The sequence below is a fragment of the Chelonoidis abingdonii genome, chromosome 3 (assembly GCF_003597395.2).
Source record: "Chelonoidis abingdonii isolate Lonesome George chromosome 3, CheloAbing_2.0, whole genome shotgun sequence".
NCBI classification, from domain to species: Eukaryota; Metazoa; Chordata; order Testudines; family Testudinidae; genus Chelonoidis; species Chelonoidis abingdonii.
The window spans coordinates 16,152,908-16,224,464 of record NC_133771.1 but is presented as its reverse complement, the minus strand read 5'-3'; the positions used below and the strand labels follow the sequence as shown (position 1 = coordinate 16,224,464).

Genomic DNA, 71,557 nt, shown 5'->3' with positions numbered 1-71,557 from the left:
CAATCTAACTTACATCAGCATACAGCCCCCCGTTATTAAATCGCTTGTGTGCGTGCACACTCGGTTTCATGTGTCAGTGCTGTATATCCTCACCAAGAGTGTCTGTATCGACTGTGTTGTTAGTTGGGGCATTGTGGGATGGATCCTCTAGCAATGGCCTTGGCACCTCTTTGTCTCTTTTCAGATTTCAGCTGGAAACATACCTGTTCTCTCTTACCTTCTCTTTCCCTCTGCTATTATTTATGGAGTTCAATCGTTAACCATGTAAGTCATTTCAGGATACTGCTTATCTGGAATGCAAAGCTGGATGGTGTTATATCAACGTTAAGAGATTTCTGTGGTCTGTGAACTCTACACACAATTAAGGAATAATCTCTGCTCAGTGCACTCTTAGGACCAGGGGCCAGAGACTCACTGACCTTAGTGGAGCAATGCTGGTTTATAACAGCTAAAAACCTGAGCCCATATTTTTATAACAGTGCACATAAAAATCTACACATAATTTGCATGTGCAGTAACAGCTGCACAGGCTGACATTGTAATTGCATGTGCAATTAGTCACTCAGGTCATTTGACATGCAAATCACCATGGCAGCATATGCACAACTCTGTGATTTTAAGTGATGGTAGGATGCCCAGAGATGTTAGAAGAGCACCTCTTTATGTGCATTACAAATCTGAACTTTAATCACTGTACGATAGAATAGTATGTCGGCTTGACTGATCTGGTTAAACTTGAATATTTTGTTGGAATAATGGGGACTTCATTAAATTAGTACTTTTTAACATTTATATTGCAGTAGCACCTAGAGGTCTCAATTAGGTCCTTTACAAATATATAGAACATGTCTCTGCCCCAAAGGGTTTACAGTCTAAAAGGTGGAAGAGTCAAACAATTGGGTGGGATGGGAGGGAATAAGGGGTAACAGAAATAAAAGGATACTTTAGCCTAAACTAGCTGTGTGTGCAATTCATAGCCAACCAGTAGACACAATCACAAGGATATGCGTTTCATGCCCCGATTTGCAAAGGTACTGAGTACCTACGCCTCCTACTGATTGCCTGGGATTGCTTAGAACCTCTGAAAAAATCAGATCACAAAATTAATAGTCAGATGTGGTTCCTCTTGGTCCATACTAGCCTAGATCTGAGGCTCTTTAACACGCTGCAAAGCTCATCCATTTTCCCAGGCATTCAAAAATTAGGGGAGTTATCAAGATGGGATAAGCGATCTGACCTATTAAGTTGCCTGGCCTACTGGAAGTGGGATATATTGAATTGCACTTCTGCACTTAAAGTTATGCTGCAGTATTGTTCGTAAAGTTATGCCAGAGTGCTGGAACAGATGGATATGTGCCCTTTTCAAAGTATGGTTTGTGCAATGGTTGTATGTACGTTTGCTGAATTTGCTATTTCCCCCCATACTTAGAAATAGAACTAGCAGTATCATTATCCCTGTAAGCCGGTGCGTTCGGGCCCCATCCCCTCAGGTGCGACGGGGAGCCAGGGCGCCTCCTTCCCGGCGGCCGGATGGCTCACGCTCCGCTCCCGTACTTGAGGGCTGAGTAAACAAAAGTCTATAGGCCCTGGCCCTTAGACAGGGCGGGCCGCAAACAGTCCGGGCTCAGCTTAGGGGCTGAGCAAACAAAGTCTATAGCCCAAGCCCTCAGGCAGGGCGGGGCAGCAAACAGTCAGGTTCAGCTTGGGGGCTGAGCAAACAAAGTCTATGGCCCAAGCCCTCAGGCAGAGCGGGGCAGCAAACAGTCAGGCTCAGCTTGGGGCTGAGCAAACAAAGTCTATGGCCCCAAGCCCTCAGGCAGGGTGGGGCAGCAAACAGTCAGGCTCAGCTTGGGGCTGAGGAAACAAAATCTATGGCCCCAAGCCCTCAGGCAGGGCGGGGCAGCAAACAGTCCAGGAGGGCTGATCCTTTGGAGCAGGGCAGAGCAGCAAACAGTTCAGCGGGCTCTGACCCTTTGGAGCAGGGCAGAGCAGCAAACAGTTCAGGGGGCTCTGACCCTTGGGAGCAGGGCAGAGCAGCAAACAAACTGTAGCTCTGGGTGAAGGGGGATACTGCCACCCGGTTACGGGTGGCAGGGGGAACGCAGGCCCACCCACTCCTTCTGCGTTCCAGCCCGGGCCCTAGTAGCGCTGTCGCCGCTAAGGCGGTCAGTGGGGATCCGCACTGAAACACACTGACTGAGTGATCAGTAGGGATCCTGGCCGATACAGACGACCATAGGCTCGGAGCCTTCTGCGGCCTGACTCTGGTCAGCCGCCCCCGGGCTGCTTCCAATCCCCCCTTCTCCCGGTACCTGTCCTTCCTCGGCGTACGTCGGCGGGTCCCAGACCATGGGTTCCTCGGAAACCTGGGAGGCAGTAGGGTCCGGTGGCTCCTCCAGATAGCCGGCACAGGGTCATTGCGGCGGGGGTTCCTCGGGGTACCTGGCGCGGGGCAGGTCGTTGCAACGCTCCTCGGGATAGTGGGCCCGGGGCAGCTCCGACCAGCGCTTCTCTGGGTAGTGGGCCTGAGGTAGGCTGGGCCGAGCGGGAGCTCGGGCCTCCACGTCCGTCCTCCTCGGCGGCCGGCGCTGAACTGAGCTCTGAGGCCTGGCTCTTATACTTCCTGTCCCGCCCCTTGACTTCCGGGGGGTGGGAACATGCGGTAGTGGCTCCGCCTATGGCGGTGCCTGCTCTGGCTCGTTCCCCTCAGGTGCGACGGGGAGCCAGGGAGCCTCCTTACAATCCCCATTATCTGATTCTTTTAGACCATTTTCAAGAATGAATCCTGATCTCCAAATTTATTCAGCATTCATAAATATTCACCAAATAGTTTGGAGGAACAATCTTCAAACAAAGGCTTGTTCATTAACTGTTCACTTTGTCTATTCATGTATTGATTATCTGTGCATATTCTTTCCACTCCTGATTGGATTACTGAAAAAAAGGATAATAATAATAATAATAACAACAACAACTGGTAATCAGCTAAATAAAAAGCTAACAATATTCTCATTATTTCACAAATAGCCCTTCATTTGCATGTAGATAAGGGTAGAGACATTCCTTGTTGTTAATTCGGTTTTAGTTATGAGGTTTTATACCAGACACACAACAGGGATTGGACCAGTTTGGAGACACTGTCCCAGAACCATGAAATAGGTTGTCATTCACCATTTACCATCATTGTACTTCAAGTGTTAGTGCTATCTGCACCTGACACTCACCTGCTTGTTCTGAGACCAATAGATTGTCATATGGGATAACACATATGTTCTTAGGAAAGCAGTTCAAGTGTCTGAAATCACCCAAGTACGTAGTTATAAGTAGATACATATTAGCTGTGTCTTGTGGAGTTCAACGGCTGCAAGAATTCATTTGGAGTCACCAGTCAGCCATGGCCATCTTTTTTTGCAAATGGAAACCTCTGAAAAAATTTTAGATGTAGACAAAAGATGAAGAGGACATTGGCCTTGTTAGACACAGAGGGCCAAATCGTTAAAGTCAATGGAACTACACCCTTATAGAAACCTATGCTGCTCTTGAAAAGTATATATGCACACTCATGGTCATGTTGTGCTCTTGAAGGGATAGTGCTGTCAATTTGGTTCCTAAAGTTTTCATTCCTTTTTTCAAAGTAACTCTGAATTTTATATTTTATAATTTTATTTTATTTAAAAAAAAATGCTTTTTGAGCCAGAATATGGTCCCTCTGAAGTTAATGGGAGTTTGACACTACTGGCAGCAGAAGGGCATAAGATTCCACCATCCTTGTTATTCATTGGTATACTACAACCTCTGAACCATGCTAATTCAAAAACATAATCAACTCAAGCCTGTTCATGGCATCCAGATTAAAATTATTATGGTAGCATACAGTGCAACATCATCAGAACAATAACTAACAGATCTGAAATTTGCATAATTTTGCCCTCCAATATAATGCAAAATATATTGCATAATTGCCAGTGAAGATGGAGGACGGGATAAGAGAGATATTCAGAAGGGAGCAAGAAAGAGAGAGATGAAGAAGGGGGAGAGCTGCCAAAGACTGGGGAGGTGGAACAAAGAAGGAACCGAGTGAGTGGCAATGAGATGAGGAGGGAGAAATAACTATTTGTGGGAGGAGAAGGCCAGAGCCGATATGATTCAAAGGGGTCAATAGCTGATTAATAGGAGAAACTCTTCTCCTCCCCACCAGAGGGATGGGGCTCTGACCCTTTTCTGCACTTCTCTCTCCCATGCACACTTCCTGCATCCCATTTCTCTCTTTCCCTCCCCAACCCCTTGCAACTCCAACTGCCCCTCACACTCACACCCAAGTGTGTCTCTGTGCCCATCACACTTCTCTGGCTGCTGAAGGGGATGGGGTTCTTGGCTCCCATTGTCCCAGTCCCTTTTGTATGGCCTGCTATTCCCTAACCCCAAATGGGTACAGGTTAGCGGTACGCACTGCCTAATGACTCACTGTGAGGCTGGCCAAACCTATCTTACCCAGCTAGTGCACCAGGGTCATTGCCTTTTGTAGGGAGGCAGGGGAGGGAGTGATAAGTGGCCTTCAAGAAGGCAGTTCTGCTCAAGGATTCCCAGAGTCTCCTTTGGGAGCTGTACAGCAAGTCCTGGTACTCCCTTATTCCACCCGTCACATGATTGACAATGCCTGAGGGGTGGAGCCAGTCTTGCCCACAGCAGATTTTTAACCCCTTCATCACCAGCGTGGGTTTATACCCCATCCCAGTCAGGGCTCTGGTAGGAGTCAGTCCTTCAAACCCCACAAAGGGGCTTTTCTGTTATAAATTCATAACAGTCTCAGCTCAGAAGCACCAGGAATAGTCCAATCTTTCCTTTTTGCAGGTTGAGCCTTTGATCCTCGGATTCTGGGAACAGATGATCAGCAGACAATGGCCCATGCCTCAGAGCATAACATCAAAAGGTTGGGGGTTTGGAGAACATGGGGTGGGGAATTTGCTTTCACCTCCTTTAGATATTTCCCAGGAAATCGACTTCCCACATATTGTCCCAAAAGGACCATTCTTACAGTATTTATTATAGTCCTTTGATCAGCCAGACCCACCATAACACAACCATTGCATTTAATACAATGGACTCCAAAGATACTGAAACTTAATTCAATCTGGGTTTTCAAATATATTGCAGGAAATAGGCATATCTGTCATGTGGAGGTCTGAGGCAGGCAGGGGAAAGGAGCAGACTCCCCCATTTTTCATTTGATGGGGCGGGGTGGGAATGAGGGATTAGACGGACCATAAGCAGCTGGACTCTTTCTGTTCCTTCCCTCTGCCTCCCTTATCTAAAACCTGCTTTCAGTTCCTGAGGTAGGGGAGTGCTATGCCTGCTTCAGGCAGCAGCTCTGATGAGCTGCTTTTTCCAGGAGGTGGGATAAGCAGCTGTCAGGTGAATCTAGTAGCAGGATAGATAATACTGCAGATGAATTAGTCAATAAAGCACTAACCAACTGGCACTTTTCAGTTAATTTCTTACAGGATTTGGGGGGCAAGAGAGACAGAGAAAAGACTAGGCAATGCCTACAGAAATCAAACCTACAAAAGAGGAAACCAAGGTGACGGCAGGTGCAGTAATAAGCCTAGGACCTAACCTGGAGCTGGATGGAGAACTATCATGACACTCCGAATCAGGGGCCTGCGCAGGAAGCCAGACTCACTGGCAGGTTTCACTGTGTTTTTAAAACATGAGCAATGTTTAGCTACCATGGTGATAAGTAAATCAGAGGAGATAAAGAAAAGGATGACACACCATTCCTAAACACTTGCTATTAATAACACTGTGTACAGCAGTCACAAAACATTCATTCTAAAGTCCTGGGTGTCTCTGTGGTGGATCCTTCATCCACTGGATTTATCTGGGGTCTGATAGCACCTCCCTGTTGGACCAATTCTTTCCTGACTTTGGTTATTTCTAAAGAACCTGAAGGCCACCTTGTTTCATACTCACTCTTCTATTTATTCACTTGAGAACAGGGTTTATTTTTCTTAAGTTCTTTTTTCTTGAGTTCCCACTTTTTATCTGTCTGGTCTAACCCAGGCTCTCTAACAGATGCTAGTTCCTGCATATCACCTTGGCTCTAGAGAAGAAAGAAAAAGTGTCACCATGATCATTGCAAGTACAGTAAAGTCACATCAGTGTGACACCTGTACCCCATGTAATACCTCCATTCACCACTTTTATATGGTTGTGATATATTTTGTAATAAATATGTCTTGTAAGGCATCATTTGAAAACTCAATCTGCTGAACATCATTGTCCTGTTAAAATGTGTGTATCAACATTGTATATGGAGGTATGAGATCTTGCTATATGAGCGTTACCTAAATATGCTGTAGTTCTGGGTAACACCCTAAGACCATTTTCTCAAGGACAAAGGCACACTGGCATGCCAGCTATGTGCTAAAAGACCATTACCTGCTTAATTGGACATTCACCAGCAAGTGGGGAAAGGGATAAGCAAAGTATTTATAATTCACCTGAAGGACAGCTTGCAGAGCAGTATGCAATGGACTGCTGACCCCATGACCCAGCAAAGACTTTTCCAGTACAAAAGATCAGAGTATTAAAAAGGACAGGAAGTGAAATCCTCACCACCTCTCTCCTCCTTCCCCTACATCTCTGGTCACAGCAGCAAGACCAATTGAAAGAAAAAGGTGCATCATTGAACTGGGATAAGTGGTCCTGGCCTGCAGGTTTTCCAGCCAGTTCAGACTGTGGAAAGCTTTTGGGTAAGAGAAACCTTTTTGCTTCTTAGCCTTGGTAAAGTTCAGGAATTAGCTTGTGTGTTTATCTTTTTATTTCTTTTGTAACCAACTCTGAGTTATATGACTTATCCCTCAAAAGCTACCTTTCTCTTGTTGATAAACTTGTTGGTTGTTTTATCTAAACCAGTGTGTTTGGGAAGCTTCCATTTGAAACAACAAGGCCGATGCATATTTATTACCATATTCATTGCACTTTGTTGGAATGATGAACAAATTATGAGCTTGTATGGTCCAGTGGGCTACTGAATGGGACAGGATACACACTTGGGGGGGGTGGGGCAAGGCGAGGACTGAGGAATACGCAGGAGTTGCCCTGTATCTATTCATGGGTGACTGGGTATAGCATTTGTGTGCTCCGCTGGGAGAGACTTTGCATGCTAATGGCTGTGCATGAGCAGGCCGGGAGTGGCTGTTCTGACAGTAAAGCGCTGAAGAGTTAAGGGGACATAGCAGTTCGGGTTACACTCTGGGGAATGTCACAACCGATTATTCTGGATTTTCTATTTAAATAGCCATCATCATCACAGGGCACGCCGGCTGATCCAAAATCTTGGCTCCAAATGCCCCATAACTGTTGGGAATATTTGCATCCAAATCCAGATCTAAGCTAGGCAACCAGTCCTATTGCTGTTTAGTGTTACTCAGATAATTGGCTGCATGGCTTATTCACCAATCCAAATCTATATTCTTCAACACTGTGAAGCACTGTGGGATACAAATGTTTAGGAAAGATGTCATAAAAAGTAAAACTGTTTGGAGCAGTGTAATGCTCAGACTAGAATTTAATTCACAGTTACCCATAGCATTTTAGTGGGACATTTGGTAACTATTTTTTATTGCAGAGGCATTAACTTCAGGTCTCCTATAAGGCCATTTAAACATTATTCTGCAGAAGAGCTGGGTACCGAGTTAACAATGCAAATATCCATGAGTAACATTGATATTCGGTAAGAGGATACTCCTCACATCCACTAGAAAGCAGGTGCTTCAATCTGATGAGACATCTCTGAGGGGCTTTTTTTCCCTGTGCTATAAAGCTGTGTTTTCCATGTGTTATACAAAAAGAAGTGTAGTTCATCTGTCTGAGTCTAATGGCACAGCATTGCAAGAAGATCTGCTCCTCTGGGACAGAACTTCTGTACATCTTCACGAATTGGAGCCACTGGTATAAATCTTTCATAAAATTAGTATCAAATATAGTTGGCCTGATGATCCTAGTAATTGAGGCTGCTGTTGGAATTCAGGTACATGCTTTCATTCAGACATTCGTGAATTACATTGACTAGGCCAAACTGAGATGCCTGTCCTCCTAGGCTTCTCCAGGTTTTGCTTCTTCTGCATAGCAATAGTACAGATTTTCTGTGTGACAGTCTTTCCTTGGATCGGTTACATTAACTCTACATACCGAACACTCAGAACTGTCCTCTGGTTCACTGCCTGTCTGTGTTTTTTATTGCATGAAGACTGTGAATTTCAGCCATCACTTCAGCCTAAAACTAATAATCTCCAGGCTGATGCCATGGTGGTTCCTCGCTTCTGTGCTTTAATCCTTTTTTCTGTGATATTTATAAAATACAATATAATAGTTCTATTTCTAACCTCTCAGGAATTAAAACTAAGGAAAAACTTACCCTGGAAACACTTTTTTCCCCTCTGTGTTTTGGGGTTTTCCCTGTCTTTCACCATATCCAGCATCTCTCTAGAGACACACCTGGCAGACGCTAAACAGCTTATGTTGTTTCACAAACCCTAGCACAGAGGCCCTTGTTCTGGCAGGGAAAAGTATAAATGTCCTTCATCATCATCATCAATGTTAACTTTACAGCTATGCTGGACATATGCCAAAAATGCACAAAAACTGCATGAATCTTCCCTGTTTAATCATTGTAGATGCTTGGCTGCTGAGACAGTCCATTATCTTGTTTCTGAGCCACCACATACTGAAAAAGCCATTGATTTGGGGTCTGCACCATGCAACGGGATGGGGTTGTTTAGGAGAAGGAACTTAACAAAACCTACCTCCATCTTTCAGGTGGTAGCATTGACAAGCAATTCTTTTCTCTTGAATAGATTATTGGAATATAGTCTCCATGCTCTCTGCTAGTACAAACTGGCTCAGCTCCATTGACCCTACTTCTTGAGTAGGGTGACCCAGATTACATGAACAAAATATAGGGACACATCGGGAGGCGGGTCCAGAGGGGGAGGGAAAAAAAGTCGAGCCTGAATATCAGGACAAATGGTGTCCATCGGAAGGCAGGACAAATGACTTGAATATTGGGATGGCCCCGATTTTATTGGGACATCTGGTCACCCTATTCTTGGGTCTTCTCTCAAACTGGTGCAAATCAGGAGTTTGGGAGGGCAGGGGTAAAACCCGCTTTAAAGCCCTGCCAAAATGCTAGCTGCAGTCTGCTTTCTGGCCAGGAGACCAGGGTAGAGACACAGGTATTCAGCAGTGGGCCCAGCTGCAAGCCCTAATCAGGGCTGGCTCAGAGGAACATGCAGAGCTGATTGCTGACGGGAGGGCTATAAAAATCCTGAACAAACCTCAGAGAGGAGGCTAGACTGAGAGGAGATAGGAGGGCAGTATCACTCAAGAAAGCCTCAAAGACAGGAGACCCTGGGGAGGGTCTGTGCGGTGCTAGTTGTTGGAGACTGGGGAACTGCACGGATGCTGTAAATAGAGACATTTGGGTGATCCAGCAAAAGAAGGCGTGGAAGACTCTTTATGATACCAGCCAAAACACAGAGTGCAGGCACAAAAGTGGGAGAGCCTGCACAGACCCTGTGACAAGGAGTAAGGCTACATTTTAGTCATGGGTATTTTTAGTAAAAGTCATGGACAGGTGATGGGCAATAAGCAAAAATTCACAGCCCATGCCCTGTCTATGACTTGAACAATATACCCCTGACTAAACCTTGGGTGCTCTGGGGCACCTCGGGGGCACCGCAGGTGCCCTGGGGGGGAAGGGTAGTGGTGCACTGCCCAGGACACCTGGTGGTGCTGGGGGCAGATGGGCAATGGTGCTCAGCCTGGGACCCTTGCTGCAGCTGAGGGGTTGGGGGGCATGGTGACCTGAGACCACAGCTGCTGCTGGGTGCTGGTGGTGGGAGGAAGGGGCGTGCAGCAGCCCGAGACTGTCCCAGCAGCAGCAGGTGCAGCTGGCCCAGGAGGTGCTCGAGCTGCACAGGCAGCCCCTAGGCCAGCCGCACCAGCCTCTGCAGACGTCACAGAGGTCCCGTGACTTCTGTGACCTCTGACAGACTCACACCCTTAATCAGGAGTAACATTGTTGAAATAATAATAAAAAAAACTGACATCAGTGTAAAACTGTTGTTAAGAAAAGGATAATCAAGGAGACTCACAGTCCCAGATACCCCAAGAGCTACCACAGGAGAGTGAGTCACTTTGTTACTCCCTGCCTCTAGATGACGGAGTCTTGTTTGTGCTTAGCTGGATGATCTAATTCCTGATCCCAGCAGCCTTCGAACCACCCTAACGCTCTCCTCTAGACTATGCCAGCCTTGATTTCGCCTTGCAGGCTAACAATAGGTGCACCCCAATCCTCACACCAAGCATCAGAAGCTTAAATAGATCACTGACCTGACTAGTTCAGGTCTCTGTTTAAGATCACATCAGGTCTGTCTTTACCTTTCTGATGCCAAGTGTGATGCTGGGTCTCCAACCTTCTCCTAATTTAGTTATCGTTGGGTATAAGTTATTCAGTCTCACACATTAGCAGTCTGCACTGTACATTAAAAACTTTTACAGAGTTTAGATACCATATTCTAGGCACATGAGATTAGATTAAAAGATAGAAAAATGTATGATACACCACTCCTAACCACTTCCTATTGAAAGCGCTGTACGCAACATGTCACAAAGCAGTCAGGGTAAAGCCATGTGCTTTCACACTCAAGATGAGCCTGGGGTCTGTTAGAATTTCCTGCTTTACCAGTTCCCTCATGGCATGCCTTGGTTTTAAGAATTCTAAAGATCACTTTGTGTTTTTCTATTGAGTACAAAGTGTATTTTTCACAATCTTTCCATTGAGTTCTCAGCCTCTACCTGTCTGGTTCAATCAAAATTCCTTCCATCCTGCTGCCAGGCTGTGGCCTGCAGCTCCTCACTCAATCTCAGCTCTGGAGAAAAAAGAAAACATCTTGCTTTGAACATGTGTAAGAGGGATGCAGTGAGCTCACCTCCTTTGGCAGGGCATGCTACTGTAGTTCCCTGACTCTGTTGTCCTTCCAAGTGTCAGGAATAATCTACTCACACTCAAAGTCTTCAAACAACACTCCCCTCACCTGAGGTCTAATTTATTAAAGAACGTTTGGTTCCCTTACAGTCAGGGCTCCAGAGTCCTTCTTGGGACGGGGTGATTTCAGCCTGACCTCTCCACCCTACAAACTCTCCCCTTCAGTGCAGGGTTTCTCAGCTCTCCTTCTGGCTGCATTCTTCCTCTTGGCAGGCTTTCCTGGGCTGGGGTTGGACTTTCCTTTCTGATTCACCCACCCAGTCATCATTTCTCAGGTGGGGCTAATAACCTCAAACACCAGTTGCTGCCAGCTGGGAGAGAGGGAACATTGCTCCACCCTCTTTGCAGGAACAATGGCCTGGATTTTCCTACTGCTTTCCCTCCCAGACAATAATTATGCCCTGAGACTATTTTCCTCTCACCAAACGTCCACCTCCTTCCCCAGATATCTGGAATCAGATAACTGGCCTTCCAGACTGCCTCCTTCAGCCTTGTTACGCATTGTAAATACAATATGTCACACAACAACATTGTTACACAACCTTGTTACACATTGTAGATACAACACGTCACACCAGGTCTCATTCTATTCTATTCTAGTGGTGCAGGGGGAGCACATTATAGCTAAAGTGGTATCATGATACCTGTTTAAAAGGCTTACCATTCTAAGCCCCGTAAAATCTAGGTGCTTAGTTAGATTCCTTTGAAATTTGGAGTGCCTCAGGAGAGTGCAAGGTAAGGTCAGAGATCCACATTTGGAGTTATTTGAGCAAGGGGTTCTGGAGATTTAAGCCTTGAAACAAATAGTCATCTTAAAAAGTTTCTAGGTGGGTTTTTTAAAAAAACAAAAGCTAAAGATCAAACTATTTATTAGTGGGTCAAATAGTTTCAATCTCTTGAATTTTACACAAGGTAATGCATGGCACCCACTAAATATTTGAGGGACCCTAAGGAAGAATGGTATTTGAGAAAATGTATGTTTTTACACTGTGCATGCACCAACACAGAAAAACAGCTAGAGGGTTTCCATTCCAACCATTTTATAAGCTTTCAACTCAACTCCTGTGAGTGCTCTAAAATCTAAATGGTTACTCAGATTTTTTTAAATTTGGTGTGAGCGGTAGCACTGAATCATATTTTGGGCCATTTGACCTAAGGGCTCCCCAGTTACAGGCCCCTCTCAAAAAACTGGTTTCCTTCTGCTACCTTGTACTGTTAGAGATACTGAAGACCAGGGCCACCCAGAGGGGGGGCAAGTGGGGCAATTTGCCCCAGACCCTGGGTCCCACAGAGGCCCCTCACAAGACTTTCAGGGCTCCAGGAACGGGGTGCTTCACTCACTCTGGGGGGCCTGGAAAACTTCTTCCACTCTGGAGCTTCAGCGGCAATTCAGTGGTGGGGGGTCCTTCCACTCTGGGACCTGCCGCCGAAGTGCCCCGAAGACCCTGAAGTGCCAGGGCTCCCCACCGCTGAAGATTCCAGGCCACTTGAATCCTCTGGGTGGCCCTGCTGAAGGCTGTATGAACTGCAGACCTCCTACTGGCTGTGAATTCACCCTACAGATAACATATTGCCTTATACATCAAAAATGTATACACTTGGACTGAGGCTAAGATGGAAATAGGAGACAGATGTGTTGCAAGTCTCTGGATAAGGAGAAAAGGGGTACAAAACAAGGGTAGTGCCAGGGTCAGGGTCTACTACAGACTACTAACCGGGAAGAAGAGATGGATGAGGCTTTTTTTTTAAACAAAATAATCCAAAGTACAAGTGTTCATGGTGATGGGGGACTTAAAACTACGCAGACATCTGTTGGGAAAATAACACAGCAAGGCACAGATTATCCAATAAGTTCTTGGAATGTCTTGGAGACAATATTTTTATTTTAGAAGATGGAGAAAGCTATTGGGGGAGGGACTGTTCTAGATTGGATTTTGACAAATAGGGACGAACTGGTTGAGAATTTAAAAGTGGAAAGCAGCTGAGGTGAGAGTGATCATGAAATGACAGAGTTCATGATTCTAAGGAATGGTAGCAGGGAAAACAGCCAAATAAAGACAATGGATTTCAATCAGCCAAACTTTAGAAAACTCAGAGAGTTGGTAGATAAGATCCAATGGGAAGCAGTCTAAGGGGGGGAAACATTTCAAGAGAGGTGGCAGTTTTTCAAAGAGGAATTATTAAGGGCACAAGAGCAAACTATCCCACCGCGTAGGAAAGGTAGGAAGTCTGGCAAGAAACCACCCTGTCTTAACCAGGTTTTTTTAAATGATTTGAAACATACAAAAAGAATCCTACAAAAAGTGGAAACTAGGTCAAATTACAAAGGACAAATATAAACAAATAACACAAGTCTGTAGGAACAAAATTAGAAAGGCCAAGGCACAAATAGAGATTAAACTAGCTAGAGACATAAAGAAGAAAACATTCTACAAATACATTAGAAGCAAGAGGAAGACCAAGGACATGGTAGCCCCATTACTCAATTTGGGGGGGAAACAATGACTGAAAATGTGGAAATAGCAGAAGTGCTAAATGACTTGTTTGTCTCAGTTTTCACCAAGTTTAGTTACAATTGGATGTCTAACATAGTTAATGCCAGTGAAAATGAGGTAGGATCAGAGGCTGAGATACGGAAAGGCCTGATGAAATACATCTTAGATTGCTCAAGGAGCTGACTGAGGGCTTGGCTACACTTGAGAGTTGCAGAGCTGGTGGTGGCTTTACAGCGGTGCAACTCACTCACCGTTCAGACTGACAAGGCACATACAGCACTGTATGTCCCTGGCTACAGCGCTGCTTGTACTCCACCTCGACAAGAGGAATAAAGACTATAGTGCTGCTGATGCAGCGCTGCCCCGCCAGTGTGGCCACCAAAAGCGCTGTTATTGGCCTCCAGAAATATTCGGAAGTATCCCAGAATGCCTGTTCTAGCCATTCTGCTCATCAGTTCGAACTCTACTGCCCTGGCCTCAGGTGACCAACCATCAGACCCGCCCTTTAAATTCCCCGGGAATCTTAAAAATCCCCTTCCTGTTTGCTCAGCCAGGTGTGGAGTGCAATCAGTGAATCTTTCCAGGTGACTATGCCTCCACGCGGCAAACAAGCCCCAGCTTGGAGCAATGGCGAGTTGCTGAACCGCATCAGCGTTTGGAGGGAGGAAGCTGTGCAGTCCCAGCTGCGCTCCAGCTGTAGGATTTACGATACCTATGGGCAGATATCAAAGGCGATGATGGAAAGAGGCCATGATCGGGACGCGCTGCAGTGCAGGGTTAAAATGAAGGAACTGCGGAGTGCCTACTGCAAAGCCCGCAAGGGAAACCGCCACTCCTGCACTGCCCCCATGACCTGCCATTTTTAGAAAGAGCTGGACGTGATACTTGGGGGTGACCTCACCTCCACTCCGAAGACCACCATGGATACTTCGGGGGGGGGAGGAGGAGGAGGAGGAAAGCAAGAGTGAGGGTACTGGGGTGGGGGGAGACACCCCGGAGTCCCAGGAGGCATGCAGCCAGGAGCTTTTCTCAAGCCAGGAGGAAGGTAGCCAGTCGCAGCAGCCAGTACTTGGTGAAGGACAAGCAGAGGAGCGGGTTCCCGGTAAGCGGCTTTTATTTTCAGGATGGAAATTTTTTGGGAGAGGAGGGAGGTTAGGGCTGCATGCTTGCATGCCTAGATGTGGAATAGCGCATTGATGTGGTCTATCATGTCGCGGTAATCAGCCTCGGTAATCTCTTCAAAGGTCTCATCCAGAGCGTGGGCAATGCGCTTGAGCAGGTTTATTGGGAAAGCAACTGTGGTCCTTGTCCCAGTCAGGCTAACGCATCCATGCCACTGTGCTGCAAGGGTTGGGGGGACCATTGCTGCACACAGGCAAGCTGCATAGGGGCCAGGGTGGAATCCACATTGCAGTGAAGACCCTCCCTTGCTTCCCAGGTGACCCGCAGCAGTGAGATATCTCCCAGGATTAACTCCTGCGGAAAATGTTGGGAGAGTGTTCAGTGTGGGTGCTCCCTGCAGCTGTTTGCTCTCCCCAATGCACAGAAACCCAGAGGACAGTACAGCCCTGAAAAAATCAGTCCCCCTTACTCACCATTTAGGGGCTCCTCTGGGTTATGCGCCCTCTCTTTGGGATGGGAAAATTATGCTATTGTGAAGACTGTATATGCCCTCCTTAAGTGCAGGGGAATTACTCAGTCCGGTATAAACAATGCTGCCTCTGTTAAGTGTTGCATTTTGCCTTTACAGATGCAACCTTGAGACCTCGGCTGTCCGTTTTATCACCGTCTGAGAGACACAAAACCTCCGGAAAAGACCATGAAGAAATAAAGACGACATGTTGCATGAAGTGATGCACCAATCTCTCACAGAGAATCAAAAAGTGCAGGAGTGGAGGGAGAGGGAAAGCAGGATCCGCAAGAAAAACGCAGCTCACAGGAAGCAAAGCACGGAGCGGCTGATAAGCATCCTGGCGCACCAAGCAGACTCTATCCAGGCGCTCATAGCCATGCAGGCGGAGCACTACCACCTCTGCCCCTCCCTGCACCCCTTGTCCCAAAGCTCTTTCCCTTGTGCCCCATGTCAGCTCCAAAGCCCCTTCCCCAACATCCGGGTTCTTACCACCACCAGCTGCCTCCAACACCTGTACGTTCACCAACCAGCCCTGAGAACTACGACCTTTACCCTCTGCACTCAACCCCCATCACCATGCAGTATAGCCATCCTGAAGTGCAGCAGTCATTGCACAGCACTCCAGACAGGACATATACAAATCTGTGACTGTACAGTTCCTCACCGCACCCCCTTGCCCTTTCAGATTCCAAAAAAGTTGCGTATCTTTCAATAAAGTAATTTCCTTTTCAATAAATGAAGTTTTGGCCTTGAAAACCGTCTTTATTATTGCATAAAGTTAAAGACACCTTAGCCCAGGAAAGAAACAGGCACTCCAAATCAGCTTAGCAAACACAGATTCCTACTAACATTGTAACCGCTGCCCTTCACTGCCGTGCACGGCACCAAACATTATTGTTGGTTTTCAGCCTAAAATTCCTCCCTCAAGGTATCCCTAATCCTTGCAGCCCTATGCTGGGCCTCTCTAGTAGCTCTGCTCTCTGGCTGTGTAAATTCAGCCTCCAGGTGTTGAACCTTGGAGGTCCATGCCTGACTGAATCTTTCACTTTTCCCTTCACAAATATTATGGAGGGTACAGCATACGGATATAACTGTGGGGATGCTGCTTTCCCCCAAGTCCAGCTTCCCATACAGAGATCGCCGGTGGCCCTTTAAATGGCCAAAAGCACACTCCACAGTCATTCGGCAATGGCTCAACCTGTAGTTGAACCGTTCTTTGCTGTTGTCAAGGCTCCCTGTGTACGGTTTCATGAGTCACGGCATTAACGGGTAAGTGGGCTTTCCCAGGATCACAATGGGCATTTCAACATCCCCAACTGTGATCTCCGCTCTGCAAAAAAAGTCCTGGTCTTCAGCTTCCTGAACAGGCCAGTGTTCCGAAAGTTGCATGCATCATGCACCTTTCCGGGCCAGCCTGCGTTAATGTCAATGAAATGCCCATGGTAATCCATAAGCACCTGGAGAACCATAGAGAAATAGCCCTTCCAATTAATGTACTCGGATGCTAGGTGGAGTGGTGCCAGAATAGGAATTTGCGTCCCATCTATCGCCCCTCCACAGTTAGGGAAACCCATTTGGGCAAAGTCATCCACAATGTCCTGTCATAAACAGATAGTTAAGGGTTAATGTCTCTTTTACCTGTAATGGGTTAACAAGCTCAGTGAACCTGGCTGACACCTGACCAAAGGACCAATCGGGAGACAAGATACTTTCAAATCTTTGTGGAGGGAAGCTTTTGTTTTGTGCTTTTTGTCCTGTTCTTTGTTCTCTCTTGGGATTAAGAGAAGCCAGTCATGTAACCAGATTTCTCCAATCTTACTGAAATAGACTCTCACGTTCCAGATAGTAAGTAATAGATAGAAAGTGGATTAGATTTGTTTGTTTTCTTTATTTGCAAATGTGTATTTTGCTGGAAGGATATTTCACCTCTGTTTGCTGTAACTTATACTTAGGCTGGGAGGGGGAATCCCTCTGGTCTAGGTGAAGCTGAGACCCTGTAACATTTTTCCATCTTGATTTTACAGAGATAATTTTTACTTTTTTATTTCTTTAATTAAAAGCTTTTCTTTTAAGAACCTGATTGATTTTTTTTTATTCTTGTGTGAGACCCCAGGGAACGGGGTCTGGACTCACCAGGGATTGGTGGGGGGAAAGGAGAGAAGGGGGAGGGAAAGGTTAATTTCCCTCTGTGTTAGGATCACTGTGTCTCTCTCAGGGAGAGTCTGGGAGGGGGAGAGAAGGGGAGAAAGGTGAATTTCCTCTGTTTTAAGATTCAAGGAGGTTGAATCACAGTGATCTCCAGTGTAACCCAGGGAGGGGCAAATCTGGGAGGAAGAAAGGAGGGAGGGAATGGTTTATTTCCCTTTGTTTTGAGACCCAGGGAGTTTGGGTCTTGAGTCCCCCAGGGAAGATTTTGGGGGACTGGGAGTGTACTCAAACATTATATTTTGGGTTGGTGGCAGCATGATAAGATCTAAACTGGAATTAAGCTTAGAAGGGAATAGGCAGGTCCCCACTTTCTGGACGCTAAAGTTCAAAGTGGGACAGAGACCCTGACAGTCCTGCACATTCCCCAGAGTTACGGTTCCTCTTAGCAGGATGAGATTAATGGCCCTGCAAATTCGCATCAACACAATTCCAACAGTCGACTTTCCCTCTCCAAACTGGTTCCCCACCAATCAGTAGCTGTCTGGAGTTGCCAGCTTCCAGATTGCAATAACCACCCACTTCTCCACTGGCAGGGCAGCTCTCAATCTCGTGTCCTTGCGCCGCAGGGTGGGGGCGAGCTCAGCACACAGTCCCATGAAAGTGGCTTTTCTCATCCGAAAGTTCTGCAGCCACTGCTAGTCATCCCAGACTTCCATGACGATGTGATCCCACCACTCAGTGCTTGTTTCCCGACCCCAAAAGCGGCGTTCCACAGTGCTGAGCATGTCTGTGAATGCCACAAGCAATTTTATGTCGCACGCATTACGCGACTCACTATCAGCATCAGACTCCTCACTGTCACTTTGGATCTTAAGGAATAGCTCTACTGCCAAACATGATGTGCTGGCGAGACTCGTCAGCATACTCTTCAGCAGTTTGGGCTCCATTTCCCGCAGACCGAAACAGAACACAGATCGCGCTGCACAGAAACTATTGAAAAATGGCACCAAATGTGGACGGAAACATAGGGATTGCTGGGATGTGAAGCGATGCATCACGGGGCGTTGGGACAGGAACCAGAATGACCCCGCCCCCCCTGCCTCCTTCCCACAACCCACAACGCCAGAATGGGAAGAGGTGCTCTGTGGGATAGCTGCCCATAATGTACCACTCCCAACACCGCTGCAAATGCTGCAAATGTGGCCACACTGCAGCGCTTTCCCTACATAGCTGTACAAAGACAGGTTTAACTCCCAGCGCTGTACAGCTGCAAGTGTAGCCAAACCCTGAGGAGATATCTGAGCCTTTAGAGATTGAAAAGTCATGGAAGATGGGAGAGATTCCAGGGGACTGGAAAAGGGCAAATACAGTGCCAAGCTATAAAAAGGGAAATAAGAACAATCCAGAGAATTACAGTCATCTTAACTTCAGTACCTGGAAAGATAATGGAGCAAATACATAAGCAATCAATTTGTAAAAACCTAGAAGATAAGGTGATAAGTAACAGCCACCATGGATTTCTCAAGAACAAATGTGTCAAACCAACCAGATAGCTTTTTGACAGGGTAACAAGCCTTGAGAATGAGGAGGGGGCAGGGGAGCGGTAGATGTGGTATATGTTGACTTTAGTCAGGCTTTTGGTACTGTCTCACATGACTTTCTCATAAACAAATTAGGGAAATGCAGACTAGATGGAGCTACTATGAGGTGGGTGCATAACTGGTCGGAAAACAGTTCCCAGAGAATAATTCATCAGTCAAGCTGGAAGGGCATATTAAATGGGGTCCCGCAGGGATCAGTTCTGGGTCTGGTTCTGTTCCATATCTTCATCAGTGATTTAGATAATGGCATAGAGAGTGCACTTATAAAGTTTGCGGATGATACCAAACTGGGAGGAGTTGCAAGTGCTTTGGAGGATATGATTAAAAATCAACATGATCTTAGGAAGGAACCATCAATTGCACACATACAAAATGGGGAATGACTGTCTAGGAAGGAGCACTGAAGAAAGGGATCTAGAGGTCATAGTGGACCACAAGCTACATATGAGTCAACAGTGCAACACTGTTGCAAAAAAAGCAAACATCATTCTGGGCTGTATTAGCAGGAGTGTTGTAAGTAAGACACGAGAAGTAATTCTTCTGCTCTACTCCACAAAGATTAGGCCTCAAGTGGAGTATTGTGTCCAGTTCTGGGCACCATATTTCAGGAAAGATGTACACAAATTGGAGAAAGTCTAGAGAAGAGCAACAAAAATGATTAAAGGTCTAGAAAACATGAGCTATGAGGGAAGATTGAAAAAGCTGGATTTGTTTAGTGTGGGGAAGAGAAGACTGAGAGGGGACATGATAACAGTTTTCAAGTACATAAAAGGTCGTTACGAGGAGGAGGGAAGGTGAATTTTTCTCATTAACCTTTGAGGGATAGGACAAGAAGCAATGGGCTTAAATTGCAGCAAAGGCAGTTTAGGTTGGACATTAGGAAAAACTTCCCAACTGTCAGGGTGGTTAATCACAGGAGTAAATTGCTTGTGGGGTTGTGGAAGGTCTAGAGAATACGTAGTCCTGCCATGATTGCAGGGGACTGGACTAGATGACCCCTCAAGGTCCCTTTCAGTCCTTCCATTCTATGATTCTACATCTAAGAATACATTAATCACATGCCCCCACCTAGGACCGAAGGGGTTTTGAGCTGAGTCACTGGAGGCTACAGAGAGTCACAAGTGGTAATTTCATCTGGGGGGAATGTAACGAAAGTATTGGCATGGCGAGATGAGGCATGTGAATGCCTCTTGGTAGGGGAGTGATATTAGAGGTGTAGAAGTAGTGGAAGGGGCTTGGGGCTTCAGCAAGGGGAGGATGTCTGCTCCAGGTCACTCCCTCTGTGTAGCACAGGGTCTGCCTGGAAAAGCCCAGCTAGGGAAGTGGCAGTGGCCCATCCCCTCTGCTCCCTGCCCAGACCTGGCTACCAGGGAGTGGGGCTGAGCAAGCCAGAAACATGCCAGGCAGAAGCACACCAGGAGAAAGACAGAGCCTGCCTCCCCTCCCCCCACCACAGGTACCTCTGGCTGGGAAGGGTTGGGGGGTCACTGGGGAAGGCACCAGGAGAAGGTTCCTTCTGCTCAGTCCAATCTAGGGACATTGCCTGCGTCCTTCTCCTTGCTGAGGTGTCTGTGAGGGTGCAGGAGCTCCAGGGAGACACTGGGGTGCTGTGGGTCTCCTTGGCCTGGCCCAGAAGAATGTTCCCCAATCCTGTGGCCCCAGCCCTGCCCCAAGGAGGTGGGGCTAGAGGGTTCCTCGCCGAGGTGACATGTGGAGTGGTCATGTTCCCCGCACCCCGCACCTCCTGTATCAGCAGGTATGAGTTGTCTCTGCCAGCCACTGCTTCCACCTTCTAGTGGAGGCATACCTAACACACTGACTGCACCTGGCATGTATGCAAATAATTCCTATTGGCTACTGCCAGCTCCAGGAGAACAGAGGGTAGGTGGCATGGACATGTTGTTGAGGTGGCTTTCTGGTTTTGTTCTTTGATAGTGTTTGAGGGAATCCTGTGAGTGAGAGTGAATGGGCTGGAAAAGGAGAATTTGTACATTTCAGCAACTGTGAGGTTGGCAGAGTAAAGGGGTGTGTGTTGCTGGTCATATAGGGGCATTGCTGAAAGAGGGAAGAGCTAAGGTTGCCTAGGTATTTCCTGGTTTTCAGAAGTTTGAGTTTTGCTCAACTCAACCTTTTGCAAGGGGATGACATACCCCCAGGCCGCCTTCACTCTCTGTTAATTATAGTTTGTTGCCATTGAATTCTATATAGGTTTATGGGTCAGCCATATCACCATAGTATCTGAGTGCCTTCCAATTGTGCATTCAGCTAAGTAAGTAACGCGTCATGTGCGGTTCCTTCTTTCTCTCATCTTCATCCTACCGAAGGAAATGGTGTGTGCCTTGTAAGGTTCCGGTAGAGATTTTTAAATACATACACACTGCTCTGTGTTTGAGCAGGCAGGCTGAGGAGAGTGGAGTTGTCGACCACAGTCCTCATGCCAGAGCCTTAGGTAATCTTTTAGATACACTGGGGTTCTGGACTTTGAGCACCTTGTAGATAGGGACCAAGACCTGGAAATTGTTTCAAGGTTCTATGGGAAGCCAGCCAGGCCTTGTGAACTCTTCATTCATTACAACAGACTAAACACATTGCAGACTGACCATGCAGAGTATATTACTTTAAAATAATAAAATCTGACCTGTGCAGTTTCCTCTCTTTCTGCTATTACTTAGTACTAGAGGTGGTTCAAAACCAAATCACCTGATCAAAACACCACTGAAATCTGGAAATGCTGGAATCCAGACCTGGACTTTGCAGCTGACAGCTGTCTTTTAAACGGGCTGAACCAAGGCCTGGATTCAAATGCTCTTGAACTTTTAGGAATGTTGACATCCAAATCCAGATCTGAACTCAGCAACTCAGGCCCATCCCTGTTTCATAATAGCAATGCATTTATTCCTCTGGTTTCTCCAGTAATGCACATCTTTATTTTTCAGCTGTGTAAATGTACTGAAGTCATTCAAATTTCAGACTAGAAAATTAATGAACACAAATGTAATATATTAGTGGGTTATGTGGTATATGTTTTATTTAGTTTGTATTATTTGGGCATAAACAGAAGGCCTCCTAAAGTATCATTTTAAAAATTATTTTTACTCTGTACACAGCTCTTCAGAATGAAAATGCAAATATTAATGAGTGATACTGATACATTGTAAGAGAATACTCCACACATTTACATTCCTGGTCAAGCAGGTGCTTCATTATGAAGAGACGTCTCTGAAAGGTTGTTTTCCCAACTATATAAAGCTGTGTTGTCTATAGAAGATACACAGACAAGAGGAGAGTGCATCTGTCAACCACATCCCAACAGTAAAACGCTGCATGACGAATGTTTATTTCAAAGTCAGAACTTTCTTAAAGAATGGGATACAATGAGGATGTAAAAGATGATGACATCACTAAATCAGGCATAATTGTCCTGGTAATCTTAGCATGTGAGGCTTTTGTTGGGATGTGGATAAATTCTTTCATTGTGACCGTGAATTGTGTTGAACGTGTCAAGCAGAGGTACCTGTCCTCAACTGATAATATCTTGGCTGTCTTGGCATTCTTAAGAGTTTGCTTCTTGGTCAAAACAATGTTACAGACTTTTTGCTCAACAGTTTACCCAGAGATCTATTACCTGAAGTCCGTGTTCCAAGTATTCAGAGCTCTTACCTGGTTTTTTAACTCTTCCAATCAATGGTTCGCTGCCTGCTTGTGTGTATTTTACTGTGTGAAAATTGCAGACTTCAACCACCCCCTCTTCATCTGTCTAAAATTTAAAATCTCCAGGCTGGTGCCATGGTTGCTCCTGGGTTCTGTGCTTTTATCCTTGTTCAGCAGCTTCCCTTTCCTTAATTCTATTTACAAAATAGAGCGTAATGATTTCAATTCCAGTCTCAAAAGACTTTACAAAGTGAAAAATGTCACAGTGGAAACATCTGTGTCTCACATACTTTCTATCTGTGGCATTGGATTTTCCATGGCGTTCACCATATTCATGGTTTCAGCCTTTCTGTTGTTGTTCTCTCTCTGGAGACACACCCGGCAGATGCAAAACAACTCGAGCAGTTTCAGGAGCCCCTGTACGGAGGCCCACATTCAAGCAATGAAAGTGATCATGTCTTTCTTCCTCATCAACATTGTTAACTTCATAGCTTTGCTGATCTTGTTGACAAATATATATGAAGAAACAGCTGCTGCAAGCCTTGCCTGTACAATCATTACAGATGCTTGTCCATCAGTACATTCCATTATCTTGATTCTGAGCAATCCCAAACTGAAAAAAACATTGATTAAAGTTATCCGTTATGCAAAACAGTTTCCCAAGAGAAGTGGTGGAAGTCCCATTGCTTTGAAGCTGGACTGGACAACTCACTAGAAAATATATCACAGAAAACAATTAAGCATTGTCAGGAATTAGACTAAGTGATTTAATAAGGCTTTTCCATGGCTAACTTGTACTTCTTTATGATCCTGTGATTGAAGGCCACTTAATTTTGTTCATCTCATGTACTTAGTATTTCAACATTATCTTGCATTTATGAAGCACCTTTGATCCAATGAAACTTAAATGCTTTTGCTGTGTACAGTCCAGTGCTCTAACTTGTCCAATGTAAGAAAAGTCCAGTTCAGCCTATTACATAAAATTATTTATATAAATCAGCAAAAATTTAAGACAAAAAGAACACCCAAGGACTGTGTTGAGATCATGTCTCATGAACAAGAGCTGTGTAGGACTAGAAATCAACGGACCAAAACAGGTGTCCTGGAAATTTGACCTAAATGGTGGAGAAAATAATGAGAGGATAGGATATTTCACCCGTCACTCCCTTTTGGGGTCCTGAAAAAAGACTTCAGGGGAAGAATCAAGTTAGCTGGCTGGGAATGAGCTTCCCGTTCCTTCCCCACTATCTTCTGGGATCCATTGTGACATCTTTGGACCTTCACTGCCTTGATCCTGAGAGATGTCCAGCCTAGTCCTGGCCAGAAAGAGAAACCCAGATGGCATCAGTACTTCAACCAGCTCCTGCTAAATCCCAAACACCACCTCAAATGTAAGACTTTGCTTCCTGCTGTCACCCATCTCTCCCTTTCACATGCCCTTGTCCTTCCCCCACCTTTTTTTTCTTCTCTTTCCTTTTGACTTTTGTCTAGAAAGAGTCTGGCTGAGCCAGCCAAGACCTTCTCTTCCTACACTCCTGTGGGCCCATGACCACAGCTAAAACGGTGCCCTAAACAGTCTGATGCTGGTACAAGTCTGACAAGCCTTGGAGCAGCTGATCAGATCATGTGCTGGGGGGCTGTGGTTCTCCAGCAGCAAGGCTGCAGGTAAGCAGCAGCACTAGAGACAGAAGCAGCATTTTCTATCTGTGCTGATCTTTTCTTTCACTCTTTGTGTCTGTTGCTCTTGTTTTGTCTTCAGGGAAACAGGATCAGATTTTAGCAACAGTAATGACAACGGCTCCAGCCCATCTCAACTAACATCGCTTTTCCCAAAAGGGGCAGCTACTGCCATCTTTAATACCATCTAAAAGACGATTAGATAGGCCTAATGCCTAAGGGAATGGGAATAAGGGATGTTGGTAAAAAAAAAAAAGCCTCACTTAATACTTTACATTTCATATGCTTTACCTGTTTTTTCTTCTTTTTCTGTGAGACCAGATTTCATGATCCATGATGAGTTTTTCGTGGCCGTGAATTTGGTAGGGTCCTAGTGATACCACTACATAAAGTGCCATAAAAATGCATCCATCTCTGGGTTGCATGGCTATTGATCTTTACATGCCATCAGACTCCAAAAAAAGCTGATTAACTAGAGCCAGCTCCTGAGATGTGCTGGGCAACCCCACAACTCTCCCTGATTTCTATAAATTATGCAGCTGCTCAGCATCAATCAGGAAAAGGGCCTAAGAGACTCAGTGGAAGATAATGTGGTTTATGTTAGATTTCTCTCTTAGAAATTAGACCCACAAACTTGGCTTCACAGATGAGAATACCAAACAATGCTAAAGATACTGGCTCAGATACTGAGTTGTGTCGGCAAAGCACAAAACAAACGCACTAGCCTCGGAAATGTAGCTTTAAGTTACCTTTGCACTCCCCTGGGCTGACTTTGAGCTGACACAGTTCCCTGGCATTGTAGCAGTTGAAGCTCTACTTTAAATTATGCTTGCTGTCTATAGCCCAATGGACTTTATAGCAGCAGCGTCCAGAATGCTGAGACACTTCAACCATTCACCCATTTCCCTGGCCACATGCCTATGCGTTGAAGGGATGGTGCATGTAGTACCAGCAACAATAACTCTGTGCCAGTGGAGGATCCGCCTGCATTGAGAGATCATCCTGTGAATGCATCGAGACCTCATCTGGAATATTGTGTGCAATTCTGGTCTCCCATGTTTAAGAAAGATGAATTCAAACTGAAACAGGTGCAAAGAAGAGCTAGTAAGATGATATGAAGAATGGAAAACTTACCTTATGAAAGGAGACTCAAAGAGCGTGGCTTGTTTAGCCTAACCAAAAGAAGGCTGAGGGGAGATATGACTGCTCTCTATAAATACATCAGAGGGCTAAATACCAGGGAGAGAGCAGGCTTATTTAAGTTAAGCACCAATGTGAACATGTGAACAAATGGATATAAACTGGCCATCAACAAATACAGGCTTGAAATAAGTGAAGGTTTTTAACCTTCGGAGGAGTAAAGTTCTGGAACAGCCTTCCAAGGGGAGCAGTGGGGACAAAAACTTAACTGGCTTCAAGACTGAGCTTGATAAGTTTATGGAGGAGATGATATGATGGGACTGCCTACAATGGCATTGGCCTGATCTGCAACTGTCAGCAGCAAATATCTCCGATGGCAGGTATGGGACACTAGATGGGGAGGGCTCTGAGTTACTACAGAGAATTTTTTCCCAGATGTCTGGCTGCTGGGGGTTGTCCACATGCTCAGGGTCTAACTGATTGCCATGTTTGGGGTCAGGAAGGAATTTCCCCTTGGGTCAGATTGGCAGAGACTCTGGGGTTTTTTCACCCTCGTCTGCAGCTTGGGGCATGGGTCAGTTGCAGGTTTAAACTAATGTAAATGATGGATTCTCTGCAACTTTAAGTCTTTAAACCATGATTTGAGGACTTTAGTAACTCAGTCAGAGGTTACAGGTCTATTACAGGAGTGGTGGGTGAGGTTCTGTGGCCAGCAATGTGCAGGAGGTCAGAGTAGATGATGATGATGGACCCTTCTGGCCTTAAAGTCTATGAGTCTATGAGACTGGATATGGAGACTTGAGCTGCTTTTTGCCAGCAGCTAAGTGCAAAGTGGCCACAACTTAGGTCCATTATCAATCTTTGGAAAAGCATTACCTATTTCTCTTCCTTCTGATTCATACTTCTATTCAATTCCCAGCTCTTCTGCTGGCCTGATGGGGAATCCTGGGCATGTCACTTTCCTCCTTGTGCCTCAGTTTCTCCATCTGTAAAATATGGGTAATGATACTGACCTCTTTTGTAAAGTGCTTTGAGATCTAAGGATGAATTGCACTGAGTAAAAGCTAGTTATTATTATTACTAAATTAATAATATTTTGCTTTAAAATGGCTTTTACTACTGCATGTGCTGTATTTCTTTATAGACTACATGTTATCTGATTAAAGTTCCATTGATTCATAATTTGTGTTAAAGTGTTTTTATCATTATTAACAGTATAGTTATTAGAAGGGTTACTCCAGTCAAGTCATTTACATGTAGAGGTTTACGCAGCACAGGAATACTGGAACAGACTAGTGCTAGCTTGATTAGATGGATCCCTTGCTTCTAGCAGTGGCCTTCATCTCTTCGTCTCTTTTCATATCTCAGCTGAAAAATATCTCTCTTCAATTGCTGTCCCACTCTGCTATTATTTATGGCATTGTGTTATTAACTCTGTAAAGCATTTCAGGATGCTGCTTGTGTACCAAATAAAGATGCATTGTATTGCAATGTAGTTAAGGGATCGCTGAGATCTGTGAACTGTTTGAATATACACACATATATATATATAAATAAAAGGAATAATTTTTGCTCTGAGGAAACTTATGACTCATGGGCCAACAGATCTAAATTGACAATGCTGGACAGAAGTAAAGTTAATAGATTGCAAACTCTTTCAAGTATGGGCTCTCTTTTCTTTTAATTTCAGTGGGTAAAAAACAGCTTAACTTTTTCCTCCTCACTGGAAAACAGGAAGGGGAGAAGAAAGAGTGAGAAAGTGTTCCTAGGGGAGAAAAGGAAAAAAAATATTTTTTTTCAAATTTAAACAAAACAAAGGGTTTTTTGTTTTGAATTTTTCCCATCAAAAATGGAAAATTTGAACCAAAAAATTTTCATCTCTAAAAAAGTTCCAATGGGGAATTTTCCATGAGCTCTAGTGATGACAGATACATTCTCAGAAATGCAATTCAGGTGTACTGACTGAACGGTTTAGCTAATTGTTTGCCTACACTGGCGGTTCATTGTTAAAAATGGTTCAAAAGATCAAATAACTAAAAACTTTTCCAAATGTACTGTGAAAAAACAAAGCAGTACAATACAAAAAGAGACATACATACTCTCCTTCCAGGAAGCAATTCTTATCTGACAACATGTTCACCTTACACAGCTAGTTGCTCTAAAGATATGCTTTTCAGCTAGCAATATTTATACTGTGATTTTACGGGTTACACAGCTTTTTACATGTCACTAAAATCCAGCCCCCCAGCTCATATTCCTTAACTTGTTCTTTTGTTCTGTACTTATTTCTGTTTCAGATACTACATTCCAAGCCAGTTGAGCATAGAGGTACATACCAACTTGTGCAAGGACATATTATTCATGTATCCTGACTTTGACAGGCTTCCTATTTTCTAATACCAAAGCTGACTTAAGTTTTGCAAAATATTGTGGGAGACTTGACATGGGTGAACAGAATTGGGGAGAGAGCATAACACATTGTTAATATAATGTCTCTGCACATACACAAACACGTTGTATTAATACTGTGCACATAATACCTTTTACTGGGGTGTATTCTATGCCTTACATTATGTACTGGCTAACAAGTGTCAGAAATCATCCTACTAGTATGTGATGTATAATTATAAGTACAGTTATTAACTGCCTCTTGTGGCTTTCCAAGTCTTCATAAATACATATATAGTCAACTAGTCTGTCATTCATGAATCATTAAAACAACGAGGAGTCCAGTGGCACCTTAAAGACTAAGGGTATGTCTACACAACCTGCTGGATCAGTGGGTAGTGATCAATCTATCGGGGATCGATGTATCACGTCTTGTCTAGATGTGATACATCAATCCTCGACCGCCCTCCCCGTCGACTCCGGAACTCCACCAGGAGGAGAGGAGGAAGCAGAGTCGACAGGGGAGTGGTGGCCGTCGATCCTGTGCCCCGAGAACATGAAGTAAGTCTATCTAAGTCGATCTAAGATACGTCGACACCCAGCTACGCTATTCTCATAGCTGAAGTTGCATATCTTAGATTGATCCCCTCCCCCAGTGTAGACCTGGCCTAACAGATTTATTTGGGCAAAAGTTTTCGTGGGTAAAAAACCCGCTTCTTTAAAGGCATGGAGTCATGAATCACAGATTCACGAATCATGTTTGATATGACAGTGACTAATAGGGACCAAGCAAGAGAGGACCCCATTGTGCTGGCTGCTGTACAAAATTGCAGACAGTCCCTGCCCCAAAGAGCTTACAACCTAAATAGACAAGACAACACAAGGTGGAGGAAAGGGATAGGAGACACAAGCAGCTTGATGGCAGCCATGTGCTCTTTATTTTAATTTGGAGGAGCAAGTTAGCGAGGAGGGGATTAGCTAAATGGAAAGACAAACCTAGGGAGAGAGGAGGGAACGTCCAGTCAAAACTGTAGTAAACACTCTCTGATGGCATCATCAGTGTCCCTCCTGATCCCTCTTTAAGTTGCTTATGAAGCTGTTCTGCCACTGCTCTGCCAGCCTCAGTGTCCAGCAGTCGGCAGTTTCTGTCTCCAAGGCCAACCCCTGAGGCAGGGGCACAGCTTGGGTCCTAGGGCCCCCAGAGACAGAAAGATCTCCCATGCACACTTCTGGTTCTGGGAGGTGGAGGGAATTCCTGTTTTATCTCTCCCCTGCCAGTGCAGCAGTGGCTGCTTAACTTGCTGCCATAGCCGCCCTGGGAGTCTATGTGCAAATTCTGCTGATGGGGTCATTTATAATAAAGACAGTGTCGGTCCTATGAGAAACAGAGTCCAAACGCTGCCCTTGGCAGTGTGTGTGTGGCTCCCATTGGCAGCTCTCTGCCTCAAAGGGCAGAATTTCACTCTTTGCTTATTTATTTTAAAGGATGCCCAAAACAGCAACTTTTCAAAACAAAGAAAAATTCTTTGAGCTAGATCCTGCTGCCTTTGACGTCAATGGGGAATTTTGCCAGGGACATAATTGGCAGCAGGATCAGATGCTAAGTTTAAGGTTCCAAGTGCCTTCCTATTTAGCAGTTGACTATAACTTCAGTACAGTGCTTGTTCAGGAACATAGGAATTGCCATACATGCTCAGGACTACTCCAGTATCCTGCCTCCAACAGATGCCAGAACAAGAAGCTTCAGTAGAAGGCATAAGAATCATGCAGCTGACAGATGTGGGATAATCTGCCCTCCACATTAGGTCTCACCCTAGTCTCTGAGGGGATGTCTACACTGCAATTGAACACCCACAGCTGGCCCATGTCAGCTGACTTGGGCTCACAGGGCTCAGGCTGTGGGGCTGATTAACTGCTGTGTAGACATTCTGGCTCCAGGTGGCACCCAGGCTCTGGGATCCTGTGAGAGGCGAAGGTATGTCTACACTTGGAGCTGGGGGTGTGATTCCCAGCTAGAGGAGACATACCTGAGTCAGCTGTCACTGAGCTAGTATGGTAAAAATAGAATGTAGCTACAGCAATGCAGCAGGCGAGCCGCCCTGAGTATCTACCCATCCAAGACCACAGGCACATCCCTGGAGTGGCCAGCCTGTCCCGCCACTCAGCTTGATGAGAGCTAGTGTGGACATCTCTCTCCGAGCTGGAAGTCACACTCCCAGCTTCGAGTCCAAACACACCCCAATATTTAGAGATTGGCTAACGCATGAGGTTTGATATTCCTGCCTCAACATTGGTATTATCATTAGCTATGAGCACACTGTGTATTCTTGATACCCATACAAATGGCCACTCCCTTTCTGAGTCTTGCTAAGTTCTGGGCCTCAACAACTTCCTGTGGGAATGAGTTCCATAGTTTAATGATGTGATGTGTAGAAAAATATTTCCTTTGATTGGTTTGGAATATCTCACCTTTTAATTGAATTGACTGTCCCCTGGTTCATGTGTTATGAGACATGGAGAACAGAAGCTTCTGATGTCCATTGTCTAGTACAGTCATTTTTTCTATACTTTTGTCATGTCCCCCCAACCTTATTCCTCTCTTTTCTACAGTAAACAATCCCAATCTTTACAATCTCTTTCATGTTAGAGATTTTCCAATCCCTCCATCATCCCTGTTGATCATGTCCAAACCCCCATCAGTTCTGCAATATCTTATTTCAGATGGGGAGATCAATTCTGCACACAGTATTTCAGATGAGGCCACACCATTGATTTACCTGAAGCCACTAGACTATTCTCTGTAATATTCACTCTTCCATTTCATCTGTGTCCTAACATTGTTACTTCTTTGACCAGAGCCGCACATGAGATTGAACACAAACCCAGCTTGATGAAACAAACTTACCCACAGTGATAGCCGCTCATAACTAACTCCAGGGCAGGATGGAGAATTATCCTCCTACTCAGAATCAGGCACCACCTGGGCCCTCATGCCTCAAGGTCGGGGTCTTCCATACAAAGTTCTGGGTTTAGAGGCACACTTAGGGATGGCATGGTGCCAGCTGTCCCTTCTGCCAAGGCTGCTTCTGCTTCTACCATTTGGAGTCTCTATCTGGTTCTCCCCCCACTCCCCGTCACACACCCCCAGGCAGAGCATGGGGAGGAGAGGCACATTCCTGTCATTTATGTCAATGTGATCATGCATATTCACTGAATTATAGGATTAAGATATTTGCATGAAATCTCCAGATTTTGGAACCTCTTCCCTAGATAGATAGGATAGATCATTAGATAGATTAGATAGCTCATTAGATTAGATCGATAGTATTGCAGGGTACCTCCTTCACCTCATTGGCCTCAGTGGCAGGGCCTGGAGTAGATCAGTCTGACTCTGGAGGGTTTTTCTCTTCACTCTGGTTTTATTTTTCCTTATTTACATGGTAGGCCTCAGGGTAGGCCCAACAAGTTCTCTTAAGCAAAAAAAAAAAAAAAAATCCCCAAACTCACAAGGGAAACAGGAATACATGTCCCTGCCCCCTCTCCCTGGTGTTACCCAGCTACGCTGGCTCCTCTTTGCCAGTCCTTCCCCCAGGCAGCTGTTAACTCAGTTCCTTTTCCTATTGGGAGAAGAGACAGCCTTCCACGAAGCCTTTCCTTTCTGGTGGTGCCACTACCCCGTTGCAGCCTGTCTCTCATCTCTCCCCTCCTCACTCTCCCCAGAAGGGGTCGTAAGGTCACTGATAGCCTTTAACTGGCCTTAACCTGAGGTAACCCTTTTTCAGCTCATAGGGAACAGGACCTTCACCATCCAAGGGCTGATATATCTGCCCCCCACCACTCTGTCTGTCAGGATTGACTTTGTCACGATAGATAGATCCACTACTTCTAGCCACTTCCCATTAATTGCCATATGTACAACCCACTGCACAGACAATATGTTTTTTCTCTTAGGTCTCCTCTAAACAATTCTTTAATTCATACCAGAGGGGTGTCTATTTTTGACCCCACTAGTGTGTCATGCACTAACTGATCTACGTGGACCCTCGTGGCGCATACTAAAAGTTCTCACATTAACATAGGCCTGTCTGAAACAGGGCTACATTAATGCACACCAGAGAACTTTCGGTGCATGCCAGCAGGGCGCACACAAGCCAGTTAGCACGCAGCATGCTCGTGTAGACTACAATTTACTCCTCTGACATGGACAAAAGCACCATGTAGACAAACACTTAGTATATGTTTCATACTCCAGATGTATCTGGGGTCTGTTAGTGTCTTTGACTAGCTCTCTATGACTTTCCCTAGTTCAAAGGAATCTGAAGATACTATTATTTCACATTCTTTCCTCTGTTTTTCTTTTGAGTAGAGCGTGTATATTTCGCTTGAGCACAGGGTGTATTTTTCTCAAGCTCTTCTTTCTTGAGTTCCCAGTCTTCATCTGTCTGGTCCAGTTGAATTCCTTTCAATCCTGCCACCAAATGATAGTCCCTGCACTCCACCTCAGCTCTACGGAAGAAAGAAAAAACATCGCCATCACCACTGCACACTGTACAGTCAGACTACACTTGTAGGACTGCTGTGGACTTTCCATTCAATGAAACACACTAAAATATTGCAAACCAGTCACACACAAAAATTCAGTTAAAAATAACCAGCCTAAGTCTCTTCATTTCCCCCTTTTCTGCTATCGCTTATTATTTAGAACAGGAGATGGTTCAGAACCAAAACACCAGATCAGAACAGCAAGAAAATCTGAAGAAGTTTCAGACCCATTCTATACTTTGCAGATGGTGGTGTCTCTAAAGTGGTCTGAACCAAACCTGGAACCATAACAACCCTAAACTTAATTTTACATCCAAATCCAGATTTGAACTTGGCAACTCAAGCCCACTTCTTCTTAGAAATATATTGTTCTGCTTTATTCACTAACGCAACTCTGAATAGCATTATGGGATACAGTTTCCATGGAAGATGCTATAAAAAATAAAGCTGTGTTGTAGACGTTCAAATTTTAAACTAGAAATGTAAAGAAAAATTACCATAGTACGCTAGCAGGATTTCTGGCATTTCTCACATTTAGCTTTAGTGCACTGTCATGAACATCTGTCCTTCTACAAGATGATTTAAAAAAATATCTTATTTCTGTGCATGGCTCTTTGGATGAAAGTGCAAATATCCGTGAATGACACTGATACTCATGAAGAGGATACTCTTGCCGTGTACATTCCTCATTAATCAGGTGAATAACTAGGAAGAGAAACATATCCACTTATTTTATTTTGTTTAACTATTCAAAGCTGTGTTTTCTGTATATGGGATGCAGACAAAGGGTAGTGCATATGTCAACCAGACTCCAACAGCAAACATGGCAGAGAGAGTGGTTCTTCTGGGACAAAACTTCTGTACCTCTTCAAGAATGACAGCTAATAGTTGTAATGTTCAAAATGGAGGTAAGGCTATTGTATCCAAGATAATTTCCCTGGTGATCACTATAACTGTGGCTACTGAAAGGCTACCTCTACCCTGCAGGAAGTATACTTTAAGTTCCTGAGAGTTTAGACCTGATGGTTAAACCATTAATCCATCTTTAAGAAAAGGATTGATGATTTTCCATGGACAAAACCTAGATACATAACAAAAAATTGAGAATAATAAGGGCCAGCTCCTGGCATTTGCTGATGATTGCAACTCCCATTGACTTCAAGGGATCCTGTGGATTCTGGACACCATTCTGGATGAGGGCCCATCAGGGTTGACACAAGACAGCTTGACCAGGAAGGGGCCTCATAGAACAGCAACTGTGGCTTCAACATTAAGCACTCTGAAAATGAGATGGAAACATTTTAGAAAGCCAGGTTCTCAGCTTCCTTGCACCTTGGTTAGCCATTGGCACTGGTGCAAAATTGCTGTAAAAGAACCCAAGATAGGGAATTTCTGCTGCAGAACAAAACTGATGTAAATTGTGGTTTTTTTGTTCCAGAAAATATCCCAGGCCTCAGACACAAACATTGTTTTTAACTCTGTACATGATTTTCCATGTGATATGCAAATATCAGGGAGTGACATGGACCTTCAGTAACAGAATACACCTCATATTTACATGCCTAGTATAGCAGGAATAATTCCATTTACGTATACATATGAAGCCATGTTTTGCATGCGTGACATACAGAGAGAAGGGCAGCACATCTGTTGCCCAGATTCTAACACAGTGCTGCATGAAAACCTTTGACCTCTGGGACAAAACTTGTGTACAATGAGAGGCAAGAGTTGTAATGTTCCCAAAGCTGTAATTTCCCCCCATCCACTGTCAGTTTCCTGGCGTTTCTAAGAGGCAAGGCAGTTGTTGGCTTTTGGCTAAATTCATTGTGGCTGTCAAAAAAGAGAGGCCTGAACTCAGGTGATAAGATCTTGACCATTTTGGGGATCTCCAGGTTTTGCTTCTTGTGCACAGCAATGTTAAGGGTTTTCTATATGACATTCTCTGCTAGGCTTCTATCCTAGGACCAATGCATAACGAGCGTTCACAGCTGTCAGCTGATTTCTAAGCTCTCCCATCCTCTGGGCAGCCTGTTTATAGGTCTTTTACCATGTCAGAGTTGCAGATTTCAGCCCCCTTTCTTCATCACCTAAACCTGCAAATCTCCAAGCTGAGAGCCTGGTGGCATCTCATGCTTATGTTTTTATCCTTAGTCAACAGCATCCCTTTCTTCTGTGACATCTACAAAATGCAATGTAATTATTCTGTTCCCAGTCTCTCAGAAAATAACACTATGAAAGACTTGATCTTGGAGACAAATTTGTTTTTCTTTTCCATGGCACTGGATTTTCTATGGCTTTTGCCACATTCATCATTTCTCCCCTCCTCTTCTTCTCTCTCTCCGGAGTCACACCTGGCAGATGCAAAACAAGTAAGCCAGTTTTAGGAGCCCCCATTCAAGAAGTGAAAAGCATAATGTCCTTCTGTGATGAGGTGTGGACCCCACACTGGCCCTGCAAGAGCTGGGCTAGGTCAGGAGGGCCCAAACAGCTAATTAGGCTGCAAACATGGGAGCTTTAGGCTGGAGGCAGCTAACTAGAGAGAAGCTCACCAGCAAGGGACAGGTGGGGCTGATGCAAAAGACCAGAAAACAGGAAGCAGAGGGGGCAGCAGGGGGAAAAATGCAGTCACTCCTTGGGGGAAGGGAGGAGTGTTTGGGCTGAGTTATTCCCAGGGAGGAGGGAGACTGGCAAACGCAAAGGAGTGGGAAAGACTAGGAAGTATGGAAGTAGCTTAGGGAAAGACAGTAAGGTTCAGGGAATGCGCTGGAATCCGGAGTAGAGGGTGGGCCCGTGTTCCCCTGCCAGCCACTGTGGGAGTGGTACTGTGAGGCAGTGAAGCAGAAGACTGCCTGAGATGACTGGAGAGCAGGAACCTAAGGGGAAACCCCACTAGTGACCTGGCCAGAGGGCTGAGTCAGGGAGAGAACGCTGTAGTTCCTGCGAGCAAGACAGGGAGCAGGGGACAAACTGATGCGCTGTGAGTTGGAAAGTAAATTTCTCTTTTAAAATATGAATTTAATCAAAAATCTAGGCCTGCCTCTCACAGCGGTGAAATGTAGTAGGTTCTCAGGACCTGCATTAAAACTGCCTGGGGTCTGCGTCAGCTGCCTGGCTGTCTCACGAAACTGGAGCTGAAGCTGCAATTGCTGTTGTCACCCCATACTCCAGCTTGAGGGGCGGAAGTCACATCACCCGAGAAGGCCTTGGCACTCGTCAGCTCCATTGTCTGTCCTTAATCACCAGCATATGATCTAGCCCAAAGGGTTTTATTTTTAAAAACAGTTTGTTTCAGAATAGTTTTTGACATTGTAACATGTTTTATTTGTCTGAAGGCTCCTGGGTGTTACATGATATATTACTTTGCTTCATAACTCATGTTAATGTGCTTTGACTATTAATAATGGTGTCGTTTATTAAAACTTTTACTCCAGTAATTAAATGTGAATGAAATACGGAGTGCCTGGCTTTCATTTACACTCAGTCCCCTTTACACAACTCTGGGGTGGAAAGGGCAGGTAGCAGCATTCCTGCAGGGCCCTCCTGGCTCCTGCCCCTCTCCTGATTTTATTGAGACAGTACCGATTTTGGGGTCTTTTTGTTATCTAGGCTCCTACTACCCCCCACCCCCGTCCCAATTTTTCACACTTACTGTCTGGTCACCCTAGCTCCAATTCATCTCTCTTAATTTGAGCTGGAGTAAAAGAGGGTTGGCTAAGCAGTTTTCTGCTTTGCACCCGGTCACAGGGCCCTTAGTGTACCTGAAAATCCGAGCAGAAAGTTTGGCAGCTAGTTTCACAACATGGAACCTGCACTATTGGAACAGACCAGTGGTCTGAGACATATCCTCCCTTTAGTAATGGTGTCACTGGCTCTTCATCTCGTTCTGGGATACAATTTGGGTGAAATCAGCTATTCCAAGTACAGTTGTATTGTATCTTTGAGATCTAACTAAGCTAGTAAAGCCAAAGAAAATTTTTTGTTCAGATTCCAGTTAGAATCATGGCCCATTTCCAGCAGCTAGTGTAAATTGGCATAACTCCATTGAAGTCAACACTAATTTTCACCACAAGCAAACACATATGATCAACATAGCAAACATACAAATGGCCGGTTGAGTCAGTTGAGTGTGGAAATCACATGTGTAATTCTAAATGATAGCTTTTAACAGTGTAAATAATTGTATTCCAAAGGTGAGAAACAGTGAAAGTGTACATAATAGCATACTGACGTGACAGATCTGGCTAAATTTGAATGGGTATGTTTTTGTTTGAATATTAAGCAGGAAAAAATTAAGGATATGTGCTCTAATTTCATAGTTACATATGGTTAGTGCAGTGGTGGTGGTGTACATGTTTCTTGAATATATTATTTTTTGCCTGCAATTAGCAGTAGAACTGGTTTTTATCCTAAATAGAGAATTTATTTGATTTATCCCTTCTTTTGCAAATTATTTGTGAACCAATCCTGATTGCTACCAGAGTAACTGTTATTTCTAAGCATTAACCAGTTAGCTTGGATGAACGACCAGGGAGCTTTGCGAACAGGGGCTGCTAACAGGGAGTCTCGCAAGGGAGTTCTCCAGGTGAAGGAGGAGCAAATACAGCATCTGTGGGGTAAGTGACTGTCTGCAGTGTGTGTGTTTGTTTGTGTTTGGGGGTTACTTACTGTGTGCTGAACTTGTGTTTGTCAGTCTGTTTGTTTGTTTTGGTTGTTTGAAGGACCATGTGCTGTAGCTGGCAGTTGGAGGCTGAGCTACAAAGGAAGGTTTGAAAGCTAGAAGCCTCTGGTAATTGGCTGAGCCTTAACCAGTGGGCGGGGCATTCACTCAGGCCAGGGCTTTATAAAGCTGTGCACAAGAGACCAGGGAGCTTTGCAAACAGGGGCTGCTAACAGAGAGTTTCGCAAGGGAGTTTGGAAGGGGAGTAGGAAGGGAGCGAGGGTCCCTTGTCGGTTCTATCCGTGACCCGTTAGTCCCTTGAAAACCTACAAACCAAACTACATCCAAATCCTTTCTCTTTAAAGCAGAGCAGAGTGGACAGGGAGCTGCAGACAGGGGAGTTTGAGAGGGAGTTTGACAGAGGGAGGCTTACGATGGTTAGGAAGACCCGAAACACATGTGCCAGCACTGCTTCTGTCTCCTCCACCTGCGACTGTAGCCAGACAGAGCACCAGAGCATGGATACTTCTACCCAGATCCTGGTGTGGTTTTGCAAAGACTGTAACTTGCAATTTCCACTTACTGATATCCAGGCTGCAGGCGAGGGGGCATCCAATGTGAAAGGTGCCTACTGGTGAAATCTCTCAGGCAGCAGGTGGGAGAGCTACAGGAGGAGGCGGTGTAGCTGAGAGTCATCCGTATCCACGAGCAGTCCTGGACGAGTGTTCCATTGGGAGACAGCTAGTACGCCCAGTTCACAGGACGCTACACACCATGGTGAGAGGAAGGCTCATGTGGGAGGAGTTCAGTGGCAGACTGTTAGACTCTGGCACGGGCAGTGCTCCACCCCTGCTGTGAACCTCCTGTGGTAATAGGTAACCGTATGCTCTTCTGATACAGAAGAGAAGAATCACCCTACGTAAGGAGGAAAGCCTGTACCCCTAAGGCTGGAATCGCTGCCACCACTGAAAATAGGAACATAGGTAGTGGTGGTCGAGACTCTCTCGAGAGGGACGGAGGCGCCCATGTCGCCCTGACATTTCATCTCGAGGTATCTGCCTGCCGGCCATATCCGAAATGTTACAGAGGCATTGTCGAGGATTATCCAGCTTCTGACTACTGCCCATGCTACTCATCCATGTGCACAAATGATACTGCGAGGTGACACTGAGCAGATCAAGAGTACAGGCTATGGAGTACGGGTGAAGGAGTTTGGAGCGCAGGTGGTATCTCTTTGATCTTCCTGTCAAGGTAGGCCCGAAACAGATGCATCATGGAGGTGAAGGCTGGTGGACTGTTGCGAAGATGGTGTCACCAGGAGGGCTTTGGCTTCCTCCGACCACAGGATGCTATTTTTGAGGAAGGACTGCTAGGCAGAGATGGCATTCACCTTTCGAGGAGGGGAAAGACCCATTTGCACACAGACTGGCTAACCTATGAGGAGGCCTTTAAACTAGGTTCGACGACAGGCAGTTGAGCAAAACCACAGGTAAGTGGGGAACATGAAACTGGGAATGGATCGGAAACAAAGGGAGCGTGGGCTATAATGGCAGAGAGAAAGGAGGGTCAGGCAAAACTGGGAGGCAAGATCAAACCAGTATCTTAGATGCCAAGATACAAATGCGAGAAGTATGGGTAATAAGCAGGAAGAACTGGAAGTGCTAATAAATAAGTACACTTGACATTGTTGGCATCACTGAAACTTGTGGGATAATACACATGACTGGAATGTTGGTGTGGATGGGTATCAGTTTGCTCAGGAAGGATAGACAGGGGAAAAAGGGAGGAAGGGGGCCTTATATATCTAAAAATGTACACACTTGGACTGAGGTAGAGATGGACATAGGAGATGGAGTGTTGAGAGTCTCTGGTTTAGGAAAAAGGGTAAAAACAAGGGTGATGTCGTGTAGGAGTCTACTACAGGTCACCTAACCAGGTGGAAGAGGTGGAGTGGCTTTTTTTAAACAACTAACAAAATCATCCAAAGCCCAAGATTTGTGGTGATGGGGGATTTCAACTATCCGGATATATGTTGGGAAAATAACACCGCGGGGCACAGACTATCCAATAAGTTCCTGGACTGCATTGCAGACAACTTTTATTTCAGAAGGTGAAAAAGCTACTAGGGGGGAAAGCTGTTCTAGACTTGATTTTAACAAATAGGGAGGAACTCGTGAGAATTTGAAGTAGAAGGAAGCTTGGGTGAAATTGATCATGGCATCATAGAGTTTGCAATTCTAAGGAAGGTAGAAGGGAGTACAAGCAAAATAGAGACCATGGATTTCAGAAGGCATATTTGTAAGCTCAGAGAGCTGATAGGTACGGTCCCATGGGAATCAAAAAATGGGGAAAAACAACTGAGGAGAGTTGGCAGTTTTTCAAAGACGCTATTAAGGGCCCAAAGCAAGCTATTCCGCTGGGAGGAAAGATAGAAAATGTGGCAAACACGCCTTGGCTTAACCACGAGATCTTGCATGACCTGCACAATAAAAAGGAGTCACATAAAAATGGAAACTAGGTCAGACTACGAAGGATGAATATAGGCAATAACACAGGAATGCAGGGCAAGATGTAGAAAGCAAAGGCACAAATGAGCTCAAACTAGCTATGGGAATAAAGGGAAACAAGAAGACTTTTTATCATACATTAGAAACAAGAGGAAGACCAAGGACAGGGTAGGCCCACTGTCAGTGAGGAGGGAGAAACAGTAACAGAAAACTGGAAATGGCAGAGATGCTTAATGACTTCGTGTTTCGGTCTTCACTGAGAAGTCTGAAGGAATGTCTAACATAGTGAATGCTTATGGGAAGGGGGTAGGTTTAGAAGATAAATAAAAAAAGAGCAAGTTAAAAATCACTTAGAAAAGTAGATGCCTGCAAGTCACCAGGGCCTGATGAAAGCATCCTAGAATTACTCAAGGAGTTAATAGGGAGGTATCTGAGCTCTAGCTATTATCTTTGGAAAGTCATGGGAGACGGGAGAGATTCCAGAAGACTGGAAAGAAGGAAAATATAGTGCCAATCTATAAAAGGGAAATAAAAACAACCCAGGAAACTACAGACCAGTACTTTAACTTCTGTGCCAGGGAAGATAATGGAGCAAGTAATTAAAGAAATCAACTGCAAACACTTGGAAGTGGTAAGGTGAGAGGAACAGCCAGCATGAATTTGTAAAGAACAAATCATGTCAAACCAATCTGATAGCTTTCTTTGATAGGATAAAGAGTCTTGTTGGATAAGAGAAGCGGTGGAGTGGTATACCTAGACTTTAGTAAGGCATTTGATATGGTCTCGCATGTATCCTTATCGATAAACTAGGCAAATACAATTTAGATGGGGCTGCTATAAGGTGGGTGCATAACTGGGCGGATAACTGTTACTCAAGAGTAGTTATTAATGGCTCCCAATCCTGCTGGAAAGGTATAACAAGTGGGGACTGCAGGGGCTGTTTGGGACTGGCTCGTTCCTAATATCTTCATCAACGACTTAGATGTTGCATAGAAAGTACGCTTATTAAGTTTGGCAGACGATACCAACTGGAGGATTGCAACTGCTTTGGAGGACCGGGTCAAAATTCAAAATGATCTGGGCAAATGAGAAATGTGGTCTGAGGTAAACCGAATGAAGTCAATAAAAGACAAATGCTAAGTGCCTCCACTAGGAAGGAACAATCAGTTCACACTACAGAATGGGAAGAGACTGTCTAGGAGGAGGTATGGCAGAAAGAGATCTAGGGTCATAGTCACCCACAAGCTAAATACATAGTCACAGATGTGATCTGTTGCAAAAAAGCAAACGTGATTCTGGGATGCATTAAACAGGTGTGTTGTTAACAAGACACGAGAAAATCATTCTTCTGCTCTACTCTGCGCTGTTAGGCATCAACTGGAGTATTGGTCCAGTTCTGGCACCGCATTCAAGAAAGATGTGGAGAAATGGAGAGAGTCCAGAGAAAGAGCACAAGAATGATAAAGGTCTTGAGAACATGACCTAGGAAGGAAGGCTGAAAAACTTCGGTTTATTTAGTTTGGAAAAGAGAGACGAGAGGGGACATGATAGCAGTTTTCAGGTATCTAAAAGGGTGTCATGAGGAGGAGGGAGAAAACTTGTTCACCTTAGCCTCTAAGGATAGAACGGAGAACAATTGGCTAAACTTGCAGCAAGGGAGATTATAGTTGGACATTAGGAAAAATTCCTAACTTTGTCAGGGTAGTTAAACACTGGAATAAATTGCCTAGGGAGGTTGTGGAATCTCCATCTCTGGAGATATTTAAGAGTAGGTTAGATAAATGTCTATCAGAGATGGTCTAGACAGTATTTGGTCCTGCCATGAGGGCAGGGGACTGGACTCGATGACCTCTCGAGGTCCCTTCCAGTGCTAGAGTCTATGAATGTATGAACAGTGTTCTGCCAAAGGGCTGTTCACTTTATTCATTCAGTGTTCATGCCATGCAATTGGTTACCCAGGTCACACTATTCTTTCAGCTTCCTCAATGGATGTCTGAGGCTTTTAAAAAATAAAACCAAAAATGGTGAAGAGCAAATAACAAATAGTCCTCTTTATGCATGAATACCCTGTTTTTGCATGAGACTATGGGTAGTCATATGACGAACAACCAATCCCCCCCAAATATCTGCGGGAACATAATCTTAATGGTATGAATGTTTGTGAAGAGTGAAGAAAAAGGGGCCTAGCAATCCATTCAGCATTCGAAGACTTGCTAGTGAGAAGCCTTACAGATGCAATGGTAAATGCTTGAGGTAGCTATGAGACAATAGAGCTGGTTGGAACATTTTCCACAAAATGCTTTTGCATCGGAAATATGGAAAGACACGAAATTTTGAAATCTCAAAAGTCTTCGCAGAATTAAATTGTCACTCTCTGGCCAGCTCCGCACGAGTTAACTCTCCCTTTTACCTTCTGAGGCAGCAGCTGGGATTTCTTGGGTTTAGACCCAGAAAGCAGGGACTGGTTTGTGTAAATTGGATGGCCTAGAGTATTCTAGTTTGTTTTGGAAAATAAACATAAAAGCCTGACAGTCCTACTATTCACTCACAAGAAAACAGCGTAGCAGTGACAGCATCAATTGAAGAAAGCTGGTGAGGCTCTTTTCTATTTCTCCCATCATAAAACCAGGATACAGCTGAAGCTCATCAGCCTAGAAGTGGAAACTATGGATATGTCTACACTGTAATAAAGCACCCACCGCTGGCCTGTGTCTGCTGATGCAGACTCAGGCTGCGGGGCTATAAAATTGCAGTGCAGACATTTGGACTCAGGCAGGAAACCAGGCTTTGGGACCCTCCTTCTCCTGGGATCCCAGACTGTGGGCTCCAGCCCAAGCCTGGACATCTATGCTTCAATTTAATTGCCCCACAAGCCTGCGTCAGCTGAGACAGGCCAGCTATGGGTGTTTTATTGCAGTAGAGACATACTCATAGTTTTCTGAAGAGCTCAGCTCCCCTGTAAGCACTGCTGTGAAGCAGCCAGATTTTCACAAGGGCTCAGTACCCAGAAGCTCCTGTTTATTCTCTCTTGAAAATCTAGCCACTTCATTTCAGAGCTTAAATAGTCATAGAACATTTAAAATTCAAGCCACTTATTTATGTGCCTTAAGGGGAGCTCCTGGGTGCTTAACTGTTTAGGAACCCTGGATCTATAGCCAGAATACTTTGAAAAGATGGAAAATGATGACATGCTGTTCAGTGGCAGCAAGTCACTTAAGATAATTGGCTCAGTGGATTCACTGAAATCAACAAAGGTCTTTCCATTTGCTCACCCCTGTGCAGAAGCCCAGCAGAAGGCTTAAGCACATTTATATGCCACTTAATCCCTAGGGCTTGCACAGGGTTTAGCTTGAAATGCAAGTCGTGCATAGGCCATTGCGCTGGCCCTCACTGGCTTCCACTTCATTTACTGCGGCTGTTTGCAGAATTCTGTCATTTCTTACTTACTTCTTAACTTACATTTCTAAGAACTTCGCACAATCTTTGTGGCCGTAGATTTCTGCAATCCTTCTCGGAGTGTCCCCATAGAGATCTGCTGCATCGATGGTGGCATGCAAAAAATGAAGAGTCCTTAGCACACCTAGTCTTCCTGACTCAGCCGCAAAATGAGCTGGAGTCCAACCCACGTCAGTTCTCAAGCAAAGGCGAGCGCCATGCTGCACAAGTAGTTTTACCATCTCCGATTGCCCTTGTAGGTATGCAGAAAACACAGGGAGAAAAAAAATGGTTCAAAGGTGCAATAATCAAGATGTTCTATAAACTATATGGCAGTGTAAAGAATCTGAGTCCACAGACAACAAGCACGGCAGTGACGTCACCAGCTAAACGGCGCATACTTAGGAACTCTGGTTCCAACCTGCACAAACCTCTACCACTTGTGCTGATGCTCTGCTAGCTGAACTAGTGTTAGGTCTTATAACCTCTGTAGACAGAAAATAGCCACAATCAGCTGATTGGGTCTGACCTTCCATCCAGACAATGGTACTGAGGTTCATATCCACACATGTGGTATACGGTATGTTACAAACTCCCTCTAGTTAGGCAAAGCTTGTCCTCGAGCATCTGGGCTACAGGAATTCAAATCTCAGCAGCTGGACGACATCCGCTCTGAATGCATGTATGAGCTTCAGCTGGGGTGGCCATGGTTTATGGCTGTGGATTGGTCGTTGCTGCGTTTCCAGCACTTGCAAATCTGACTCTTGTGATTTTCTTTTTAGGGCATGGATATTTTTTTTAAATCACTAGGGACTCACACAAGCAAAATTAAAATCTATATTTTTAATACCTTTTTAAAAATAACCAGATCCCCAGTCTCTTTGTCCAGACCTCATGAGAGCAGGGTCGACTCAGGCTTTTTTGCCGCCCCAAGCGGCGAAGGCGGAAAAAACCCTGCCACCACTTCATTTCTCGGCAGCAATTTGGCAGTGGGTCCTTTGGTCCGAGAGAGACTGAGGGACCCGCCACCAAAGACCCAGAGGTGCAACCCCTTCCCATTGGCCGCCCCAACCACCTGCTTCGTTCGCTGGTGCCTGGAGCCGGCCCTGCCTGGGAGATGAATAAGCCAATCAGGGTACATCTACACAGAAAAAAAAAAAAAAAAAAACCCTCAGCAAGAGTCTCAGGGTATCTCTACACAGGGATAAATGACCCATGGCACAGTCATGGCTGACGTGGGTCAGCTGTGAGGCTAAAAATAGCTGTGCAGACATTCAGAATTAGGATGGAGCCTGGGCTCTGGAACCCAGCGAGGAGGGACAGTCTTGGAGTCCTGCTCCAGCCGAAGCCCAACCAACTGACTGCTCTGTCTAACCCCACAGCACAAGCCCCGGGAGCCCGAGTCAGTTGATCTCAGCTCTGAGATTCGCTGATGCATTTTTATTTCTGCTGTGTAAACAAACACCTTTGAGATTTACCTTGTTCTATGGCCTTACCCAGAAATACACGCACATTTTTGAGCAACCCAGTACAACAAACACTGTAGCACAGATAAGTAAAACACCGAGTTCAAAATTCACCCACAGTAGCCCTTATATACCATCTCTGTGCCATGTTAACTTGCCTCCCAGTCGGGACCCTGCTCATCTGCAGAATATTTAACCACAGACCACTGTATTGTAGTCATTAACTCTTTATATTTCACCGAGCCTTCATCCGTCCCAGGTGACATTAGTCAATAACAGAAACACTACATCTCTCGCCAATATCCTGTCCAGCAGTGATCATGGAAAGAAAGAAACTGTGGAGAGTTTCACTCAATTCCTAGAGTTCTCTAGTGGCTGACCAGAAAGCAGTACAGATAGATGTGAAGCCTACCAAATATGGCTCTAGCATAGAAATAAATACTTAGGTCCTGACTCGTTATTCCATTGATTCTAAAGGGAGTTTTGCCAGGCTGAAGGCTGAATAAGAACAGAGTAAAGACCTCAGGATCTGACTCACAGATTTTTTTTTAGTTTAGGGAAGGAGGAAGGCTTGGGTGGGAGTTGGAAAGACATAGATTTTTCTGTGCAAAAACCTGTCCTTCCAGCTTGTTCTCAGCTTTGTATTCCATCCACGCTTATACATGATTTCTTTCCCTGAAATGCTGAGGGAGAAAACCTGACTGAGTTAGGACATGAATACAAAGCACAGCCCTGGGCTGCACAGCATGTGAAACTGTTCATCCAGGTCAATGAAAAATATTGAGGAAAATTTTATATTGATGTTTAACGCTTTGAAGAGCTGGATGTAGGGTGTTTAGATTGTGAGTGCTGGTTGCAGGGAGTTAGCATTTTGTATACTATTGTGACACAATACAATACACAATGGACCGGAACCTCTTTTGAAGTCAATGGAGCTATGCCAGTTTATGTTAGCTGAGAACAGGCCCAATATCAATAACTTAACCTTTTATATCCCACTATCATTAACCTGCCACAGTGAGATATCATTTTGTTTCCCACTCTTCCAAACTCATATATTTCATTTAACCTTTTATCACTTGTCCTTCTCAGCTACCTCCAATCCCAGGGTTTCATATCATCACATATTCTAACGTAGGTCCCAATCCTGCAGTGTGCTGAGCACCTCCAGCAAGGTGCTGGGTGCCCTTAATCCCTGCTGAAGCTAATGGGAGTTGAGGGCACTAGGTAACTGCAGGAGGTGCTCAGCAACTTGCAGGATCAGGCCCTTAGACTGTAAGTGTAATGCTGATGCTCCAGGTTGGGTCATCAGCAGCAGGGATCAGACCTCTGGATCTTAATACATAAGGCTCAACTGCCTGAGCTAAAAGATCCAGCTCTCTGAGCCAAGGACGTAGCAGGGTCATCTAACCAATCTAGCCACCACTAGAGGGGAACAGAGGGGCACACTAAGTAGGCATCGCTTACATAAACTAGAGATGTCATTGATATGTCACTGCCAGCTGGCACACTCTGCACATCATGTGTAAGGTTCTTAGGCAGGTAATTAGGGAGTTAACAGAGAAAACTCATTACATATCTTACAAGGGGATATCACATAAACTGGGATCGAAGGTGCTTCGAGCCACCTGAACTCGTCACTGCTTTTGTGCAGTGTATTTTTAGTGCACACCAATTAATAGAAGTTTAATCGTATCCCTCTTGCATAAGTCTTTGCTGGCACTTCCTCAAGCTTCCTAACTTTTATAAGGGCAAAGGGTTAAGGGTCACTGATCCAAGGGCCACTGATGTCAAGGGAAGCCTTTTTCCTGGATTTCAAATGGCTTTAGATCAGGCCCATAGCCCCCGTAACAAGGTAATTATTTGTTCTGAATGTGTAGTATTTCATTTCATTCCATCTGGGAACAACATCTCAGGGGAAAGTCCAGTGGCAATGAAACATGAATTGATAATGACTGAAACAACAAAAGTCACCAATCCTGTCTGGTGATTTCAGTTCCTATGCAAGTAAAAAGATGTTTGTTTTCCCCCTCATTAATTGCCCTGTAAATTCAACCTGGGATCTGAGGGTCAAGCTGGATTATTTCCTTCTCATGTACTGTCACCTGTTGTAAAGATTCTGCAGGCTAAATTAAGCTCTCAGTGACCCCCATACAAATCATTTTCTTTTCAATTTAAGTCCTTGGTTACATCCACCCAGTTCCACCCACTGTCTTCTAGGGGTCATACCTGGTTGGGCCTCAATAAATAGTCCTGATGCTAAAACACAAAACGTCAGCTGAAGGCAGGATCTAGTCCTGCACTGCTGATTTGAAAAATTCAGCACTAAAAATAAAGGTGGAACGATTTTAAATCGCTGTGTAGTTACTGTGCTCAATCTGTTTTTCCTAAATGCCCATTGTGTCTACACATTGATTCCCCTTTCACACAGGTGTAAATCAGGAATAACTCCACTCAAGTCAATGCAGCTATTCCAGTGTGAAATCAAAGTGAGGGAAGAAACAGGGCCCTTATAGGTACACAGTGTGTAAAAATTACGCATTATCCCTTAAAATAATCAAACTTTATATAGACAAGAAATGATCACTTGGGGTCCAATCCCACACGTTCTTTTATGGGCAAAATTCCCTTTTAATTCAATATTTTGTTCGTTTGGGCAAGGACAGAAGACTCAGAAGCCCTCTGTGTGAATATCGGTACGCTGCATAACCCCATTAATAGCCTGCACAGCTGTGGTGCTAGAACAATTTGTATAGTGGGGGTGCTGAGAGCCATTGAACCAAACTGTAAACTCTGTATATGATGGAAACTACTTCAAGCCAGGAGGTGCGGCAGCATCCCCAGCATCCCTAGTTCCAGCACCTATGCTGAATAGTGTAGTATAATAAAAAGCAGCACTATCTTCTATAACTTCAATGTCAGGATCTATATACAGGACTCTCTTACCTTTAGCAGCAGCCCAGTGTAGTGGTGTCCTGTCATTCCAGTCCGTATCTTTGTAATTCACATCACAAAGCCCTTTTTTCAGAAGCTCATTCACTAAATCGTAATCGCCCAGAGCTACAGCTTCATGAAGCTCTGTCATGTTGCATCGTTCTAACAACCCCTGGTGCAAGAACAACAAAACAACAACTTCATGCACATGCTTTATACAGCAGTTTTCAATAACTGGGACTCAGAAAGCATCCGCCCAAGAGACAATTTGAAAAGATTAGGCAGTGTCCACACTGAACATTCAGACATTAGCATCTGTAGCAAGATTTTATCGAAGGCCAAAACAAGAAAGGCAGAGACACAAAAAGAAAGGAAGAAAATTAACTTCCACAGTTGATTGAACTTAAACCAATCACTGATTACAGTCTGCTGGTGATGTTTGCTAGGTATTTAGTCTCTGAGTTCAGGGAAATCTGTTACAAAGTGCAACTCAGTAAATAAAGAAAACCGCAGATAAAACCATAGTGTATTTCTCAAAGATGTCGCTGAAGATCTGCCAGCTCACAACACACATTGGCCTCCAAGTATGTTGTTACTTATTTACCATGGAAACTGGCTCCTCCCTTGTTAAAGCTGCAGGCTTATTATACAGTTTTGGTTTTGGGTTTTTTTTTAAAGAAAAGACGTTACTGCTCAGATATTTCCCATGTTTTTGGGGCATTTCTTGACATGCCACACTGCTTATAAAAAAATATAATGCTGTTCTCCCCCAGGGGCATGCTCTGCATTTGTGCAGGAGCCTTGAGGCTATTCCACTGCACAGGCACTATCCTATGAGTCCAACTGGGTGTGAGGCCTGTGCAATGTGTGTTACCCCACTTTGGGTCCCTCACTGTGTTAGGAGATCACTTAAGTGGCTGCTTTGCTGACAATTTATGAGCATCTCCAGAAAACAAAATTAGCTCTTCTAGGAACACTGGGTATTTCCTCCAGTGATGTACTCAGCTGGAAGGATCATTGCTAAGGAAAGCCCTCCCTTCCTCCAAGTGCAGCACGCAGTATTTGTCTCTTACCAAACAGGGGAGCTAGGAGCCAGACTTTGGAGATTGAGCAGGTTTTACTATAATAGATGCACAGGGTCTACAAACATAGCACAAGCAGAAGGGGTAAAGGGATCGTGTCCTTTAATGCAAAGGGTGCCGTTCACCCCTCCTGGCACAAAGCCTCAAGAGGGAGAAGAGCCAGTTAAGTTGAGTGAGGAAGCTAGTCCAGGCAGCCACAGAAAGAACACAGGCTGGACAGCTCAGATACAATGTGTATCAACCCCGCCCTCCCCCGGGCACTGATGTAACCCCAGATGGGGAAAGGGGAGGGGACTGGGAACCCCCGCGGGCAGCCGTGTCGCCACAGACAGCCACGCGGAGCAGGCCCGTCTCCCTCCTGGGACCCATCTCCTCCACACACACACACTTCACAGAGCAAAGCTAGTGGGGAGGAAACCAGTCAGCGTGGGATAGACCAAGGCAGTTCGGGCATGAGGTAACAGGGGAATGTAAGTTGAAAATTGGGAGATGAGTTGTCAGGGGATCTCTAACATCAGCTCAGGAAAGAATTGTTGGCCAAACTGTCCAATTCACTCAGTACCATTATGCATGGACCACCCCGCTGCTGGGAGGAAGCACACACACTCCTCCACAGCCGTAGAAGGACTGGTTCCACAGTAAGGAAAACGACAGAAGGGGCTAACCAGCAGGCCCTTTCAGAAGTCCTGAGAGGCCCAGGATACTTCCAGCTTTGGAGGCCCCTAGTCATCATAAAAATAAAAAATGACGACACATAAAAACAAAATAAGGCACCAAAAAAAGAGTGAGACATAATTTGAACACTTTTTTATTTAACAAATGCTTTTCTAGCCTTTTTCTATGCAAATGCACTCATTATTGAGGAAAAATGTAGCTTTCGTGCGGTGTCACTGTTGATATTAAGCATGGCGAGCCCATTCATACGCTCTTGTCCCATAGTTGAATAGTGATAGTTCTTTACCTGCTTCAACAGATTGAAGGTGCGTTCACCTCAAGCCACCTCAAGCAGGCAAACTGACAAAAATACTCAGTGCAATTGTGATATTAGGAAACACCCCAGAGAGTCCAAGTTCAAGTATTTCTTGAAGCAATTCCTTTGGCTTGCAATCCAATTTAAAGTTCTTGGAATATATTTGTTTGAGGAAGATGACCTCATCATGAGATCTTTTGAGATTTCTTTGTTGTACTGTTGCTGAAATTGTTCAGCTGCAGAAAGTAGATCTTCATTACTCAGTCTGTTGAACTGCCAAAGGAAACCAAAAAGGGTACAAATTAGTCGCAGTGACTCATATTGACGTGTAAGACCTGATTGAAAGAGTCAGTGATGACAAGGGAGACATTGACCCTATAATGCTGCTCAGCATCAGATTCAGTAGGTAAGTTGCGATGGGTGGAGAACTCAGATGAAATGTCAATATTCTGTGCTACTAATTTGGACTCAGGATCACATCCCATTGTTCACGAATCTGTTGAATGTCATTGTTATAGTATCTAGCCCCAATCTGAACCTTAGAGTACAAAAAAAATGGGGTACCAGCATGAATTCCTTTAAGCTTAATTACCAGCTTAGATCTGATAAGCTGCCACCAATCAGGACTTGGAGTTACTGATAAACTCTGGTCTCCCCAAAACCTTCCCTGGGGACCCCAAGACCCAAATTCCTTGAGTCTCACAACAAAGGGGAATAAACCATTTCCCTTCCCCCTCCTTTCTTCCTCCCAGATCTTCTCACCCTGGGTTATACCGGAGATTACCGTTGATTCAAACTCCTTGATCACAAACACAGAGAACTCAGGTTTTTTCTCCTCCTTCTCCCCCACTCCCAGAGCTTTTCCTCCCTGGTTATCTGGGAGGTAGAAGATTCAAGGCTCCGTGAATCTAAAACCAGGATTCACCTTTCCTCCACTCCTCCTTCTCCCTTCTCCCCACCAATTCTCTGGTGAGTACAGATTTAGTTCCTTGCTAAAAGGAAAAAAATTAATCAGGTATTAAGAGAGAAAAACGTTAATAAAGAAGGAGATAAAGTAATCACTGTAAAATCGACGGATATTACGGTCTTCGCTTATAGAAACTAGAGAGAAGCCTCCTCCAGCAGAAATATCAATTTTAATCAAATTTTTTCAGCCAAATACACATTAAAACTCTACCAGCCAGATACACATTTGCAAATAAAGAAAACCAATTAAAAAGACTAAACCGCCTTTCTACTTGCACTTGCTACTTGAATAGAAAATTAGAGCCTGTAGTACGTCCGGTCACTCTCAGATCCCAGCGAGAACAACGCAAAACCCAAAAAACACACACAAAGGCTTCCCTCCACCAAGATTTGAAAGTATCTTGTCTCCTGATTGGTCCTCTGGTCAGGTGTTGCAGGTCACTGTTAACCCTTTACAGTGAAAGAGACATTAACCCTTAGCTATCTGTTTATGACAGTCATTGATAAGAATTTCAGTGTTATCTCTCTCAACATCAAGTGTAGCATTGAATGCTTCAATTACCAGATTAGTTTGGTGGATCATTGTAAGTAGCTTCATCCACAAAGATGACATCAGGATGCATTCAAATTTGTACACGTGCTTCTGAATAGACTGAAGTTCAGTTAGAGCCTGTCCAGTTAGATTGAGAGATTCAAGCTCATTTAAAGCCTTTCTGACTGAATTCAAATGCTGTGCAACTGGTTGAACACCATCAGTCCACCTAGTTTTGGACGGGAAGATATTGCTTCAGATTTCCCACCTTTGTGGACTGCTACTGATGAGATTGTACATTTGCTGAACAGTTCCAAAGTAAGTCATTGCCTCCTTGCATGATTCAGCACAGTTAACACCTACAAGATTTAGTGTGTGGTTTCCACAGCTGGAGGAAATACAGTTTGAATTATGCTCAAGCAGAATTGCTTGTACACCTTTGTACCTCCCAGCCATATTAGTTCCATCGTCACAGGCGTGACCCACGCAAACTTGAAAATCTAACTTAAAACCTTCTAGAATTTCAGGTACTCAGGCAGCAACTTCTTTTCCAGCTTTTCTCGTGAAATTATCAAACAAAATAAACCTTTCTTCAGTTGAAAATTTTGAGCTGTCTACAATCTTAACATATCGAATAACCATTGTAGTCTGTTTCTTGTAAGAACAATCTGGAGTGGCATCAACAATGATTGAAAAATACTTGGCATCTCGAATCTCAAAAATTATTTTTTGTACAAATGTCACACACATAGCTCAATAAACTTATTTTGTATGTGTGTGGAGAGATAATGGACTTGCATGCACTTTTGACTCTCTTGTAATTCTTGAACACATTTAACATGCTCTGATAAAAGTGAGTCATCTTTGCTGAGGAGATCAACTATGCCTAGAAAGTTTCCATTTGCACAATCACAAATAAGTTGACTGGAATCAAAGAAAGCCAATCCCTGCTCAGAAAGAAAAAGGATGACATTCAGGATGCGCTCAAGAAGTTTTTTCCAGTTATTAGTTTCTGTAGAGAGTTCAGTCAAGAGTAAATTCTCAACTGAACTTTCATCTGACACTGTTCTACTGGCTGATTTCCAAGCCACATAGTTTTCTTTGTGTGACGTTGAACTCTCATGTGATGGTACTGAGTCTTTCAACTTCCTCCAACCTCTGTTGATGCTCCATCCTGATTGATCAGAGAGAACTGATGCATTTGCAACACTTTTGTTCAAAATGAAGCAGGGTGCATAGTCAAGAGATTGTATTTTCGTACTCCAGCATAACCAGTTTCTAGTGCAGGTCTCACCATTTAAAAGAGTTTTGTCAGCAGACGAGTAGGGAAAGCATGATTATCAGCATCTCGTGGAATGTTACTTGGAATTTCAAAACAACTAATTTGAAGAAAAGATTGCATTTGGGCATCATTACTCTTGTCAATAATGCCAATGTCAGTCACAGTCAAACCTGTAATACTCACAAATTGCTCTTGCTGCGTAAGATCTTTATCTTCCTGTTGCTGTTGAGTTTCTTGATCGTACACAGGATCTTCTCCTGCATCTGTTACTGTTGGCACATCTCCTTCTTGACTACTGTCCTCATGTTCAGGTATTGGCATTGAAATATCACCTGTTGCAGTTGCGGAGTTTTCATTATCTGTAGCATTGTTTGTTGGGTAAGGTGTGTTTTCCAGTGGTTTGAGAAATGAAGTTATTGGCTTTGAGCTCTTAGCTTCATTCAGTTGTTTTTGCCGTCTCTTGCTTGCACCACTTTCAAATCTCCTCTTCATAGTGATCTATCTGGTCAATATGTAGCCTATCTACACTTGAAATATTCTGCTGTAAATAAGTAGCTTATCTACACTTGAAATCATCAATTGTAAACATGTACATAAATGCTGAAAAGATTTAAAATGAAGAAATACTAATTAAGAACACAAAATGAAACAGTCAGACAGATTATTAACCTTATCACTGAAGCAAAACTCAAGCATGCAAGGTATCATATAACAGGCTGAGCTGAAGACAAGGGGATGACATACATATATATACAGTAAACACAGACATGGATGCAGACCGAGGGATATTGTCCAAAAATTTCAAACGCGTGTCCTCATGAAACTCACTGTACAAGATTGTCCTCACAGATTTTCACCTTGAATCTGGGCCTATAGACTACAAAAGCCTATGATGATGACCAAGCTAGGACTCAACCAACCAACCAGTCACCTCTTTTAGCTACCATACGACGATAATAATGAGGAATTCTCACACATAAATAATTCCTTAGTCACTTAGACATAAAACTATAAAGACACTAAAATGTAACAATTATCAACATTTCAACATGCAATTGATCCAGCACCAGCCACTAGTAGTGGTTTATTTATATAATCAGCTGATCTGAGAGGACACGTTCATGACAGTCTGATCTTGTGCCATCAGAACTGATACATTTTTTATTAATATTTATGAACATTTTTAACTCTTTAATATGGCAAAATCTATATCAGTTAACAAAAAAAATTATAAGGAGTCCCGTGGCACCTTAAAGACTAACAGATCCAGACTAACACGGCTACCCCCGGATAAAAAAACTATGTCTTTTACCAAATCACATTTCTTATTTGCTTAAATTTGCAGCTCAAAGCTGAGAGAGTGTGTCACATTTTGTTCCTATATGGATGTGCATAAAATCAAGTTGTGAAACTTATCAAATGCCAAAAAATTAACAAGTGTCTGAATTTGAGGCCTACTTTCAGTTTGAGGCCCAGGCCAAATGGCTCTCTTGCCCCTCCCCCCATTGGCCCTGCTAATTAGAGAGATGAGGTGGATGAGGTAATATCTTTTATAGGCAAATGGTAACAATCCCTGATATGAACAGACTTTCACAGCTCAGCCAAGCTTTACACTAACTGAAAGGAACAGAGAAAAGATGACAGGGTAAAATCAAAGTCAACAAGATTAGGCCCCAAATCCCCACCTCACCCTTGCCTTGTGACCCCCCATGCAGGGGTGGCTCTAGACATTTCACCGCCCCAAGCACGGCGGCACGCCTGCTGAGGGTCCACTGGTCCCACGGCTCTGGTGGACCTCCCGCAGGTGTTCCTGTGGAGGGTCTGCTGGTCCTGCGGCTCCACTGAAGCTGCGGGACCAGCGGACCCTCCACAGGCATGCCTGAGGGAGGTCCACTGGAGTCGCGGGACCAGCGGCTCCTCTGCAGGCATGCCGCCAAAGGCTGCCTGCCTCCGTCCCCCCCCTGGCGACCGGCAAAGCCAGGGCCGGCTTTAGGAAGTGCGGGGCCCAATTCAAACATTTTCGGCGGGGCCCTGGCAGGGATGACTAAAAGAAAACAAAACCTGTCATTTCTTTCATGTATTATTTGTTTCCCATAACTATATAAATAATACAATTTTATATTATGTACATTGCATCATATATGCTGTTGATTGCTTATTAATGACCGTCATTTCACATGTGTGGGTCCCTGTCACTCCCTGCAGGTGTGCACATGTGTGAGTCCCAGCTGCTACCTGCCCCCCTCATTGAAGCAGGTGTGCAGGGTTACTGCCCTGGGAACTGCAGGGCAGCAGTTGACATGAGGCTGGTTGGAAGCAGGGCAGGGGCTGACTGGAGGTAGGGTCTAGCTGCAGGCAGGGCAAGGGATACAGGGCTGGCTGGAGGCAGCGGGGTGTGGGGTGGGCTGGCTTCAGGCAGGGCCGCAGGCAGATGCAGCAGGGGTTGGGAGGGCTGGAGACAGAGGAGTGCAGAACTCTCTGGTTTCAGGCAGGGGAGTGCAGCAGGATTGGCTGGAGACAGGGCGGGGGTTTGGGGCTGGGTGTGGGCAGGGTGGGCAGGGCTGGTGCAGGCAGGGCTGTGTGGGGGGCTGGCTGGCTTTGGGCAGGGCCACAGGGGTGTGTGGCAGGGGGTGGCTGGAGACAGGGAAGGGGGTTTGGCAGGGGCTGGCTGTGGGCACGGGATGCAGAGCTGGCTGAGGGCAGGAGGGGCAGGGCTGGTGTGGGCAGGGCAGGGGGTACAGCGGAGGCAGCTGGAGCCCCGGCCCTTTAAATAGCCCCCAAGCCTCCCATTACCCCAGGGCTCTGGGGGTTATTTAAAGGGCCCCGAGCTCCCCTGCTTCTACCCCACCCTGGACCTTTTAAATAGCCACGGGAGCCCTGGAGAATACATGGGGGGCTGCAGGGCTCCGGCGGCTATTTAAAGGACAGGGTGGCAGAGACAGTTGGAGCCCTGGCCTTTAAATAGCCCCCGGAGCCCCCTATCACTATCCCAGGGCTTTGGGAGCTATTTAAAGGGCCCAGAGCTCCAGCCGGGACAGCGATGCTGCGGGGCTTGCCGTGCTCCGGCCAGGGCTCCAGCCGGGAGAGCAGGGCAGCTTGCCATGCTCTGGCTGGGGCTGCGGGGCAGCTTTACCGCGCTCCGGCCGGGGCTGTGGGGCAGTGTGTCATTCTCCAGTGCGGGGCTCCAGCCAGAATAGCGGAGCTGCAGGGCTTGCCGCGCTCTGGCCAGAGCTCCAGTGGGGAGAACAGGGCTGTGGGGCAGCCACGCTCCCGGCCGCGCTTTGGTCAGGGGAGCGGGCCATGGAAGACCCTGGAGCAGAACTCAGCCGGCAGTAAGGAAAAAAAAAATTTAAAAGAGGCCTAAGGCGCGGGGCCCTCTTAGGCGCGGGGCCCGATTCCAGGGAATCAGCTGAATCGGCCTAAAGCCGGCCCTGGGCAGAGCACCCCCCGCGGCATGCCGCCCCAAGCACACGCTTAGCTTGCTGGGTCCTGGAGCTGCCCCTGCCCCCATGGGCCATATGGGGGGCTTTGTATTTTGAGGGGGTATTCTCAGATCAGCCCAACTGCCAGTGGAGAGTTACCCAGCTGTTCACATCTGGCCAGAGCATCTGGAATCTTAGCTCCCAGCCCTGGAGGTAGGGAGGTTGCAGGGGAAAAACAGGTCTGGGGGCATCTTGGAGGGTCTCCGGGTCGTGACATGCCATCAAGGTTTACAAATGGGTCCTGAGCTCAAAAAGATTGGGAACCACTTTTCTAATGGCCCTTGCTGTCTTCTGTGTTTCAGAAGCCACCAGAACCCAATCTTGTCAGAGTAGTGTGTATTTATGTAGCTAGGCTGCACATATTGTAGAAAGTGAATCAACACAGTTATTTGGACTCCACTATGTCCATGTGGTTCCTTCATATGAGTTTCCCCATATATAAAATGGGGATAATGATACTGTTTTTGTAAAACACTTTGAGAACTACTGATGAAAAGTGCTAGATAAGATCTAAGTGTTTATTAAGCACAACAGAGGCAATGGGAGCATCTAAAAAAAGTCATATATTGTTGCCATAGGAAGTCATAAAAGTGTCATTGGTTTCAGGGTTTCAGCAGCACTGATGTCACATGTATTGTATTCCCCTCCTCCACCTCTCCAACCCTGCTATTGTCCTTCCTGAACCTGTTTCTTGAATAAACACACGTCTCTAGGGCTGACCTTTTACTGACATTACATTCTACCATACAAACGATATGCTCTATTGGATCCAACCTTCATTTAGCACTACAGCTGGTCAAAAAACAGGGGCAGAGGGGGAATCCTGAAAATGTTCGCAACCTTGATTCCCATTTTCAACCAAAAATGTCATTCAGATTTCAGCCAGTTCTCACCTAGTGATATTCACACTTTCTGTCCAGTTCACACCTAGTGATATTCACACATGCACTGAGCAGCCGCATTCTCACCTACCCTCGAGGGAAGCAGTCTCAGAGATCTGTGAAGTTCACTCTGCAGAGCTCTCACTCTCCCCTTCTCACATGCCACACTCCCTGGCTTGAAGTGGTTTCCCTCATATGCAGGGTTTACAGTTTGATTCAATGGCTCTCAGCACCCCCATGATAGAAATTGTTTCAGCATCCCTGCAGCTGAGAACAGAATTTGGCTCAAAGTCACTGCCACAAGGACCTTTCAGTGTCAGAGCTAGATCCTACTCATGTGTGGTACAACACAGGGATGCTGGAACAATTGGGGGGAGAGGGTACTGAGAGCCTTTGCTCCGAACTGTAAACCCTGCATACCAAAAGTTCTCAAACTTTGGTACGTGGACCACCAGTGGTCTGTGAGCGCCATTCGGGTGGTCCGCGGATAGTTCCCTCTAAGGTGCACACCTGGGCAGCTGCACACGAGAGAATGAAGGGCCACCCACCTAATTAGTGGCGCTGCGCAAGTGTGGCTCCACTAATTAGGTGTCTGGACTCTGGAAAAGATGCTCATGTAAGGTGAGGTGGTGGCCTTGGGGGGAATGGGCGGGGGCGGCAGCGGCCAGAGAAAGAGGCGACTTTCCCCAGCTCCAGGGCTGTGGCTGCAGGGGTGAGACAGCCCTCCTCCCCAGCCTCACCTCTGTGGCTGCTGTGGTGGGGGAGACCTCCCTCTCCTTCCCAGCCCCAGCTCTGTAGGCTGGCTGCTGTGGTGGCGGAGAGAGCGGACATCCATCGCGTAAAAAAGGTAAGACTACTGATTTTAAAATATGAGTTGTGTGCTTTTATCTGTGGAACAAAAAAACGTTAATTATTGTTTTTATGTAGTGCTTTTCTCCCAAGTGCTTTACAACAGTTAGCTAACGGTACAAACAACATTTGGAAAGATCATTAGGTGGTCCACGAAGACCCTCAGCAATTTTCAAGTGGTCCGTGGGAAAAAAAAAAAGTGTGAGAACCACTGCTGCATATGATGGAAACCACTTCAAGTCAGGGGGTGTGGCAGCACCCGCAGAGCCCTAGCTCCAGCACCTATGCTCAGCTGCCCTGGTTCAATTGGGGCTGGTGGCAGCACTGGATCCCTTGCGACAGTCTGTAAAACAGCCCCGGGGGCTAAAGAAGTGGCACAGAAATGAGCCCCAGCCTGGCTGTACGTGAGTGAGGTCCAGCCCCCGGGGTGTGCGGTGTTACACAACCTCCTGTAAACACACAGCGTCCCAATGGCGAGGCCCGTCGTTGGCGTTCCAGGCCCGGGGGGGCGCTGCACAGAAAGAAAAGCTCCCGCTCTGCAAGGAGGCTTGCAAGTCCCTCCCTCCTGTGGGGAGCAAGGTAGAGCCCGACAGAAAGAGACAGCCCCGGGGCAGCAGCCGGCGAGTGCTGTGGCTGTCTCGGGAGCCAGGCTGCTCCAGGACAGCGGCAAGCAGCGCCCCCGCGCCCCCGGAAACAGGAGAGCCGGGAGGCCGCTCCCGGGGACCCCGCGCAGGAGGTAAGGGGCGTGGGAGAAGGAAGACAAAGAAAAAAGCCCCGGAGGGAAGAGGTTGCCAGAGGGGATCTGTAACGGGCTCTATTCTAAGCCCAGTGTTTCTAGTTGCCCTCCCTCCTCTTTCTCAGTCCAGCCTGCCCCACATCCTCACCCCCGGACTGGCATCTCCCCTTTGCCCAGAGACTGAGTCTTGTGCCAGCCCCCTCCACTCAGACTATCATCTCGCCTCTTCCTGCCACCCAGAGCGGCATGTCCCCCAGCTCCTCACCCCCTCCCGATGCCCCCCAGACTGGCATTTCACCCCCGCGGCACAGACTAGCATCTTGCCACATCCCACAGGGCTAGTCCAGCAGACACAAATCAGCCTGATTCACTGGGGCTTCTGGGTTCACTGCGCCACCATCTCCCCCTCAGCTACCCCAGTTTTTTGTGCCATACCTGCTGGGGGAGGGGGGAGTCCTTCCTGTTGGACTGGGAGGGTGAATAAGTGGCATGGCTTGTATCTGGTGTATATACGGAGGGAGTTGGAGGAAGAGTGGATGAAGGCATCCCAGAGCCAGGGGAAACTACTTTGTTCTGGGGTGTACAAAGAGGGAGCGAGCCTGGGAATCCAGGGGACTTTACATTATCACCAGAACTTTGCACAAAGCAGCTTGTACCGCACCCTACACTGTACTGGCATGTGAGTACTTTACATGCAGTTACTGAGGTAGAAACAGCGACTATGGTGTTAGCTGGATTTACAGCAGTTATGATACAAACACAGACTGGAAGCTTGTCTTTTTGTTCTAAGTGCCAGACAAGAGACAGCAGAAGGATCAGTTAGAATTGATTAGTCTCCTTATAGTGTATGGCAACACCCATTTTTTCATGTTCTCTGTGTATATATATATAGCTTCCTGCTGTATTTTCCACTGCGTGCCTCCGATGAAGTGGGTTTTAGTCCATGAAAGTTTATGCCCAAATAAATGTTAGTCTCTAAGGTGCCACAAGGACTCCTCATTCTTTTAGTAGAAGGATGTAAATTGACAGGGGTGGAGAACACAAGGAAACAATGAGTCAGTATTGGTCAGCATGATAGGCAGTAGTGTCAGCAGGTCAGCTCCCTAGCCACTGTTAGATTTAAATAGAAATCACAGCAAAAGAGAGTTTTAAGGAGCAATTTGAAGGAGAGTATTGATGTAGCTTTATGGCTGTGGTGGCAGATCCTCACCGCATGAGGGTATTGATGTAGCTTTATGGCTGTGGTGGCAGAGCTATGCTGATTTACACTAGTTCAGAATCTGGCCCTCTGTTGTGTCTTATTAACATTGAAACAGTGGACCATGTGAGAGTAAGCGGAAGATGCATTAATGTGCATTATGATGATTGTTTTTTATTGCCTCAGTGCCCAAACATGGGCTACAAGGCTCCCAAAGCAGAAAAAAGTTCTATGAGTTATTTACAACACATCATTTGGACCTATTAGCTTCATCTGTGTTGGAAAGTTAGTCATTAAACAAGCAGAAGAGTCAACAGCTATTTTATATTATATTATTATTCAGTTTTGTGAGGGGTGAAGAGTTTGCCATTCTGCCCCAACGAAGAGCGGGGTCGCTAGGTACCATGCATAAGGTGCCTCAGAAATACTAGAGTCAATGTATTAGATTAGATCACTATCTCGCCAGCCTTTCTACAAGCTGCCAGTTGGGTATTTTTCTATTAAAGACCAAGAGGCATTAATGTAAGGAACCCTTGTGCCAAAGGAAGAGTTATATTTTGCTACAACTGTAAAGAAAGGGTGAGGGGCAGAAACTGCTTCCGAGGGGCAGAAAGATGCTTTCCAAGTAAATGCACCCAACTGGAAGTTACACGTTTAATTCCTGGATTTGGCAAAGATTTACAGTATGACCCTGGGCAAGTCACCGCCTTTCAGAGCCCCATTTTCCGATCTGTACAACAGGGATACTATTACTTCTTTGCTTTTCCTTGTGGAGTTTGATGCTACAGTGATGGCAGCTAAAGACGTACTCAGGCTTAATTTAGTCACTTTGTGTAAGATGCTTTCAAACATCAGCTAGAAGTTGCTATAGAAGTGCAAAGTCTTATTGTTTACCAGACTTGGTGCCCAGAGCAGCCTTGTCATATTTCGCTCAGTTGTTCACGGCCCCTGCAGTACGAAAGCCTTTGGCTTAAGGACATTCTTTGTCCTCAGGCTCCCTCAATCTGATTCACCACTCATCCATTAGTAAATGTTTAATCTGACTAAACTCTTCCTCCCTCTCAACCTTCCTAATAATACAACACGCTGAGCAGAGGTTATGGACAGGGCCAAGCTCAGAAAAACTGACAGTGTTTGATTAAAGAGATTAACTTTCCAGTCCTACCACCATAAAGTGTGAGAAGTTTCCATTTACTGGAGGAGTGGGGGGATGGGGCTGCTCACAAATTAATTTGCATGGATGTCACTTACCTTAGCCCCACATTTGCCTTTCTCTTTCATATATGCAATCCTAACTCAGCAGCGACCTTAGCAGTGCTGACTCATGCCATGCTGTAATAAAGTTCAGCATGCATTCTTATACACAGTTTCAGAATGAAATTCTTGTTTCCAGCTACCTTCGCTGAGGCTTTTTGTATCCCACATTTTAGGTGGATCATACACTTTAAAGATCTCAGGAACTAGGGAACTCATTCGTGTAACAGATTTTGGAGCAAGTTAATGTCATGCATGGGGCAGTCACAGACACTAAATTGTATTGCGCCACTGTAGCCTGTGTTTATAAACTTCCTTGTGGTCAGGGTCACTCACTGACATGGATGATTGTCCATAACAAACTGAGTAGCTAGCGTACATCATGAAAACAAACAGGCAAGGGAGCGTCTAATGATAATCATCTAGGGCCTGATCCTGCCGCTCTGACATAGATGTAATTCTCACTGGAACCTAGGGGAGTTTTACGTATGAGAACTACAAGATGAGGCCTAAAGTGGCCAACTAAGGCCAGACCCTCAACTGATTCAACTCTACTGGTCAGTGCTGATTAACTCTAGCTTTGGATCTAGCCCAGGGGAGTTTAGAAATGAATAGTTAACTTTCTATATGTCTTGAGTACATAAAGGAGAGTCCTCCCTGACTGCTCTCTGCTCCTTTCCCAGAGGCTCTTGTGACCATTTCCCCGAAGCCCTCCACATGGGCAGGCAGTGATTTGCCACCAGTGAAATTGCAGGAGTGGTTAACATGGAAAATTATGTGATAAGCAGCACTCTGGTTCCTCTTGTGTCTGATGCCAATTGACTTCCCTCCCCACTTTTCCCCAGCTCTCTCTTCTGCACTTACTCCACTAATTCCCCTTCTTGCCTGATGCTCCGCTGCATGGCATTTAGCTGCAGACATGTTGCTCTCTATTATACAGCTGTAGACTCACTATTCCTCCTAACTTCAGGCCCACATATAATAGTGGGAACAACATGCTTGCTACAGAGCATTAAACTAGGAGAAGCCTATAACATAGTGTCACTTCAGTCAATATTGCCAAAGAAAGGCTCCTGCCAGCATAATGCAAAGTCTAGCACAGTGGGTCTCAAACTTTTTTCCTGGTGACCCCTTTCACATTGCAAGCATCTGAGTGCGACCCCCCTAATAAATTAAACACACTTTTTAGTGCATTTAACACCATTATAAATGCTGGAGGCAAGTGGGATTTGGGGTGGAGATTGACAGCTCATGACCCCCCATGTAATGATGTCGCGATCCCCTGAGAGGTCCCAACCCCCAGTTTGAGAACCCCGGTCTAGGACCTTTGAACACACTGAAAGGAAGCACTGATCAAATCAAGGTGGTGATTGGTTTGTTTTTTTGCTCACTAATTTCCTTTAACTACGTATCTCTTCCTCTGCAGTGCCTCAAACTTACTCTCCTTTTACTTAAGTGTCAACATGATTGGTTCACATACAGAATACCCTTTGCAAACAGTGCTTGAAGTTTACCGGTTTGTTACCATTTCCCTTGACTAGTAACTGATATTTTGGTATGTTGCTGTTGTGCATAGTGGGTTGTGGTTTTTTTTTGTAGGGGAGGGTGTTGAAGCTAGGAGACATTCTCCACTGCACATTTATATAGTGCAGTTTTTGTAGTATGCCCATATATATGATCCAAAGAAGAGTTAGAGCTAGGGGCTCATCTACCTTCAGATACATTTCACACAGTACGTATGCCCCAAGAACAGGCAGATAAGTGGCAGGGTATCCTGAAAAAGTTTTGGGCCTTTACTTTCTGAAGCGGCTGCTAAGGGACCAGAGTACCATTCCCACATAACACACAGTCTTTCTAGGAAAACTCAGTTAGAAATAATTGCACCTCAGATTAATTTAACAGGCTACAGCATTGGGGATTTAGTCTCTCTGCCTCAGTTTCTCCACCTATAAAATAGGATTAATATATAACATATTTGCAGGAGTGCAGGGGTGCTTAGAGGAAAGGTACAAAGAAGTAGTATGACGATAATGAAACAAACTGATGCCCACAAATGCCATCAAAGGTAAGGATCAGCATTTCCAGTCCCCATTTTATTACTAACCCAGCCACAGAAAGGTGTTGTAAGACGACATAAGGGTTTTTTTCTGTGGGATTCAGGCTGATTGGGAAGCTCCTCCCAACCTACTGTGACCACTGAAGTACCACATCATCTTTCAGTGTTTAACCCTGCCCCCCAGACAGACACTTACAATTCCCCAGGAGTTGCTCAGGTAGACCTTATAGCACAGGGATCGGCAACCTATGGCACGGGTGCCAAAGATGGCACACAAGCTGATTTTCAGTGGCACTCACACTGCCCGGGTCCTGGCCACCGGTCCAGAGGAAAAAAAATTTAATTTAATTTTAAATGAAACTTCTTAAACATTTTAAAAACCTTGTTTTCTTTACATACAACAATAGTTTAGTTATATATTATAGACTTTAGAAAGAGACCTTCTAAAACCTTAAAATGTATGACTGGCACGCAAAACCTTAAGTTAGAGTGAATAAATGAAGACTCGGCCCACCGCTTCCGAAAGGTTGCCAACACCTGTTATAGCACAGTTGCGCCCTTCCTCCTATAAGTAGGGTTCTGGCAACTAGAGCTCCCTGCCACCAAGAAGAGAAGGGGTGATTCATCAGCACCAACCTAATGGGTGCTTCTGAACAAACCTCAGTCATGCACGCCCAGGCCTTCTGTGTTTGAGGAAAGGAGGTCCTCAAGATTCACTGGACCCTTTTTTTTGTATTAGAAAGGAGGGGCTAGCTCCCGTTGAGCAACAGAAGACAGAGCATTAGAGCAATGGTATAATTAGTGTTATACAACTAAATGTGAACTGCAAGTGTATGTATTTTTTTTTAAATCCCTCAAATACATTTGTAAAGTGTGATCAGAGCTGCATTTTAACCATGCTGGAGATGTACAAAATCCAGACTGTTTGGTCTCTCAGCCAGAGGGACAACACAATTCCTACCATATAAAGGCCTTGACAGACCAGTTCCTTCGTAAGTTTTAGTTCCCTGTTTACAATAATCACAACAGTCATTCACCGTGGGAGAGATTTTTCAGTTTCTTAGGTAAGTATTTTAGTTAAAGCAGATTATTATACTTTCAACAGTTTCCTAATCTCCCCACCTGTTGGAATCCTAAAAAAATACATTTTTCACTTAAGGATTTTTAAAAATTCTTTGTTTTACTAATATCTTGATTAAAATGGAAAGAAGTTTGAAAATCTAGTTTGCTCCCTTGCCATTTATGGTAGTCTATTTAAATTAGTGCACACACTGCAGGTACACACACACACACACACCCTGCAAATTGAAATTGGTGTCCATTTAACTCTGTGGTTTCATTGTAAACTTCTGTTTTTACAACCATCCAGAAGGAAGATAAAGAATAGAGTCTGCTGGCACATTTAATGATATGTATGAAATTTCAAAGAAAGACTCACAATTATTATGTCGAAAACTACATGTGCCCTTTTCTAGCATGCCTACAGTTTCACTTATTAATTTTGGTTTGCTCAGTTCCCCTCTGGGAAAGAAAAATTTAACTAGGCAGTTCATAGCAGATTTCAAAGCTGTGTGTAGCTTATTAGTGCCAAATTGAATTCAACGTATTTTTCAGTGAGGTCAGCTACAAAAACTAATTATTAATCTGGAGTCTTGCTAAGACTAGAATTATTGTCAACAGCTTTACTCATTTCAATGTCCAGTTTAACCATCAGTTTGCAACATTCATAAGTCAGTGGTGTAAAAATGAGAGCTTTAGGTTCAACTCTGGAGCTTACTGGGTATGTGGATATATCAAAGATACTCAACTCATAGTTAAAACAACGAGGCGTCCTTGTGGCACCTTAGAGACTAACAAATTTATTTGGGCATAAGCTTTTGTGGGCTAGAACCCACTTCATCAGATGCATGGAGTGGAAAATACAGTAGCAGGTATATATACATAGTACATGAAAAGATAGGAGTTGCCTTAACAAGTGGAAGGTCAGTCTAACAAGACAATTCAATTAACAGTAGAATACCAAGGGAGGAAAAAATCAGTTTTGTAGTGAAATAATCTTCCACACAAATTTCCTCATGGCTGGACTTTACAAAAACTAAACAAACACTTTGCTTCTCTCCAGAGGAAAAAGGACATGAAAACTATCTAAGCTCCTACATGCCACAAGGGGCCACAACACTGGTCCCCTTAACTCACTCAACAATATTGTTAATCTATCCAGCTATACTCCTAGCCCGGCAGAAGAGTCTATACTATCTCAGGGCCTCTCCTTCTCCCTCCCCCAACCCCCCAAACATGATACAGTTCTGCAGTGACCTAGAAACCTACTTTCGACATCTCTGACTCAAGGAATATTTCCAACATACCACTGAACAGCATACTAACCCACAGAAATCTTCCTATCAATGCTACAAAAAGGATTCTGCGTGGACTCCTCCTGAAGGTCTAAACAACAGACTGGACTTCTACATAGAGTGCTTCCGCCAATGTGCATGGGCTGAAATTGTGGAAAAGCAGCATCACTTGCCCTGTAACCTCAGCCGTGCAGAACACAATGCCATCCATAGCCTCAGAAACCACCCTGACATTATCATCAAAGAGGCTGATAAATGAGGTGCTTTAGTCATCATGAATAGGTCGGAATATGAACAAGAGGCTTCTAGACAACTCTCTGACACACATTCTACAGGCCATTACCTGTGGACCCCGCTGAGGATTATCAAAAGAAACTACATCATCTGCTTAAAATACTCGCTGAAGACGCTCAGGAACAAATCTACACTGACACACCCCTAGAGCTCCAACCAGGTGTATTCTATCTGCTACCCAAAATCCATAAACCTAGGAATCCTGGATGCCTCATCTCAGGCACTGGCACTCTGACAGCAGGATTATCTGACTACGTAGACTCTCTCCTCAGGCCCTACCCTACCAGCACTCCCAGCTATCTTCGAGAAACCACTGACTTCCTGAGGAAACTACAATCCATTGGTGATCTTCCAGAAAACACCATCCTGGCCACTATAGATGCAGAAGCTCTCTGAACTAACATTCCACACAAAGATGGACTAAAAGCAGGAATAGCATCCCTAATAATGTCACAGTAAACCTGGTGGCTGAACTTTGTGACTTTGTCCTCACCCACAACCATTTCAGATTTGGGGACTGTAAGCCGGTGCGTTCGGGCCCCGTCCCCTCAGGTGCGACGGGGAGCCAGGGCGTCTCCTTCCAGGCCGCCGGCCGGCTCATGTTCCGCTCCCGTACTCGGGGCTGAGGGAACAAAAGTCTATAGGCCCTGGCCCTTAGACAGGGCGGGCAGCAAACAGTCCAGGCTCAGCTTAGGAGCTGAACAAATAAAGTCTATAGCCCAAGCCCTCAGGCAGGGCGGGGCAGCAACCAGTCAGGCTCAACTCAGGGGCTGAGCAAACAAAGTCTATGGCCCAAGCCCTCAGGCAGGGCGGGGCAGCAAACAGTTCAGGGGGCTCTGACCCTTTGGCGCAGGGCAGAGCAGCAAACAGTTCAGGGGGCTCTGACCCTTTGGCGCAGGGCAGAGCAGCAAACAGTTCAGGGGGCTCTGACCCTTTGGCGCAGGGCAGAGCAGCAAACAGTTCAGGGGGCTCTGACCCTTTGGCGCAGGGCAAGGGGCTGAGCAAACAAAGTCTATGGCCCAAGCCCTCAGGCAGGGCGGGCAGCAAACAGTCAGGCTCAGCTTAGGGGGTTTTAGCAAACAAAGTCTATGGCCCAAGCCCCTCAGGCAGGGTGGGGCAGCAAAACAGTCAGGCTCAGCTTAGGGGGCTGAGCAAACAAAGTCTATGGCCCAAGCCCTCAGGCAGGGCGGGACAGCAAACAGTCAGGCTCAGCTTAGGGGCTGAGCAAACAAAATCTATAGCCCAAGCGCTCAGAGGGCGGGGCAGCAAACAGTCAGGCTCAGCTTAGGGGCTGAGCAAACAAAGTCTATAACCCAAGCCCTCAGGCAGGGCAGGGGGGCAGTAAATAGTTCAGGGGCTCGACCCTTTGGAGCAGGGCAGAGCAACAAACAGTTCAGGGGGCTCTGACCCCTTTGGAGCAGGGCAGAGCAACAAACAGTTCAGGGGGGCTCTGACCCTTTGGGGGCAGGGCAGAGCAGCAACAAACAGTTCAGGGGGCTCTGACCCTTTGGAGCAGGGCAGAGCAACAAACAGTTCAGGGGCTCCCCGGCCCCTTGCTGGCTGAAATCTGAATGACATTTTTGGTTGAAAATGGGAATCAAGGTTGCGAACATTTTCAGGATTCCCCCTCTGCCCCTGTTTTTTGACCAGCTGTAGTGCTAAATGAAGGTTGGATCCAATAGAGCATATCGTTTGTATGGTAGAATGTAATGTCAGTAAAAGGTCAGCCCTAGAGACGTGTGTTTATTCAAGAAACAGGTTCAGGAAGGACAATAGCAGGGTTGGAGAGGTGGAGGAGGGGAATACAATACATTGGTCAGCCGCCCCCGGGCTACTTCCAATCCCCCCTTCTCCCGGTACCTGTCCCTCCTCGGCGTAGGTCGGCGGGTCCCAGACCATGGGTTCTTCGGAAACCTGGGAGGCCGTAAGGTCCGGTGGCTCCTCCGGATAGCCGGCACAGGGTCGTTGCGGCTGGAGGTCCTCGGGGTAGCTGGCGCGGGGCAGGTCGTTGCAACGCTCCTCGGGATAGTGGGCCCGGGGCAGCTCTGGCCAGCGCTCCTGTGGGTAGTGGGCCTGAGGCAGCTCCGGCCAGTGCTCCTCTGGGTAGTGGGCCTGAGGTAGGCTGGGCCGAGCGGGAGCTCGGGCCTCCACATCCGTCCTCCTCGGCGGACGGCGCTGAACTGAGCTCTGAGCCCTGGCTCTTATATTTCCTGTCCCGCCCCTTGACTTCCGGGGGGCGGGAACAGGCGATAGTGGCTCCGCCCACTGACATACCTGCTTTGGCTCGTTCCCCTCAGGTGCGACAGGGAGCCAGGGTGCCTCCTTACAGGGACAATTTATACCTTCAAGTCAGCAGCACTGCTATGGGTACCCACATGGCCCCACAGTATACCAACATTTTTATGGCTGACTTAGAACAATGCTTCCTCAGCTCTCATCTCCTAATGTCCCTACTCTACTTGCACTACACTGATGACACCTTCATCATCTTGACCCATGGGAAGAAAGCCCTTAAGGAATTCCACCAGGATTTCAACAATTTCCACTCCACCATCAACCTCAGCCTGGACCAGTCCACACAAGAGATCCACTTCCTAGACACTACAGTGCTAATAAGTGATAGTCACATAAGACTTTATGGAAATATGCTTATGAATGTATATATGACGTAACTGGAATATGTTTTATGCTACATATGCCATGTGACAAGTCTCTGTAAAGGTTATGATCTACTGAATCTATTCATCCTATTTGTATGCTTGTAACATTTTTGTATTCAAAGTTATGAATATTGGCTGTGTACTTGCTTGATGTTTAATTAGCCTTAGTAAAGCATTTGGTCAGCTTCTTGAGAAACAATGTGCAAATTAAGTGCTCAATCAAGAAACACTTAATGAACAATGGATCTTGGAAGGCTCCAATCCACATAAGAAGTCTTCCTGGAGACATTCAAGATTGCATGTGGGCAATGGCTGCTGCCCGTAAAAAATGAGTCATGCATGGACATGTGACTTGCCCATGTGACTACAAAACTCCATCTTGGAGCTGGACTTTGCATAGGAGAGATGAGGGGGCCTCCACCCACAAGTCTATTTAAGCCTGTTAGAGACCCCTCCATTGTGGTCTTCAGCTGACTCAAGAGATAGCCTCTCCACACGCAAGGGATACCTGAAAGAAACTGGAACAACGGACAGCAACCACAGAGGGTGTGATTGCTGGACCCAGAGTAGAAGGAGACTAGTCTGTAAAAGGAAGCTTACTGGTACATCTCTGAGGGTGAGATTTTATCTGTATTCAGTTTTCTCACTGTATTAGGCATAGTCTTGCATGTTTTATTTTACTTGGTAATTCACTTTGTTCTGTCTGTTACTACTTGGAACCACTTAAATTCTACTTTCTGTATTTAATAAAGTCACTTTTTACATATCACTGTATTTAACCCAGAGTATGCATAATTAAAACAGCTGTGCATCTCTCTCTATCAGTGTTATGGAGGGCGAACAATTTAGGAGTTTACAGGATAAAACAGATTTATTTGGGGTTTGGACCCCATTGGGAGTTGGGCATCTGAGTACTAGAGACAGGGACACTTCTTAAGCTGCTTTCAATTAAGCTTGCAGTTTGTGGGATGTGATTCAGACCTGGGTCTGTGTTTGTGGCCGGCAAGTGGTGTCTGGCAGAGCCAGGCAAGGCTCTAGAGTCTCAAGTTGTCAGGGGAAGCAGGGGCAGAAGTAGTCTTGGTACATCAGTTGGCAACCCCAAGGGGATTTCTGTGATCCAACCCATCACAGTCACCACCCTATACTGGAAACCTACTGACCACTATACTTACCTACATCCTCCAGCTTTCATCCAGACCACATCACATGATCCGTTGTCTACAGCCAAGCTCTGAGATACAAACATGTTTGCTCCAATCTCTCAGACAGAGACAAACACCTTCAGGATCTCTATCAAGCATTCTTAAAACCACAGTATTAACCTGGTGAAATTAAGAAACAGATTGACAGAGCCAGGACGGTACCCAGAAGTCACCTATTACAAGACAGGCCCAACAAAGAAAGTAACAGAATGCCACTAGCCATCACCTACAGCTCCCAACTAAAACCTCTCTAGCGCATCATCAAGGATCCACAGCCTATCCTGAAGGATCATCCCTCACTCTCACAGACGTTAGGAGGCAGGCCAGTCCTCGCTTACAGACAGCCCTCCGATCTGAAGCAAATACTCACCAGGAACCACACATCACACAACAAAAACACCAACCCCAGGAATCAAATCCTGCTACAAACCCCGGTGCCAACTCTGTCCACATCTATTCAAGGGACACCATTATAGGACCTAATCAGATCATCAGGGGCTTGTTCACCTGCACATCTACCAATGTGATATATGCCATCATGGGCCAGCAACGCCCCCTCCCATGTACATTGGCCAAACTGGACAGTCTCTATGCCAAAGAATAAATGGACACAAATCTGACATCAGGAATTAAAACCAGTAGGAGAACAATTCAACCTCCCTGGATACTCAGTAGCAGACTTAAAAGTGGCAATTCAACAAAAAAACCTTCAAAAACAGACTAATGTGAAACTGCAGAAATGGAATTAATTTGCAAACTGGACACCATCAAATTAGGCCTGAATAAAAAGTGGGAGTGAATGGTCATTACAAAAACTAGTCTTACCATACTAATTCCCCCCTACTTTTATTCACGCCTTCTTGTCAACAGTTTGAAATGGGCCACCCTCATTACCACTACAGAAATGATTTTTCCTTCCTTAGTATTCTACTGTTAATTGAATTGTCTTGTTAGACTGACCCCCCACTTGGTAAGGCAACTCCCATCTTTTCACATACTGTGTGTGTGAACACCCCCCCACACATACACCCCTACCTGCTACTGTGTTTTCCACTCCATGCATCTGATGAAGTGGGTTCTAGCCCACAAAAGCTTATGCCCAAATAAATGTGTTAGTCTATAAGGTGCCAAAGGACTCGTTTTTGTGAATACAGACTAACACGGCTACCACTCCGAAACCTGTCAACTCATAGTGCTTCTAAAGTCAAGTGTCTCTTCAGTCACCAGTTAGCATCTTTACTAAAAGGTTATGGAGGGTTGGTTTTTCATTATTTTTAAGTCTGTGGCTTAACCCATAGGACAATGAGCACGTGCTCATCCTCACCACTTGGGCCTGAAGGATTTTGTGCCGTATCTGTCTTCTCCTTGTCAAAGGGTCCCTAACGTCCTCTTTCCTGAGGAGATGCTTCTCCTGCTGGCAGTCCGGCTGAGGTGCTTACATGTGATGTGAATGCTCTGTAAGAGTAATGCACATCAACTCCCCAGCTGGCAGTAGGCTCCTGGAAGTAGTTGGGAACCTGAAGCAAAAGGGGATGGTGCATGACAGAGTGAAGGTAGGATGTGGAAGGTTCCTAAAAAACCCAGACGTGATAGCAGGTGGGAAGAAGGGACTTAGAGCAGGCATTAAACCAGACCCAGTTCCTTCCTATCTAAACATCCCCACATCAGCAGCAAGAAACCCTGGACGTTCATTAGCCAGACCCTGTGTAACATACGGAGAGCAGGTAACTTTCAAAGGGTTAAAACAGCAAAATCAGGAGAGTTCCTCTCTGTCAGAGTCCTGGCACCACATCACTGTATAACATCAGGAGAGCACACAGCCATGAAACTAACAGCATTTTAGCATGTTAGTGCTGAACAGAGATAGAGGGGGCCATACCATTAGTCCAACTCCATACACTGTCTCCTTGCCTGCTTGGTAGGCAGAAAATAGATCACAACCTTGCAATTTATGCATTGCTTTACATGCTTTGCTCCTTTTTCACAAACTCTATGCCACCAGTATACTAGTATCGCTGAAGGATAGCTGCTTCAGTAGAGGAAAAGTTTAAAATTCCATCATGGCATAAAGCAGAGGTGGGAAATTACAGGCCATGGCCTGGACTGTCCTGCCTGGCTCCTGAGCTCCCAGCCGCTCACCCGCTGTCCCCCCACTCCCACAGCCGTGCAGGCAGTGCTCTGGGAGGCGGAGCTGTGTGCTCCTGCCAAGCAGAGTGGCAGCATGCCTGGCTCCGGCCAGCGCAGCAGCCAGACATGCTGCTCTACTCAGCATGGTTAGTGGGCAGAGGGGTTGTATAACAGGTGGGAGGGCCACGGAGGGTGGGAGTGGGCAGTCAGGGGACAGTTGAATGGGGCGAAGGTTCTGCGGGGGTGGGGGGGAAGTGTTGGATAGGTGTAGAGTCCTAGGAGCAGGGATGTGGATAGGGCTGGGGCAG

General features: G+C 45.5%; 3 protein-coding genes across 6 annotated transcripts in view; 2 read left to right on the top strand and 1 right to left on the bottom strand.

The window, feature by feature from the left end:
* Nucleotides 1-21,982: 21,982 nt before the first annotated feature.
* LOC116823208 (taste receptor type 2 member 40-like) lies at nt 21,983-23,697 on the top strand. The gene has a single exon (XM_032777623.2). It carries the CDS (start codon nt 22,292-22,294, stop codon nt 23,291-23,293), a length of 1,002 nt encoding a protein of 333 aa, XP_032633514.1. The 5' UTR covers nt 21,983-22,291; the 3' UTR covers nt 23,294-23,697.
* Nucleotides 23,698-30,016: 6,319 nt separating this feature from the next.
* On the bottom strand, nt 30,017-47,897 carry ANKRD66 (ankyrin repeat domain 66). Of its 3 annotated transcripts, none has more exons than XM_032777603.2 (4): nt 47,741-47,897; nt 47,337-47,496; nt 42,949-43,177; nt 30,017-32,289 (listed from the first exon to the last, which is right to left on the bottom strand). In XM_032777603.2, the coding sequence occupies exons 2-4, from the start codon at nt 47,473-47,475 to the stop codon at nt 32,112-32,114; spliced, it is 546 nt and encodes a 181-aa protein (XP_032633494.1). In that variant the 5' UTR covers nt 47,476-47,496; nt 47,741-47,897; the 3' UTR covers nt 30,017-32,111. The 3 variants fall into 3 exon arrangements, with proteins under 3 accessions (XP_032633494.1, XP_032633493.1, XP_032633492.1); XM_032777602.2 differs by having other exon boundaries at nt 47,748-47,897; XM_032777601.2 differs by having other exon boundaries at nt 47,845-47,881.
* Nucleotides 47,898-58,014: 10,117 nt separating this feature from the next.
* Nucleotides 58,015-71,557, top strand: part of PLA2G7 (phospholipase A2 group VII) — a 53,589-nt gene continuing 40,046 nt past the window's right edge. Inside the window, exon 1 of one of the 2 annotated variants that reach the window (XM_032777595.2) lies at nt 58,015-58,104. Coding sequence is in view for 1 of the 2 variants with exons in the window: in XM_075063630.1 (XP_074919731.1) it covers nt 62,600-62,621 (22 nt within the window). In the remaining variant the exon portion in view is untranslated. Of the gene's footprint in view, nt 58,105-62,205; nt 62,622-71,557 lie in introns of those variants that run through there. The other variant, XM_075063630.1, reaches the window with a different exon arrangement.

Bases quoted from the DNA above. Each gene is read 5' to 3' on its own strand.
- LOC116823208 (XM_032777623.2), top strand. From the start codon at position 22,292: ATGGGATACAATGAGGATGTAAAAGATGATGACATCACTAAATCAGGC.
- ANKRD66 (XM_032777601.2), bottom strand. The intron at 43,178-47,336 runs GTAAGAGAGTCC...CATACCTACAAG, and splicing joins ACACTGGGCTGCTGCTAAAG to GGCAATCGGAGATGGTAAAA. The intron at 32,290-42,948 runs GTAAGTTAAGAA...TTTCTTCCGTAG, and splicing joins TGTGCGAAGTTCTTAGAAAT to AGCTGAGGTGGAGTGCAGGG.